The 72089-nt window shown below is 33.7% G+C and overlaps 2 protein-coding genes across 2 annotated transcripts in view; one reads left to right on the forward strand and one right to left on the reverse strand.

Annotated features, from left to right (window-relative positions):
* Smp_200450 (uncharacterized protein) overlaps positions 1 to 757 on the reverse strand; it is a gene marked incomplete at both ends in the record, with an annotated part of 1203 nt that extends 446 nt beyond the window's left edge. The window contains one exon of the mRNA XM_018793561.1: positions 1 to 757. This exon is cut by the window's left edge and continues 446 nt beyond it. Coding sequence (XP_018648061.1) covers positions 1 to 757 — 757 coding nt within the window.
* Positions 758 to 27508: 26751 nt separating this feature from the next.
* Positions 27509 to 50233, forward strand: Smp_055260 (putative sodium-dependent amino acid transporter; the record flags this gene model as incomplete). Its single annotated transcript, XM_018793562.1, has 9 exons — positions 27509 to 27511; positions 37399 to 37576; positions 42283 to 42420; positions 43611 to 43773; positions 44132 to 44266; positions 45447 to 45586; positions 47811 to 47902; positions 47993 to 48144; positions 50107 to 50233. 9 exons carry the CDS (start codon positions 27509 to 27511, stop codon positions 50231 to 50233), a joined length of 1128 nt encoding a protein of 375 aa, XP_018648062.1.
* Positions 50234 to 72089: the final 21856 nt, after the last annotated feature.

The raw sequence follows: 72089 nt of genomic DNA on the forward strand, positions 1-72089 counted from the left end.
CTTGATCAATAATTAAAATAAATTTTGTATGGATACAATGAAATTTAGCATATTCAATAGTACCAATTAATTTTCTTGTTAAATTATAATAATTTTCAATAAAATTAAATTGTAATAAATCATTATGTTCTTGATGTTCTTGAAAGAGTTTAATTTGTATTGTTGAATTAAACCATTGAGAGGAATTTTCTCTACCTAATGTAAAATAGATATATGGTTGAATACCATATTTAAGATAACATTTTGAATTAGCCCATGTATTTCTTAATGTTTGACGTAATTTAAATTTATTATATGTTGATTTAATAAATATAATAATATTTGTTATATTATTATTATTATTATTATCAGTAGTATTATGAGTAGTATTATTATTCATTATATGATCACAATGACTTGATGGTAATAAAATTGGTTCAATATAATTTGTATTGGTAGTTTTAAAATATTCATAATATTTTTCAGAATTTTTATGATGATTTTCTTTCATATATTTTAATTTATTTAATTTTTTTTTATTATCATTATAAGTAGTATGACTTGAAAATTCTAAAATATTTTCAGGTTCTTCATATTCTATTGATAAATCTATAATATTATGTATAAAAATGATTAAACAGAATATCACATTTAAAAGTAATATGATTATACAAATTTGAAAAAATTGTTTTATAAAGTAATATGGGATAATAAATTTCATAGTTTTTCTTTGATATATTCGATTGAATAATTGAATAATAATAATAAACATATTCATATTGTGAATATAGATATATATGGAACCACCTAATAGATTACATTAAACATTATTTGTCGATATAAAATAATTTTTTTTTAAAAAAACCCATTTTTTTATGGTGTGCTCCTCCACGAGGGGTAACAGGCGTAAGTAAGTAAGTAGTTTTTACAGTGTGTAACTATTATTGAAATCTGTTATTATTATTATTTTGTTTTTGAATGTAAATCAAAATATTGAAAGCAAGAGTTGATATTAAATTGAAATTTTATAGTTTGATTGAGTAAAAAAATAATGAGTTCGAGCATATCATATGATCTGTTAATTATGACATTGTATATTTCATTAAAGCATATAACGCTGAATAGTTGCAAGTAATGATTCTTAAATCTGACTAACGTAAATATCGGTTGACATGAAATTAATATTCATATATATATATATTAAAGACATTGTTGAATCTTTTGTAAAATAATATTGTGGTATAAAATCTGTTGAATAGTACATTAAAATGTCACGGGCATCATTATTCACTATCTTCAAATGTAGAATGATTCATAATATATCTAAAGAAAAAGCAAAATTATAAAAAAACATTTAATATATTGCAATTCATAAGTAATATAGTCAATTAGTATTTAACAAATGAATATTTAAAAATGTAATGATAAAAAAGTTTTTCATTATAAATTCAATGATAACAAAGTATTATAACCAAAGATGGATATTGGCTAGCAATGGAATCCAGAATGCACATTTCGTCCTATTTGGGACTCGTCAGCTGGATGCACGTGCATCTCAGAGTTGAAATTCACGCTGGAACTTGAACCCAGTACCGTTCGCTTCAAATGCCACCACATTATCCACTTAGTTATTGAGTCCTGATAGCCACTTGGTTGTTCAATGGGGTGAAGTTTAAATGCACTTGGTGTTGTTTAATTGTACCTTCCCGTTGTTATTTAGGACTGCAATTGATCAGTCTTTTGTTGGCATATGTGCTGCTAGCCACTATTCATCTTTGTTTATACGGCTTGTGACTTCAGGCAATATCGAAGCAGTCTGCACAGGATGCACATATCCCGACAAAGACTGATTAATTGTAGTTGCAAATAACAATGAGAAGATACAAGATAACAACACCAAGTGAATTTACAACGAAATATTGTTTTTACATTATCACTCAAAAGTAAACTCAAAAACAAAATCTTTATAAATCAGTATTTTACGAAGAGAATCTTTTGCTTAAATTTGTTATCTGACTATTCATCTATTATTATTTGCTTATCGGTGTCATTGTTTATAAACTTGTATAGATTTCATATGAACATCTTGGCAAGTAGTTTGACTGATTTTATCCTTTTTATTAAAAATACTGTGTTGTTTTAAATACATTCATGGTCTAAACGGTTTGGAATAAAGGCTATTTACTCCAGTGTTTCTTAATTTTTTTGAATCAACATAAACGATATTGACTCCAAATCTACTTACTGATTAGTTGATTGAATGCAGTATTATATATACAAAGTGATAATTGAACCTAAACTAATGCAATTTTAATAGAGTGTTTTAAAAAAGGCGGAAATACTTGGTAAAATAATGAATAAAAAAGTCAATAAAAATAATGGTTTATAGATTAAGCATTTTAAAAGGCCATTGAAGTTTGTTAGTGATACTTAAGCGATATTTTTTTGAGTCTTCAACATCAAATATTATTGACATTGAATTTTATATTTCCTGGTAACATCACAGGCTATCAGCTATGCACAATCTTCGTAAAAACAAACTAAGACTCTAGTCTATGCTATCACATATTTAAAAATGTTGGAACAACTCAGTATGGTGATTGCTCGTGGATAGGCTATAAAGCTATTCAATAAATATTAGGTAGCAATTGCAATTCATCATTCTAGTAACTAATAACTTGTCGCTATTAAATGTCTTATTAGGATTTTATTGTCTGTTGTACTGTTAACACCCTGTCATTTAAATGTGAACCTCTAGTGGATCGTGAATTTAACTAAATCTATCATTAGTTTTCAGTGTATGTTATTTAGAAATAATCCAATAGTTCTATTTGTTCGACTTATAATATGAATTTGAAGGCAATGTTAAACAACCACAAACTATTCGACAAATATAGGCACTACAAACTAGTCAACTGTTTTAGTCTTATCAATAAATTTACAATGTTTTATTTATAGTGGCATCGCACGATAGAAGATAAATAATTATCCATTTATACACGTCTTTCTAACTCTTCCTGGAGACCCTCTGAAGCTACTACCGGTCTCAAGCTCGGATAAAACAGGAGAGTTGGGTATGGAGTTAGCGATCCCATCCCGTAGAAAACGAGCTCGCTAGAAAAACGATAACCAGAAAAACATGTCTTTCTATTATGAGTTAACGTGATTATTTTAGATAACGTTATCATAAATTGATAAATTTTTGGACAATAGATAAATGAAACCTTAGGTCATTCAGTAGTCCATTATTCAGTTAATCACGAGAATTAAATGAAATTAATCGATAGCATCTTTGACTTAGCAGTTATCTTCCTTAATTAGGTTCATTGATAAAGAGAGATGAACAATAATGTCTTATTGATTATTCAGTTTTTTTCAGTACAAGAAATGTCGGTTAACTGTACTCGAAATTATTGCTTAATTATTCAAAGCTACAGATAGTAGATTTACAAAGTAACAGCTAAATACGACTTATATCACATCATGTTTAACCTATGGCGTCAGGTTTTATTAAATCATGGTACAAATTCACTACAACTATTTGAAGTCACATAGAAACCTAAATTTGTACATGGTTCATTAACATTGTGTGACTAAATCTCCCAAACATACCTATTTCTGATTGTCTGATCACGATTAAAACATATGCTAAGACATTTATTGAGATTGGTTGTAAAGGCTCATGGAGACTGACTTAATTTATAGGCTGTATTCGTTACATACCAATCTCAGTCAGAATGTCATTGAAAACCACAGTTCACTGGACAGCTGTTTTTTTCTTTGTATGAATTCTTGGTAAAACGTGACTGCTTTGTCAGTATTATTTAAAACACAAATTCATGGTTATAGTTAGTTAGCTCAAACCTTATCAAATATCTATCGTACTAAAATGAGGTATAACAACATACAAGAAATAATTACATGAATCACTAAAGAAGTCGATCATTAAACATGTAGGTTAAACTAACTTAATTTAAAAAATTGTAAATTGACTTTCCATAGTCACAGTATAAAGAACCTTTTTTCAGTTCAATTAGAATCCAAAAGTAACCCTAGTCCCTTATTTCAATGAGTGAAGCACCAGCCCAGTAATATGGATTTCTGATATTCCAGTCCAGAAGTAACACAGATTTTCTCTTGACTTTCTAATTACTCTTTTATTATCTACAAATTATATGTTTTTCGAATACGTTCAAGTCACACTGACTAGTCACTAAAGAATAGCTACTTAAGAATTTCTTTAGATTGTAGTAATTGTTGACTACTGTCAATCGAACTTCAATGTGACCACTGGCTTAAGCAACATGACTTCATGTGATTTAAAGTTATCGTTAGAAAGTCATTTACCTTGGGACCCAGTAATTTTCGTCTTCACAAATAAAAAACATTAAATCATTGGAGAGCTGATGTGTCTCATTAAGTTCTAACTCCACCTTATTCATCAAACAAATAATTTTTCTTCAATTGTCAATCGAATGTCAATTAACTTGCTCAAAGGTGACTTTTAAATAATTATTATTAGTTTTAAATAATCCATTAATAAAAGCTCCATGTACTAATAAAATTTCTTGTAGTTAACATAACAAGATTATATGAATATGGGTTTTTCTACTTAAATGATAAATGAATCGTATTCACACGTATTATTACAAATAAAAAAAACAGACAACCTTTCTTAATAGATAATTGATATTTACATGTATATAACTATATGATTTGTCAAAATATATGTCTCTGAACTTAAGACGTTTAATATCAGTATGTTAGTTCAAAAGTTATTCTAAACTTTCCAATTTGGATCATTTTTAGATATTGTATCATATAACTTGATTTTTAATAAGTATGCTATCAGGATTCAATAGCTGAGTGGATAACGCGATGATGTTTGAAGCGAAAGGTACTGGGTTTGAGTCCCAGAGTGAACATCAACTCTGAGATGCAGGTACATTCAGCTGACGAGTCCCAAATAGGACGAAACGCACATCCTGGATTCTACTGCTAGCCACTACCCATCTTTGCTTACAATGCTTGTGAATTAAAACTATATCGAGGCAATACGCACAGTATGCACATATGCCAATTAGAGACTGATCAGTTACAGTCTTAAACATCAATGGGAAGATTCAAACAAACAATACTAAGTGAATAAATATATTTGTTTGTTTTTTCCTGGGTCATTAAATACATTCAACTCGTAGTTATGATCAATAATTCCAAAAAAAAAGGATTTTCCGTAATAAAAGATTCAGTAATATGGAAAAAAATAATCAAGATTATGATTATTTATTGATTTTTAATCACATTACCAAAACAACTTACATAGTTACTATGTTTAAGTATAATTGTTTTTTAATCATGAATACTAATCAATTTATTCTCTTTATATACATGTATATATATAGTACTATTTGTTTAATATTCTATAAGCTCATAATGATTATAAAATATTTAAATTGATTCATTCTATTCTTTGTTTCATTCTGATTGGTTCAATTTATACTTACAAAAGATTAATTATTGTTGTCATTTTAAGACTAAAATTCTTATGTGATTATAAGATTATTTGTTTATTTCTTTTTTTTAGGGATTAGTTTATTGTTAATTTTGTTTATTTCATTGTAAAGATTATATATATTATTTAATAGTTGAGTTCATGAATCAAATGAAGCTAGATCGTCATGGAAAACCTGAAAGCATTGAATGAACGTTTTGTTCTAGTATGAGACTCCAGTAATTCCAGGTTTTCTATGGTTGTCTAGCTTCAATGGACTAATAAACTCAATCATTAAATTATTATAATTTCCACAAAACCCCTTCCTGATAGTATATATTATTGTTCAGTACACCAATAATTTAAAAAAAAACGTTTTGGATGTTCATCAGTTCATACTTTTCATCTATATGCTGTTCTCAATACAGATTTTCAATAATGTTGACAGTACTAGACAACTTTCTTTTGATAATTGATACTTTTAAAACACCTTAATAACAATGTAATTTCATTATGTTGTCTAATATACCACCACATCTTGTTAAATAATCATTTATGAATGGAAAGATTTACTGAACGCTATAGGACTGAAAAAAAACATTTCTCTCTAATTTATTGTTATTTATTCCTTAATAAAGTAAACTTTGATTTAATAGTAGAAAATAAGCTTTGATAATGTCTTTTATGAATTTTCGATGACAAAAGAATTGTCAAACATTATTAAAGTGCTAACATTTTCATGTAGTCAATTCGTATGTTTCGTCATCGACTACAGCAAAAATTTTTGAACTCAAAAAATTTATAAGCGAATAAACTATACTTAATATACCATGGTTTCGGCTAGGCAGTAAAATCCAGGAATTAAATCTGTAACTCATTAGTATGGTGTATCTGAATCTCAGCATTGATATTCACACTGAGACTAGAATCCGGTACTTATAGTTTGAATCTCAACTTACAGATTACTGATTTCAAATGGTCAACAACTTTTTCAATAAGTATGACACAGTTTATAAGGGTTTGTGTTCTTCTGTTGTCGTTAATAACAAATCTAAGTGATTATTATCTGTTGATTTCTGAAAAAAATTGTTATAATTTTTTAATTGAATGTCTTCATTCTCAATATGATATAGGAAACTAAGATGTGGATATGTCCAGCTGACTAATCTCGAATAGGATGTAACACGAATCATGGGCGTCAACGCTTACCATAACCAACAAACACTCTAACATGATGTAATTAATAGATAATATCAACGAAACTCTCTCAAAGTACAAACATAACAATAGAGATTGATGGTTTGGATTTCATAATATTAGCCACCAGGAAATACAAACCCTCATAAAAAGTTAACGATATACAATGAATGAGGACTTTGTGCGACAAATCTATGCAAGGTATTTAAATCTGTGCTACAGATGATGGATTTGAAATCAAATTTCTTAATATATCCCTTATACCTGCATGTGATATAGAGTATTGGTGGAGAAGATTTGTAGCTCAGGTGGGTGATTTTGATGTTTTGTTCTCTGAGCTAGATGGTTTGGTCGTCCAGCTTTCATCGTCCTTCTGAACGACATCATCAGTACAAACTTCAGGTAGAAGTGAAGTGTTTGAATTTCTCCACATGTGATTCACAGCTTGTCCTCTGCACCTCGATTTTGATTGGTTCTTATTGACCTTAAATCTGTCATTGTTTATTTCTTTGTTTTGGTTGTATCTCCTATTGGTTTGATTTTTGTTCCTATGTTCCTGCATAATTTTCTTGATTGGTTGATAGATTGGATTGATTTCAATATGTTTGTTTATTGCTGATTGACCTGAGTGCCAAGCTTCTAAAAATTCTCTGGTATTTTTGGAATTGCCTCTGTCCAAAATCTGCACATTTTCCCAGTCGAATGTATGTCCGTAGTTGTCCACGTGTATTGATATGAGTGAAGAAATGTCGTAGCGTTTGACTGCTAATTGGTGTTCATGTAGGCGAAGATGCAGGGGGCATCCGCTTTGTCCAATATAGTGTTTGTTGCAGTTGGTACAATTTATCTTGTAGATGATGTTTATTTTTTCCTCTTTTGCCATTTCATCTTTTGGTTTGCATAAGATTGAGTGGAGGGACTTTGTTGGTTTGTGGGCTACACCTATTCCGAAGGTTTTCAGCAGCCTTGTTGTCGTTTCCGACATGCCCTTTATGTATGGTAGGGTGATCCTTTTGTTGATTTTTATACTTGATTTCGTTCCTAATGGTGTGTGCGACTGGTATTTTTTGATGAAATTGATTGGATAGCCGTTCTTTTGAAGAATGGTTTTCAGGTGTTTTTCTTCATTTTTTCGTTCTGTGATTGTATTGCAGTGTGTTCTCGCCCTCTTGAACAAAGTTTGTACACAGTTGATTTTGTGAGTTCTTGGGTTGTTGCTATTGTAGTTGAGAATTTGATCGGTGTGTGTCGCCTTCCTGTGCACTTGAGTCTCTAGTTTTCCTGTGTCAGTTCTGGTGATTAATACATCTAAGAATGGTAACTTGTTGTCCGACTCTTGTTCCATTGTGAACTTGATGTCGTTGAAGACGTTGTTGATCTGCTTTTAGGTGTTTTCTAGTTCCTCCTTTTTGACGATGATGAATGTGTCGTCTACATAACGAATCCAAATTTTTGGTTTGATCACTGGTAGAATTGTGGTTTCTAGTCGTTGCATTACTGCTTCCGCGATGAGTCCTGATATTGGTGATCCCATTGGTGTCCCTTTTGTTTGTTTGTAGATTTTGTTATTGAATTGGAAATATGTTGTTAGATATAGATCTATGAGTTCAAGTAGGCTTTGACTTTGAAGTTTCGTGTATTTCGCGAGGTTTTCATCGTTGATTAGAAGCAAGGACAGAGTTTCTTTTGCTAAGTTTGGTTCAATTGAAGTGAATAGTGCTGTTACATCGAAGGATATCATTAGTTCGTCTTCGTTGATTTGAATGTTCCTAATCTGATCAAGGAATTGTGTGGCTGATTTGATGGAGTGGTTCGACGAATCTACTAAATGTTTCAGTATTCTTGAGATTTCTCTTGATAAATTGTACGTTGGTGTTCCTGGTAGTGCTACAATTGGACGTAGTGGGATGTTTGGTTTGTGTATCTTTGGTCTGCCGTAGAACCTAGGGAGTACTGGTCCATTAGATTTCATTCTCCATTGATCTTGCTTCCTTATTTCTCCTGCTTTGACGAGTTTGTTTAAAGTTTTTGAAATGCGATTGTCTAGTTATTTGACTGGATTTATGTCCATCGGTTTGTATGTACTTTTGTCCTTGAGTATTTCATCGGCTTTCTTGATGTATTCTTCTTTGTCCATAATCACCGTGGTGCGTCCTTTGTCTGCTGGAACGATGACAATATCTTTTCTGGTTCTGAGTTTCTTCAAAGCTGTTTGTTCTTGTGACGTCAGTTGGTTGTTGCCCTTCATCCGTTGAGTTAGTGGTACTATAGATTGTCTTATTTCCTGTTGCGTTTCCTCACTTATTCCGGACGTTTTGAGTGATAACTCTAGTGCTGCTTGGAATTCTAGTTTTGAGGTATCGCTTGTATTGTAATTTAATCCTTTTCGGAGTAGCTGTTCTTCTGTGTTCGTTAGTGGTTGTTTTGATAGGTTGACCACGCTGTTGTTTGTGTTTTCTTCTATAGTTGGTTTTGAGATTTTGATTGTTTTCTTTTAAGGATGTTTCTTCTTTTTTCTCTGTGTCGTTTGCATAATGTTTTGATGGCTGTTGTCAAGGTTTCGAAGTGTTCTAGTGTGAGTGTCTGTTGTAGCTTCCTCTTTTGGTCCTCTATGACATGTTGGTATTTGCGGATCCTGTAATGTGCGTCCTTTATCATGCACCGTTTATCTGTTTAGTCCTAAGCATATTTGTACTGTGTAATAAAAATATGATTATACAGCTCCAGTTAATTGTTATATCCCGTGAAGATTTATGAATGGTAACTTTGAGAACTATCTATGGACCAATATGATATTTATATTTCCTATTATATAATTGTTAAGTAACTAAAGTATCCATATCCGTATCCCTTTTATTATAAGCTTTATTTTGACCTATAGACTATTATTATACGATTTACAATTCTTGAGTTATTCCTAGTCCATTAAATACTGTTCCCCCTATTCACAGCCACATTTGACCAAATCTTGTACAAATGTTATTTTCTATTTTATAGTACGATGTGGTCAGTTTGTTTGGTATATAAGCACAGTATGTTTGAGAATAATGATTCATATTGCAGAGGCTGTTATTGGTTGTTCTTGACTTAACTGACTGGGCTAGGCTCAAGAATGCTCATACGGCTTTTGTGTATCATTGAATCAGATGGATAAAATCATCGGGCGATCAATAAATTCACTGTTCTCTACAATAGGCAAGCAATCGATATAACAATAATGATGTCTTTTAGATGAAAATTGTTTTAGCTGATTTATTTATTCTTAATCAAGAAAAGGAATAATAGAAATATCTGATCACATATAGAAAACCTGTTCACCCCATGTAAACTGAGTTTTTTATATTGGTATTACACACAAAGCACCTGTCTTCCTAGAGCCTTATTGTAATATCAGTTTAGCTTTGGTTAAAATGACATTTAATGATGATGACTTTGAAACTTGTATGGGATATACTACTGCATTAAATGAATAGTAGTTATGTTATATCAATGAAAAACCGCAAATGATTTGATCGATAATCTCCTCTCTGAAATAATTTTTTAAAATAAATATGTGATAGATACAATGTCTAATAATATAACTGATTTATCAGTGCTCATTCGCTGAAATAAAGATCAATGTATATCAATGTTGGTGTACAAACAGTACTGTTAACGCATATAACTATGGTGAGAGTCATTATTCGACTCAAGTGGACAAAATAGCTTAATTAATAATACATCATACGTTTAATTTTTAGTTGAGTACCATTAATAATAGAGTTGTTCGAGCTAGTTAAAATCTAGAGTTACTGGACTTTAGTTAAATAAAGAACCTACTAAGTTGTGTTTGCGAACGAAAAGAAACATCTATAATCAATTGATCTCATCAGAACGAGTGACTTTTCAGTGCATTTAACAACAAGTTAGGACATTTCACCCACATAAGATCCTAACTTCATAGATTGGTTATTTCTTAAATTAAACCTTTATTTTAAACTTGAAATTCCGTTCGTCCGTCAACTGCAACAAACTCCCGTGTCGACTAGTTCACTAGTTCGGAGTAAGGTTCAGTAAAACAAAGTTAGAATATGTTCATCTGTGACATTTCATATGAATGAAAAACATGCAAAATAGTAATAGCCATATGCCAGCGATATGATACCAAGATCCATTGCACTGGAGGTTTTTGAAATAATAAGACATGGACTGGACCCTAGGTGATTATTGAAATGGAGTTACCAAATGAAAGTATGAAAATGTCATTGGGACAGACTCGATTTCTACTTGATGGACTGACACAAACGATGTTCATGAGGTGAAAGAGTTCGAAATGTTTTCAATCAACTATTTCTTCGTATTTATGAAAATGAACTAATGAATTATGAATACGGAAACGTTCTCTTTTTTGAGGTTTTTTTTAAAGGAACAAAATTAACAGTTTAGTTTATCAAAGTATAAATCATAGCATATATATTGTGCTTACGAAATCCTTCAATAGGAATCTTTTTGCCTCGTACGTGTTTAAAAACAAGACTGTTTGATGAAATCTAAAAATCAATACAAATGAAGCGGTTACAGATTATGGTTGATCTCTAATATGTCCTGTAACATCACATTATAATGGATAACTGTATTGTTATATTGTTAACTACTGATATTACTTTTAAGTAACTAATAAAATAAGATCACGTTTTTGGAAGAGAAGTTGTGAGATAGTAACTCACTGAAAACAATGGTGGATGTGTTGCTCAGTTTCGTGAATCGGTTGAAGTTAGAAATTAGCACCGTTGGATGCCAACTCATTGGTCTAAAGATTAAGCGCTCGCACACGAGGTGCTGGGTTCGAAATTCGCGAGGTGGGATCGTGGATGTGCACTGCTGAGGAGTGCCACAATAGGAGGAAACAGCCGTCCAGTGTCTCCAGGTTTCCCATGGTTGTCGAGCTTCAATTGACTCACGATCTCAACTATAAAAATGTATTTGTTCACTTATTTTTGTTACAAGTAATGTTTTGCAGAAGTTAAGTTGTACAATTTATCTTTTTATTAATCAACTTATCGTATTCATCTAAATTATTACAATAAACTGAATAATAACCTCAATGAATTTAAAGCTGTGTTTTATGATTATGTTTGTCCACTGTTTTTATTTTAAGCTCTAATAAAGAAGCGAAGCTTTGCTACAAGTTACTAAAAATAATATCTCATTACTAATCTTTCACAGTAGACCTATTCTACTAAATGCATTTGTATTTTGCAATTATCTTTGTGAGTCACAAGTAACTGTACTACTGAAGTGAAAAAAATTTGAAATAACTACCTGAAACGTACGTTCTGTTATATTGCTTAAATTATGTTAACATACTGTTATAAGATATTATTCATATCGTATTTTATATCATGATAGATAGCAGCTAATATAATCATATCAAACAAATGCATACACATAGTATTTTTAGAAGTTCAACTTGAATCTTATATATCAAATCAAACACTGTTCCAAACTAGTGTCAGAATTTTTCCACAGTAACTTTAATTCTTGGGTTCTGTCCAACTTTATGGGATTATCTCACATATACCCAATCATATACATAAAACTAAGCTGTTTAAAACGTTTTATAAGATCAACCTAATGAAGAGAGTTGTTATTGATCTGAATCATTAAGATTTTTTCAAGTAAACGCTTGAAAATGAAGAAAGTTGATAAAGTTCATGATTAGGTATGGAGTTGACATGTGATATAATTTATTTCACACGACATTTTTATTATCACTCAGTCAGAATCACGTTTTGTATAAAAAAGATCAATTGAATAGATATGGCATAATAACTAGCTCAAAGTGTTTCCGTGGATTTCATGTGTTATCGTTATGTTTCTTAAAATAGTTCAAAATAAGCATTGGAGTTAGTGATTGCATGTACACTTTTATTTTTAAAGCGCAAACACATACTTGAACGTTCTCTATGGTAGAATGACAATACTGTGATTGAAATTTTTTTAAATGAATATGAACCAGAATACTGGTTTTTGTAAAATTTGTCTGCTACTGAAGATACCTAGAATCTCATGGTTGATATGCATCACGATCAGTAGCAATATTTTTTTGAGAATATACTATTTGGAGTTATTTTGTCCTTTTCTATGATACGCAGAGCAAAGATAAAATTGATGTATGATACGGAGTCGTTGAGGAAGATATTTGAGTTTTCCATTCATAACAATAGCTTTTATGCTAGGAACTGGTACTAAGCCAGTTAACTCTATATTTCATTGCTTCGACTTACAGTTGAAAGTGAGAAAGCCGATACCAGACTATATATCTACACTGACTTGTGTTACTCTTAGTAGCATGTATTCTTTTAAGTTCCATTATGCTAATCAAAGATGTAAACATATAAAGCGTGACTTATCAATCGAACCGACTATTTAATCTAATTTTTCATTTACCAGAACCGTATTTGATTGTAATCATGGTTACTGTACTAAGTCAATAACGCGGTACTCTCGTGTAATGTGACACAGCAAGTAAAATGTTTATTTATACTTAGAACGTGGAAACATTGAATGGAGAATATGAAATAGTCTCAAACTTGATCAATAATTAACATAGCTTCATTTCCCCTCTACTGCAGACCATGTTAGTAACAAAAGTACATACATATTTCACCGATTAACAACAATCTGCTTCCTTGTTGATACAAAGTGGTAAATGACCGATTCTTCATCATAAATTGGTAACAATATTTCCTCAAAAGAATATGCACTCTATGAATTGCCGTAATGGCCATTAGCAGAACCGAATTTCTTTGCCTACGTACTGAAGATGGCATACAGACCAAGTCAAGAACCAAAGAGCTGTGATGGCACTAACCATCAGTAAATATAAACGATTAAAATGGAAGTTTAGTAGATCGTCCTTTCTAAGATGTGTACTTCCCAATCCGTTTGTATCTTCCAATCTTCAAGTTCAGGGGAGCTCATAGCTATTTCAAAGAAGACTACCCTATTCTTCTTACGTTCGTTTTCTTTATACCAGATGACCGAGAAGTGATAAATTAAGTAAGAACTCGAATACCACTGTTCCTGAAAATATATGTAAGTACTGGAGTAAACTATGGTGTGAATGAGTTAACAAGACTGGACTGAGATAGCAGTGGTACTTTAATAACATCGTAATCAGATATCTTTGTAATTTGATTTGATTTATATTGACACTGGGACTTGGGATCACCATCGAATGTAAAAAGATGTAAATAAAAGTGTCAATAGAATGTTCAGCAATCGTATTGCAGTGAAAAAACTTTTATTAGCACCTATATCCGTTAGCAATACCGGTCTACTTCCTCATATTGTTAAGAATATGAGGGAAAGAAACATTCAGTGATAACTGGATGTCTTATTAAAACATTTTTGCCGCAAATAGTACATTCAATTATAAATTTACTGTCACATATTCTCACATAATTCAGCTTACATGACAAATGTCTGAGTATCTAGATAATCAAGATAACAGCAGTTTCTTGTACAAGTATGTTTCAAGAGTCGGCAGCCGAACGGAATCGTAACTGGGATAGATAACAGGCAAACGGAGGGTTTAGCTTTCTGTTACGAATTATTCTTAGATGGTGTTTCACCTTTCGTGTTAACTCAGTTGCAAATTTATACTCAATTCTCTGCAGTATTCTCTTTCTATCCATTCTGATAGACTGCATATTAAGCAACATGTGTCGACATGGGAAGCGGATGAAATTGATCCTTTCCCTTTATACATCCGAAGATTCCGTCGGTAAACCTTCATTGTTTATATGTGCACTGAATCTTGCTTCTTTTGGTATCATTTTAGCTGACGATGCTGGGAAACAATTCTTTCGTTTGTAGAATTGCCGAATGGTAACGCATGAGCGTTAAATGCAGCCAAATACATTTCTTTATAGTCTAATGAGTATCTTGTTAGATGCCAACAAATATCTGGTGCCATATGTTATATGACACCTAAATAGAAGTTCAAGTCGTACGACGAAAATAATTTATAGCTTAGCTCTTTTACCTTTCTTTATCAGTTTTGTGTGTTAAGTCAATGCGAATTACTTCTGAGGGCCTCCTTCAGATTTCAACTTGTTCTTGTGCTAATAAGCCTACTTTCTCTAAGCTATTGTCTTCCGAAAACAACATCCGCAACATTCCATTTCTGGGTAGTACATTGAACACATCGAACTAAGTAGGATGAACCTGCTAAAAAATCACTACTCACTTACTCCGAGAGAATTTGAATCTCATATTCTTCATATCAATTGCTTCCACTAACTGACGTAATTCAGAAGGTAGTAGTAGTATAGGTCTCAAGTTTTCTTTTTCTTCACTGGACAAACGCCCATACCATGGATCGCAAACCACAACGTTTTTCGTACACGAATGGTGATAAACTACCTTAAACGACATTATGGTTTACTATCCACTAAGTAAGGTCACTCGAACCATGAAATCACAGTCATGAAACTTAGAGCTAAACTGTTACATATGATTTGAAAGCCTTACGGTCTACCAGCCATTCCGATTCCTTGAGGTTTTTCCCTCACACCCAACGTGCACCTAATGATAACAAATAAATATTTATATCACCCAATATCAATTTCTTTACTTTGTATTTGGACATAGCGAGTAAATGTTATTTGCACTTATCATAATTATTCTTTTCTTACGCGCTGAAAAGTTTGTGTGCACTTTTGATTACATCCCATATCGGGAACCCCTGAGATTGGTTAGGTCGGTCGAAATCCTCTCAGAAGTACTTGATGCAGTATTACTAATGAATAAATGGAGAGTAAATCAGGGCAGTCATAAAAGGATGACATATACAAACTCACCTGCTAATAAGCAATTAAAAATTGCAAAACGGAGGTTTTCTTCAAATGAAAGGTGAACGAAAACATACAATGCAAATGTCTCAATGTCATCCGGGATTTTCTAAAATATACAGGTCTTCTAAAGGCGCATATATTACTAAGTTAAGCTAAGCTACAAACATGCCACCAACCTGAGGCACTCAAAATATTAAATTACCTCATTGATGCAAGTCAATTAAAATCACTCAGACCAAACAGGGGTACTTTCAATTCCAAGTTAGCTTTTATCCTGTATCTCTGAATAATTTAACCCTAATAATTAAACGGAATTTTAAAAGCAAAAAATTTGCAATTAAAACTTAGATAAATACATGTTATGAATTACAGAATTGGTGAAATGAAGCCGAAGTAACTCGTTTTGTTAGGATTTATTTCTGTTTACATAAATCTTTAGGATTAGACACACAAGTTTGTACAAAGGATCTAGATGTCGACATGAGATGAAATTGATCCTTTCAGCTCCAAGAAATATTTTATAATTCCCATATTATCTTGCTTTAACTTTCTGTCTTCTTTATTGTGTTTTTGTGATGAAACGAATCGCTTTCATCTTCATGTCTTCCATATCGAGAGCCAAATATTCTTTCATCAATCTGTAGATTATCGTTATAATGTGTTCTATAGATCATAGCCTACAGAAATAGCAAAATGTATATATTCACATTTATTTTAATGGCTGGGGAGCATATAAGAACAATTAGGCAATAAGAAGCATTATAAATATGATTTTGAAGTTTACTTTCATAATAAAGATGATAAAGAAAACTTTAGATATCACTGGTAGAAGATGGTTAATGTTTCTGAAAAGAATTTCTTCTTTGCATTATACATTCAATAATGTTTTTGTACATTTTGCAATCATACATCTCATCAATTTCTATACTTCTAATAAACTAATCGTCAATGAATTTCTCATTTTTACTAAAATGTTACTGAAGTATATTATTTTAGAAGTCCTGTCTAAACTATTGAGTAACTTACTTTTTCATTGAAACAGAATCAATAAGTGAAAAATATCTGTGTTTATGTTTTTTTTTGTAGGTATGCAGTATGTGTAGGTGTCTAGTTTCCAAAATCATTTCAGAAATCTATGACATTCACTAATATTTGTTTATACACCTTGATGAAATTCAAAAATAACTGTGTTGAACACAGACTGTTTAGAAATAAAATGTTTATTTTTTTAGAAAAAGAAAGTATTATTATTGAACTTTTATGCGCATAGACAGTGAAATATAGACTGTCTACTTTGCTATCATTATGTTGTACAAAATACAAATATTAGTATCGTGTTTCATATAAATATAATTAAGATCCATATTGTCTATGAATGATCAAACTCATAGTCATGAAGTTCCAGAAGAAAATCCTTAACTATGATAGAATAAGTAATAACTAATTCAACACTGTTTCATTATTGAACTATAAATAGTTATCGGAAAGGGTTTTGTGGAGATTTTTTATAATTTTATAGTTGAATTCATGAGTCAATTGAAGCTAGACCACCATGGAACACAATAAGACGAAACATCCGTCTAGTACTTCTAGGTTTTCAATTACTATAAATTATTACAAATTCAGTAGTTTTGTGTAGAAATAAAACTGTTAATCGTAAACATTTTATAAATCATTAAATATATCTGATGAATTTGTATACATAGATATATTCCTTTCCAATTGTTTTCAGAAGACTTCTTAACACATAATTTTTATTTTTTTATAGTGCACTCGAAGTATTAAGTTGAAGATTAGTCATTTTAAAAATATTAAATCTACTTTAAGCCTAACGTTTAGTGACTTACTTACTTACTTACGCCTGTTACCGCTCGTGGAGGAGCATAAGCAGCCCACCAGCACTCTACATTCAACTCTGTCCTGGGCAGTCCTTTCCAGTTGTTATTCATCCTTTTCATATCTGCTTCTATTTCCCAGAGTAATGTGTTGCTTGGCCTTCCTCTTTTCCTCTTTCCTTCACAATTCCAAGTTAGGGCTTGCCTCGTAATGCAGTTTGGTGATTTCCTTAATGTATGTCCGATCCACTTCCAACGTCTTTTCCCAATTTCCTCTTCAGCTAGAAGCTCGTTTGTCCTCTCCCATAAAACGCTGTTGTTGATAGTGTTCGGCCAGCGAATGTTGACTATTTTGCGTAAACAACTGTTTATAAATACTTGTACCTTCTCGACGATGGATGTAGTAGTTCTCCACGTTTCAGTTCCATACAGTAGGATTGTCTTGATGTTCGTATTGAAGAATGTGACTTTGAAATTAGTTGACAGATGTTATGAGTTCCATATGTTCTTCACTTGTATGAATACGGTCCTTGCTTTGTCAATCCTCACAACGTTTGTTGGAGTAAACAATTAATGAAGTAAAACATTTATCTATCCTTTATAATGTTTAAAAAAAATTAGTTAAGCCACTGTAGGAATAGTATTTAGGGTGTTAAAAAATTTAATCAACTCAGAATAAATCATGACACTAATGAAAAGTTTTGTTGTCTGAAATATAAAAACGGTCGTCCAGTGCTTCCAGGTTTTCCATTGTGGTCTAGTTTCGATTGACTCATGAGTTCAACTACATAAAATTACTAAAATCTCCACAAAACCCCCTTCTGATATCAAAATTTTTGTTAAATCTATAGAATAATCAAAAGGAATAATAAAGTAATGTTCCGTTGTAGTATTTAAACTGGCATTAATTTTTATTTGGTTATTTATTCTCTGAAGAAGTGGCTTACACTAAGTCACGAAACGTCAGAAAATCTAATTTTTCTACTCATTAAGATATTACAAATATATTATTTATTTATTTATAGTAATGAATTGGAGAATATTGTAATGAGATGAATTAATCAGCTATGATTTGTAAATTTCAATAATATTTTTATTACATGACGAGTTAGAAAAATGGACATTTGTAACATTTATTCTAAACTTTTGTAACATTACAAAACATTGAAAGCAGATGTATGAGTTTCCCATAACTAATTACAATATCCTTATTTACACTTCAATAGATAGTACAAAAAATTGGATTTCAGTAATGTTTCTATAATAAGTTACTATTAATTAGAATGTAGCATAAGACATGAAATGATCAAGGATTCCATGCATCTTACTACCAATGTGGGGTGGGTTACTTATATCCACATAAGTAGTATATGGCGATGGTCAGGCAGAAGATCGACAAAGAAAGAATAGGAAAGAAGCGCAATCCGTATGAAAATGTATGAACAATGAAATCAGAGAAGATGAACTGATATTTGCAGTAGGAAAAGTTCAGATTGAGACAATTGATTGTTATTTTGCAAATTAACTGTTTACTGTACGGTTATCAGAATGTAATGAGATAGCCTGAAATTTGTGCTTAAATGCATTCGATTTTACCCATCCGTGTTCTTATTCATTACACTACTATTACAGACTATTGATTATGGCTTACATATCTCTTCTTGTAAACAATTATAAGACAGTCAAATGAAACACTATTCTATATATTTCAATTGGTGACCAGTGTTGTTATCATTATTTATGCAAGAAATATCTTATGCAATAAAAGTTTAATTATATGAATAACAGTAAACAACAAACTTTATAACAAGTAGTGACCTACTGTTATTTGGTTTTTGTTTGTTTTTTATACTTTTTTAATGATAAATATTTGTATATCTAATAATCAATGTTAAACATCCATCCTTCTGTCAATTACGTAATAAAATTCAATAAAACCAATACAGATTTTAAATAGTTTAGTTCAAGAGATTTATACATTTATTGAATGATTCTAGTGAATTTGTCTTTTGTGGTGATTTAATTATTCATATTTCATGATCTTTAGGATGATAAGTTTGAGTTAATGATGTGTTGCTCAAAATGTGAACCGAAATTTCATAAATTAACCATTTAACTTGAAAAAAACAATCCACCATTTAGTAACAGTCAATTAACTTAAAGATACGACACCAACCAACAATAAAATTTTTTTAATTTGCTCGACAGAATAGTCTTAGTTCGGCAATCATTGAAAGCTAGAAACTCTTTTACAACTGTTTCATCGTAGTATATAACCTTTAAGCAACGCTTATCTATAACTCCATTGAGTTTCGAACCCAAAACTCTAAGATCTCGCGACCAATGCCTAATCTTTAGATCATTGATTCAGCCAAGAAATAACGATTAAACTTATTTGTTTTAGCCATTGGATCCTGAATCAGTGGTTTAAAGGTTGAGTGACCATTGAGAGACATCGATGTTCCAGCTCCGACCACTAGTAGAGCTGTGAATGTCCAGTGCTGAGGACGCTTACAATACGATGAAACAACTGTCTAAACGTTATCTGTTTCCTTAGTTAATTTGTTTATTCGTAAAAACTATGGAATTCAGCAGTCTCCAAAACCCTCCTACAGTAATCAAAACTTTTGTTTAACTTTAAACTAATAAACTGAATATTTAACAGAGTCATATGATGTTTATTAAGGTAATCCGTCTTGTCTTATTATTATAGACGTGCCTTTGAGTGTATTTGTTATGCATATATATCAGCTCTACAGAATGTGATTTATGTAACTAATTAATATTGATATCTTGAATGACTAGTTGGTTTTGACCAACATATTGCTGTACAGAACATAATAACAGTGAAAAGGAAAATAATGAAGTAAACATTATTAAGTAAAGAATAAAAACTGATACCATATAAAATTACGATTATGATATATATGAATATAAGCTGTTTCCTTAAGAACTAAATAAAGTGTAAAATGATGGCACTTTATGAAGATAAGTAATCGAACTATCGATATTTATTTAAAACGTTTATGCAGCCAATAAGAATCTAAGATTAGTAACATGTCAAATAATAACTGACAAATAAACATTTGTTTGGTAAGTGTTGGGGACGTTAGATCCCTAGAACTCACTTGAAAAAGGTCCTAATTTTTTAATTTTATTCTGAAAATTTGAATTTCATGTTTTCGCTCCATGAAACGCTTGGCTGACCTATAGCTTACATTTCCCACTCGGAAGTTCATGACTGTCATTGGATGATGGATTTTTTTAGTAAGCTATTTTACGGCTCTCACAAGGGCGTTTCTATTATTATATAAATAAGCTTGACTTGTGTACTTAGTGACCTCGTATTTTCTGGGTGCTTGTAGAATACATTCTTCTACGCCTCATCAAGACTTCTTGATCTAGTGAGCAGGGCCGGGGACAACAGACTAGAATAGCCTATCGTGTCACTGCGTCATCGATCTTCTCTCCGTTTACCGAATAAGGTGAACTCTTAATACCAAGCTTATCAGTAGGTTTATTTTGTTTTACAGTCAGTAAAATATAGGGGAAAATACTATATATATATATATATATATATATATATATATATATATTGCTCTTCCATGAAGAACTCAATGGTTGAAACGTGAATATAATCAGCATTTTCGATAGCTTCAAGAAGATCAAAAGATTAAGTAGTGATAATATATATGTATGTAATGTATTCAACTGTTTAAGAGTTTCTTTAATCAAAAACAGTACTCAGTAGTCAAGACTGTTGGCGGAAGTGCAAGATAAGTGGAAGATACAAGTAAACAATTCCAAATGAATTTACACTTCACCCCATTGCACAAGCAGGTGGCTATCAGAACTCAGTAGCCAGGCGGATAACGTGATGTCGTTTCAAACGAAAGTTATTGGGTTCTAGTCCCAGAGCTAACTCCAACTCTGAGATCCAGGTACATAGGCTGACGAGTCCCAAATATGACAAAACGCGCGTCCTGGATTCCACTGCTAGCCACTATCCATCTTTGCTTATAAAATTATTACTTTTTTTACATATGTGCAAAAATGATGTTCTTATCATGTCATAAATAGGAAAATGTATTTTCGTTACAAATCACTTCTTATAACCTAAAATAGTGGTTAAGTAACCAGTAGTACATTATTGATATTATAAGATTTTACAATTCATTTGAAATGTCGAGCTTTCCATTACTTTCAATGATACACAAGATAAATACTGAAAAATAAATCAGAATACCCATAATGTAATTACTTAAATATTACAACCAACTACTAACAATTAATGATACTAGATGACTTAACAACGGTAGATCATTAATTGATGCGAATACGGTTGTGTTCTATTGTTTAAGACCTCACAAATATGTGTGCAAAAGTTTACACGCAACTTACATTTCCAAAAACCGCATGTTATTTGAAAAATTTATTCTTGTCAGGTGTGTTCACATCAATAGTTGTGCATAAGTAATGGAAATGAGAGACACCTTGGCAGTGTACGCCAACAATCCAATCAGAAATCTAAATATCGAGCAGATTTTACTTTCATTTCCTAAATTAATGAACGACGACAGTTTATGTAATTGAATGTCTGTGGTCCTTAAAGGTTAAGTGAAACTTTTTCCCAATATATTGCCTCCTACATCATCTATTGAAAACGAGTGATTTTTGTAATAATTTCATTAACTATTTCATGATGAAGAAGTAATGACTTATGCTTTTCTATGAAAGTACATTAAAACTTCTAAGATTTATTATCAATCTTTATGAAACTACCATATTAAAGCATATAAATAACTTACTAATAAGTGACAATTTTCCATTCATAATAAATTAGATACCTATGTACTTGTAACGATAATGGATTCAATACAACTAGAAAAGGTGACTTAGTTATAATCTAAACAGAATAATGTAGTGACAAGGTTTTGATAATCAAACGTTTATAAATGTAAATAAAGAGACTACTGAATTTTTTAAAAAGTGAACTAAGAAATTCTTTGATTTAAACAATTACTGAAGGATTTATATTAACTCGAAATTCCGCTTTAATAATGCTATCTGATAATAAAAAATCCGTGTAAAAACTGAAAAACACCATTGTTATTTTATAGTATTGTTTATAACGTCTTATCTCATATGAATGTTGCTGATGAGATGTTTTCTATTCAAAATTAGTAGACTTTCTTATGATTGAATTCATTAGGCAATTATAGCTAGACCACAATGGAGAACCTGGAAGTACTAGACGGCCGTTTCGTCCTATTATGGGACTGCTCAGCAATGACGACCCACGATCCTGCTCGTGGAATTCGACCCTCAGACCTATAGGTCTCGCGAGCGAACGCTTAAACTCCAGACAACTGAGCCAACACCCAACTTTATCAAATGTATTCGTTAAAGTGTTTGAGTGAATGTAATGTACAGGAAATTAATGTTTTGTATTATCCTATGTTGAAGTTAATTTTGATTTTGAGACTGAATATATTGAAATTAAAATGATAAAAAAACTAACAAATGATTAAATGTCTTCTACTCAGAAGAAGTACATACCATATTAAATTGTTTATTTTAAAAGCTAACACATGCTTAAAGAAGGATACACATGAAACAAGAACATGATAAATAATAATAATTTTGAATAAATTGAGCATTGTGTAGATTTTTATAAACAAATAATGTAGTTGTAATATCCCAGTGAGTAGAAAAATTAGATTCAGAAGCCACTTCTCTGAAGACGTGGCTTACACTGAGTCACGAAACGTCAGAAAATCTAATTTTTCTACTCATTGGGATATTGCAAATACATTATTTATTTATGATGAATAATGATTTTGATCGATTTCAGCATTCAAAGATATTTAGTGTCATGAAAATAAAATCAGTAGAAAGCTTAGACTTACAGAATAACAAGAACAAACAATTTCGCAATATATTATTTTGTGACAACTAAATGACGAATAATTAATATGTTTTGACCATCTGAATCTTCCCACGGATATTTATAACCACAGTCTTTAAATCTCTTTTGGCATATATAGATCAAACCATTTAAACTCTTCCCTGTGAGTCAGAAGGTCCTCATTTAGAAGAGTTATGACGCCTCATGATGAAAGCCGAGTTTCCTCGGAAGTTACCAGGCCGATACTCTTTCTGTAAACCAGAGCAACCATTTATTTAGGTACACGGAATGCTCGTACAACCTGGGAGACCTGGAGAGTCTTTTAAATTATTCCAGAAATGAAAAGATACAACCTGGAGGTATTTGGAATCAGTGAAACATATTCGCCGCAGGTCGGATAACAACGATTAGCTTCAGGGGAACTTCTATAATAATTTGGCCACGAAGAAGAAAATGCCCTGCATACACAAGGAGTTGAATTGATGCTGTCCAAACAAGCACAAAATGCACTTATAGGATGGGAACCCCATGGATCAAGGATCATCAAAGCCCCCTTCAAAACAAAGAAAGAGGGCAATGCATTGAATGTTATCTAATGCTACGCGCCTACCAACAACTACAACGAAGACGTTAAAGATCAATTCTATGATAGGCTGCAGTCAATCGTCGAGAAATGCCCAACAAAGGATCTGACCATTCTGATGGAAGATTTAGATGCCAAGGTTAGAATGGATAACACCGGATATGAAGACATCATGGGACGACATGGACTGGGAGAAAGAAACAAAAATGGTGAGAGATTTGCGAGCCTATGTGCCTTGAATAAACTGGTTATAGGTGGCGCTATATTACCACATAACCTTATAGACTTACTGGATCACACTACAAAGAACCAAATCGATCATATCTACATCAACAAAAAGTCAATGAAGACGATTGAGAATGTGAGAACCAGGAGAGGAGCTGATATAGCACCAGATCATCATTCGATGGTAGTCAAGATGAAATTAAAACTTAAGAAGCATTGGACAACGGGGAGGACAACATCATAAAAGTTTAATATGGCTTTTTTCGGGATACTGACAAACTCGACAAATTCAAGATAGCTTTCAACAATAAGTTCCAGGTCTTTATAGAAACTGGAAAGGGATTAAAGAGACAAACACTTCAACATTCCAGGAGGTTCTGAGCCACAAGAAGCACCATCACAAGGAATGGATCACAGTTAATACATTGGATAAGATTGAAGAAAAGAGGAATAGGAAGGCGGCAATCAATACCAGCCGAACAAAAGCAGAAAAAGTCAAGGTACAAGTCGAATACACAGAAGTAAACAAGCAAGTGAAGAGAAGCACCAGAATCGATAAACGTAAATATGTGGAAGATTTAGCAATGACGGCGGAAAAGGCTGCAAGAGAAGGAAACATGAGACGATTGTATGACACAACAAAGAAGCGAGCTAGAAATTACCGTAATTAACCAGAACGACCAGTGAAAAGCAAGGAAGGCAAAGTAATCACTAATATTGAAGACCAGCGAAACAGTTGGGTAGAACACCTTAAAGAACTCTTGAATCGACCAGCTCCACTGAAATCACCCTTCATCGAAGTAGTAGCCACGGACCTCTAAATCGATGTTGGTGCATCAACAGTTGAAGAGATCAGCATGGCCATCATGCGAATCAAGAGTGGCAAAGCAGCGGGACCAGACAACATTCAAGCAGAGGCACTGAAAGCAGATGTAGCAGTAACTTCAAAGATACTCCACATTCTCTTCAGTAACATTTGGGATGAAGAACAAGTACTAACAGACTGAAAAGAAGGACTTCTGATCAAAACACCAAAAAAAGGCGATCTCAGCAAGTGTGATAACTACAGGGGCATCACTCTTCTCTCAGCATCAGGAAAAGTCTTCAACGGAGTATTGTTAAGCAGAATGAGGGACTCCGTAGACGCCCAACTTCGAGCTCAACAGGCTGGATTCCTTAAGGATCGATCGTGTACAGACCAAGTCGCAACTCTACGGATCATTGTGGAACAATCGGTTGAATGGAATTCATCACTCCACATTAAGCATTTTATAGTGTGGACAGGACAACAGTATGGAGGCTTCTTCGACACTACGGCGTGTCTGAGAAGACAGTCAATATCATACGGAATTCCTATGATGGATTAAACTGCAAAATCGTGCATGGAAGACAACTCACTGACTCGTTCGAGGTAAAGACCTGTGTCAGTCAAGGTTGCCTACTCTCACCCTTTCTCTTTCTCCTGGTGATCGACTAGACCATAAAGTCGTCAACATGTAGAAGGAAGCACAGGATACAATTGACAGCTAGGATGCAGCTGGACGATATAGATTTCGCAAATGAGCTCATGAAAATGATTCTTCTAAAACCACGTGACTAATGCCATAACTATTCCTCTTCTAATAAGTTCAAAGATCAAGGAATGAAGATTTTTTGATAAGGCACTATAAACTCACTTTTAATATAAAAGACATTTACTATTAGTTCAAATACATGTATGTATATATGGCTATCAACCTCAAGTTTATTTTAAATAAACTAATCACAAAAAAATCCGTGAAACATCAAGAACTACAATACCCCCACTGTACTTTAGAAAATAAAATAAAATTTTGAAATAAACACAGTACTTCAGATTTACACTATTCATCAAAACAAAAAAAACAGATCACAAAATTCATTTAATTTAATCAAATAGATTTCAATGTTCTATAGTTTTAACTACTTAATAGTTGTTGTTGTTTTTATGTATATAACTACAAATAATTCAGTAAATCATTTCAGTTAAACAATGTTTAGATCAGATTTTCTAATAAAAACAAAATTGGACATTTAACTGGTTTGAACAGTACAATGTTCAACATAAAACTTATGAACACTTCGAAGCAAAAAAAACGTATGCTAAATATCTTAAGTTTGTAAGTTATATAAAAAAAATAAACATTATTTTTTTCCCCGGAGAATAACTTGACATTGTTTATGCATATATATGCACAATACTTTAGGTTGCTAGTTTGAATTATTCACTTTCTTGATATAACATGTTTTAGTAATATGATTCTTTTTAGAAAATATATATAATTTATATATACAACAGTTTTATAATAAAGCTCATTTACGAACATGTTCAACTTATGAAAGTAGAATAAAGTTTATTAAAACAAAATATCATTACAAATAGTTGCTTGAATATAAAAATGGTCATCATTATGAAATGATTAGAAATTAAGTTTATTTATTTATTTATTTGAACACATAAATATTGGTACAAGGGGCTACCAGATATATATGCTCCACACAAATCTCATTTGATTTGTGTGAGGGCTGTGATACTGCCCAGGTGCCCAAACTGAAGCATGTGGTTTTCTTAGAGTGCCACACCAGGAGCCTTTGACCTAAAGGTCTGATTCACAAGGTAGTGGAGCAACATTAGGAGATGCAGTCCCATGATAGCCAGTGACCAGCGATTGATTAATACTCCATTTGTTCCCTCAGGATACTGGAGGCCATGTGCACCATTGGTTTGGGATCAGGGTTTTTCAGCTCCCCTAGAGGACTTTCCGTGTCCACCAAACCGGTTAAAGCGTCGGACATTCGCTTTTAAGTGAATATGTTGGTATATTTTTAAATGATTAGGTTTAGATAAAATATTTCTTTAGATTGTAAATATCTTTCCATAAATGTCTTTTATTGGAATGAACCTCATTGAACATTAAGATTATATGACAAATCGATTTCTGTTAGTTTTATGTCTACTCAATACTTTATATAATCAAACTGCTGTGATGAAAAAAGTAGAATAAATAGTCTTGAGATCATTAGACGCCTTTGTGGCTGTCGGTATTCGAAATAGTCCTTAAACTTCGTATACTGCTCGTCCTGATAACCGTTACTAGATAACATACATCGGTGCATAAATCAGAAGATGAATACAAAAATGTATGTGTTATCAAATCATTTAAGCGGCTAACATTAAAGCTAGCAGAATGAATATGTACGTAGGTGGTAAGCAATGGTCAAGGATACATGTTCATACAAACGTAACAACAATAAAAGTACAATGGTATGGATAATTTGTTGTTGTATGAATGAATCTGTCTGTTAAATAATTTAATAAAAGGGTTTAACCAAATTAAATGTGAACAAAGTTAAATGTACGTGAGCTGCTATACCTTGTTGCAATCGCGAAATCCTTATAACGAATTAAATAGCTCTAAAAAATTACTCAGGATGGTATTTTTTTATTCTTCACTAGTTTGCAATAACAATTATCCTCAAACTGAACTAATCTCATAAACACTCTGACGTAAAATTTTGTTCCGTATGATTTCCATTCAGTTTACTTGTTTCACAAACGTTTCTATAATCAGTGTAGATAAATTCCTTTTACTCTTAAAAAAGGTTACGTAATGAACACCGTAATAAAAATATACTTGCAATAACATGTATATCGGCCTAATACAATTAGAAAATCATAACTTAGAAAATCGTTACTTTCATGACCCATAAAACTTAAAAAATCAAGACCGTAACGGACAGCTCAGTAGTAATCGGAGCACCAAGCTTTGAGCCATAACTTTCGTATGGATGCTTTAGAGAGTTAGTGACACTAATTGGCTGACTAAACTAGCGCAAATAGTAAATAAACAGCTCACTCCTTAACAGCTGATTTGTGTTTTCATTTGAAACTACTCTGCAGCTGATACTAAAAAACCAACCTGATGTTAATGCAGAGAAATCTATAATGATAAGGCTTATTTTTACAACAGGCTGAATCCAAGATTTAGACAAAAAAGTCTTCTTCTAACGGCTTAGAAACCATTTTATTCAGACGGTTTGGCTTCATTAACGGTATGCTTTATTCAACTTATATATGATTTATTACGCTGTCTATTATATAGTCAATCCACATAATTCCTTTAAAGCTATAATTACACTGCAAGAGTTTGTGGTTACAATATATTCCAAGCTAGATAGGAGAATACGTTTATTAACTCTGCAGATTCTGTTTCATTAAAAATAAATAAATATAACCACATGAAGTTGTAAACTGTGTCTGTCTTCCCTCAAAGCTTCAGATTAAAAGTGCTTCATATCTGTCTTCCTTATATACAACCTATCTTTTATATATTACCACCACCACTAAATTAACTACTTCTATGGATTCGGTGTTCATCTTGTTGTGCTAACGAGGTATGACAACTTGGACCGATACATATATGTGCCTGGTCCTACGTTCTAGCTGACTGACTGACTGAAACTGTATCATACATTTTGCTTTTATTTAATTAATCATGATAAATCAATTGTAATTATGAAAAATAGTAAACGTGATTTAACACTAAAGATCCATATTAAACAAAACGTATTTTAGTAATCAAAAGTGTTAACTTAGACATATGTAAATTCTGATAAGTCGTTAATATTCAACAGAAAGCATGAAATAATATTATATTTTTGGCCGAGTACACAAGTCATCATGAATTGAGAACGAAAGTTCAATAAATCAGTTTATTGATTCTTTAAAGATAAAAATAATATTTTCATAGTTGAAAGCATGAGTCAACTGAGGCTAAACCATCAAGGAAAACCTGGAAGCACTGGACGGCCGTTTACTCCTATTGTGGGACTCCTCAGCAGTGCGCATCCACGATCCCGCACTCTTGAGATTCGAACCCAGGACCTACCAATCTCGCGCCAGAGCAGTGGTCTATCGGTTAATAGGATGCGCACTTCTGAGGAGTCCCACAATAGAACGAAACGGCCGTCCGGTGCTTCCAGGTCTTTCTTGGTGATCTAGCTTCAATTGACTCATGCTTTCAACTATGAAAATACTGAAATCTCCACAAAAAACCTTCTGATCATAAAAACAATAGTTTAACTTAATAATATTCTTTTGAATAAATATCTTCTCATGAGAAACTTCTTAATGCAAGAGCAGAATGCATTATGATGCTCTTTTATCAAGGGAATTAATAACATGAAATCCTTTTGAAAATTGTTAGCATCAGAAGGTGAAATCACTTATTCGGAAAAGCTATTCCAGCTTCTAATCGTAGGATGAAAGCAGGTAAATTAAATTAAAATTTAATATAAATGTAGGTTTTCGCAGATATTTGCATTAGCCTCGAAGGTGTCGATTATTGGCGGGTCAAAAAATGATACGGCATACATACATTTGAATCATTTCTTTTGATAAGGGATACGGTCAGTTATTATTTAGATATCTGATAACAGACTGGAACCGTACAGATCTAACATCTACAGATTGAAAAAACTGTTGATTTGGATCATTAACAAAGTATTTACTTTAGAACACTAAAATGCGATGTATTCTTACTCTGAAGTATGGATTAGCTGCTTGGATGTAATACTATTATGAAGTCGAAGGAAAATTAGAAATAATGCTTCGAATATGATGTTATCAATCTATCTGAATGTATTGTAAAGGACACTGATATTAGTTCCGCTGTTATTTTTAGTAGTGTCCAAGTTATGATGTAGAAACGTTTCTTGTCTCAACACCTGGATCATTTCTTTACATTGACTTATCAATGGTGAGAGTCACTATGATCAAGGTACAAGGATGAATACTTTCGGAAATAAACTTTAATCATCAACCTTTCGATTATTTGACTTGATTATTCTGAAACCTAGACAAGTCTCAATACATATAGAATATATAAGCCTATGTGATATCTGTGAAGATGACTATGAAAAATTTACATTGTCTTTGGTGAAAAAAGTTAATATATCCTCATGGGTCTTGGATTTGCAACCAGAAATCCCCCATGTATCGACTTAGTGTTGTCTTGGTATGACAAATATAGCCCATAGCATAAGACGAAATGCCCCGATTCCCTTGAATTATAACTTTACCAAGGTGGATAAAAATGTACTCTAAACAATGGAGAATATTTCCTACTTTTATGATAAAGCTTGTCTCTTGAATTCAAATTCTACAATTAAAAGTCCCAATTCAGACCTTTTGACTTATGTAACATTACATTTTCCTGAATTCACTGATTCCATCAAGTTTCGGGAGATAAACGTTAATGAATTTTGAACACACTTGAAGATAATACTTGACGTTTACTTACTATCATTTAAAGTTTTATCAAAATATTTCTGGTTACTGATATACACTCTTTGAAAATATGTATTTATCTTGTGCATTTGTGTTGTTATTAATTTTTTCAGCCACACTGTGATGTGTATTGCTGACATCCATATAAGTAGTATATGACGATGGTCGGGCATTCCAGTAGAGGTTCGATAACGAAAGAACGGGTACGAAACTCAATTGATATGGAAATGCATGAACAACAATCATCAATGACGATGGACTGATATTTGCAGAAGAAACGGTCAAAGTTAAGACAGTTGATTGATAGTTTGCAAATTAACTGTTTACTATATGGTTGTCGGCTTTTAGTGAGATATTCTGTAATTTTGTGCTTAAATATATTCGATTGTCCCCACTCGTGTTCTCACTCACTACAACAATTTTAACGAGAACTAATTCCATAACTTCTCATAATCTAATTATGAAGCATATTTAATAAAAAAAAATCGGAAAATAAACAATTTCGGATGTTATTATCTACTGTTTATACATCTAATTTTGGTCAATATTTAATTTCGACGTTAAGGATGCCGGTCAACAATTTTATCGTCTCAAGTTACTTCTCACTATTTAAGTTCACTGAAAAATATCTGTACTTTCATCCCTTTTAAATATGGATATTGTTCACATTTGTTCCAGATTATTTGATGGATTCTTTATTTCCTATGGTTTTACTAAACAAGACTTTATATGTTCACAATGAAAGAAAACTACTAATATTTTCTTAGATGTTCATATATGGTTCTTTTTACCAATGATTGATTCGTGATTTTACTAGTGAAGAAGGATTTTTGAAGTTATTATGTATAGTTCATTTGTAATGTCATTTCGCTTAAGATCATGTGCCAGTTTTTTTGTCAGGACAGTGAGAATGATAGAGACACCGTATATATATATGCTAAAGTAACTGTTGGTTTTTGGCAAATGTAATACTGTAATTAAGAACTTTTAAAAGTAGTTGTCTCTTATTTTAGCTGATTCCTACCTGATGTAAGTTCTTGAAGAAAACTTACCATTCTTAGATAATTAGTATATTTGAACGATACTGAAAAGTATTCTAACACACGTTGTGTTAATATTAATTAACGAAATATTAACTATAGAACCCATGATAATATCTTAAAATATAATTATTAGGTAGTATATTGTATTCATAGTTGTATATATTAAACAAAAGGAAATAAAGTTTGATTAAGTTTTTATAGAGACAAATTTGGATTATTAGTAGTTCTTGTCATCGATCAATATCACTTACAATACCATTGAATACCGAATAGCATTTTACAGGCTTGCGACTAGACAGTGACACATCTAACTGACTATTCTATTCTTTTGGTGATGAATGTTTCAAATGCAATATGGTTAAACCTCAATTTTCACAAAAATTTCAGAAACACACCTAGAAGGTAGTTTTTTGTTGATTCTAGGTGATTTTTGTCTTAGACTAAAGCTTATTAGGGTAGAAATAATACTTGAGTGTTCAGTAATGAATGTTATCCTGGGACAGATTCTGAAGAACGAGATGGAATAAAATAGATTTCCATTGCTTATTAGTTTTTTTAATTATTATCTACCTAAATTTAATCCATAATGCAAAGTCCTTGTAGTGAAATATCGTCTTAAGTTTTAAAGTTGCTTCAAAAAATTATTCCCAGTTCAAAAAGTTTGTTGAATAGTAGAAATTATATTAATTTTTAACTAATATATGATAAATGCTGACCAAAATAGACACCTGTAACCACATTGATATGATACACGACTACAAAAACAGTACATAATTGTTACACTACAATTCAGGAATAATTTTAATCAATATTACTTTTCCTTATAAAGGTATATATTCTTGAGAATGTGATTAAAGTTTGCATACTAGTTATTTGAATGCCAATTTACGAAAAAAAATATATATATATAACACAATACTTACTAATTATTCTTCATGTGATCTCGAACCGAGTCAATTGAATAACTATCCTGAGAACTTACAAATATTTGAAATCTTAGTGACTAGACGTAAACTTTCATTTCACAGCAAGTTTTCTTTACGGCTAGATAAAAATGTACACAGATTCTTGAGTATTTAATTAACAGACTATTGGTATGAAAAAAATTTTGAATTGTTGACTATAAACACTAAACTTTATTCTGTGACTTCACGATAGTTTTACCTAACTTATTATAAAACTTTTATTTGCAAGGTTACTAAATAAGTGAGAGCTATAAGGTTTAGTAGTAATCTGTCCTGTCAGAAATCACTCTGACAACAACACACAATGTAGCTTGGCGTCAATTTAATCCAACTCCTAAATGATTGATTTCCTAAAGGATAGGATTTAGCCATTGATTTTTATAATCAGTTTATTTATTTTTATCAGTTAGTTTGCAGCAGGAATATTTTAGTCATAAATCTTCTAGGTTTGTTAATTAGTATGCACCACTAAGTGTAAGAAAGAGTTATAGGCTTTAAAATTTCTCATTAAAATTCTGATTAAGTGTAACTACAATTTCAAAATATACTACCGCGTCATTCTACTAGTTATCTCAAAATATCAGTTCTTAAAGTACTTTGAAGTAATTTTTATTTATTTGTTTTTGTCGCCATACTGTTAATCATAATTGACAAGACTAAATAAATACTGGAATTTCTTGAATAAAGAAATCTTCATTCTGATTATAATCATGTACTCACTAGTGACCAGCATCCAAGATGGATTTCCTTTAGTTCTAGTTAGTAGCCGTGACCAGTAGAATCTAATCTGAGTTGGATGGAGATAGTTATCCACCTCAGATAATGGGTGAAGTGTTACGCAAAATCATGGATCGATAGAAGTTAAACATTAACATCGTTGGATGCCAGTTGGGTGGTTTGAGGATTAGGTGTTCACGTGCCATACCGAGGTTTCTGGTTTCCAGTCCCATATGAGGGATCGTGGATGCACACTAATAAGGCGTTCCATATTAAAATGAAACGACCGTCCACTGCTTCCACGTTTACAATGCTGGTCTAGCTTACATCAACTCATGAATTTAACTATTAAACAGAGAACAGAGAACAAAATGGCCGTCCAATTCTTTCCGGTTTTCATTGGTGGTATTGCTTAGTATCGACTCATAAATTCAGCTATATATATACATCATTTCTTTAGGCCTAACCGATAGTCTGCTACTGTAAAATTTTCATAAAACTTTTCTTATTGATGAAATAATAATTATAAGCAAATTCGTTTTCTATGAAAAACAACATCATTTACTAATACGACCTTAAGTGAAATTGTAACATTGACCATCATATGCTATAAGGATTCTTATTCATCAATTTAAGTCAAATTTTAATAGGCTTTGGATACCTTCTCGAAACAATACGAGTAACCTTTTCTAGGACAAATTTCAACTGCAGACACGTAAAATTAGAAAGGAAAAAGTCATTTCTTATAATATATTTGAAAACAAGGTAGAAATCCTAACTGTATTTAAAAAACTTAAATTATCTAAACAATTTAATAACACTTCATTAAATGGAATTTCATAAATATGTGACAGTATTGAAAGAATAGTGTATACAAAAATCTATAAACGCTTCCATCCGTAAAGTTTCTGGTCATCTATCAACCAATTAATAGCGATTACGTTTTTAAAGTAACCCTACTCCGATGCACCATTTAAACATTTGATACTGTAGAATGGATCTCATTTATGTATATTTAATGATTAGATTTGGCAAATGATGTGAATCGAAGGTATTGGGCTATCATTATCAACTCTCACAATTTCTACCATTTTAATGATAGCTGGTTGACTTAACAGTTCACTTGACTTTTCATAAATTAATACATTAAAAACTTGTTTCAGCTGAGCTATTTTTCATGATTTACTGTCTGCTTACCGTCCAGGCTAACATCAAAAGAAGAATCTTTAGAAATCACGGAATACTAAACAGCTATCTCATCCTAGTTCGCAACTCTCAAGTTATACTTACATGATATTATCGGGCATAGAACTCTGAGCCTTTAAGTCACACAGTCCACACTCCTAAACAACTATAAATAAATTTCTTGGATCCCAAATGTTTCAGTTCCGATATGATCTGCACGTCACTTGTCATGGCTATCCATTAGATTTCCTTACATCCACCTTAAAAGTAGTCAATAAGGAGTACACAATTATTAGGGCAGACATGTTTTGATATTCTTCAGATAAAATTTAGTTGTTTTCACAAAATAGTACCCAATGCTAATTATTTCATTGGTGATTTCCACGTTTTTCCAACTATGACCGACATCTAAAGTAAATTTATTTTTAGCTCAGAGTTACGTGGAATTTTAAGATTAATATATAATATAGTTATGAGACATGATGAAAGTAACCCTCTTGATTTCAAATTTTGAAAATAAAGTTAACTGTTAAAACTTTTCTGGCTTTATTACCATTAAAATAAACAAAAACTGAAAAAGATTCTGCTTCTATGCCAGATATCAATTAGATAGAGTAGGGAACAACAGATCAAGATGCAAACGTACGAATACTTTAGAAATGAATAATTCAGCATAGTATCAGTTTAAATTCATATAGTATTGTTTGTTTGAATCTTCTCATTGATGTTTAGGACTGCAACTGGTCAGTCTCTTATTGAAATATGTGCGTATTGCGTCGACACAGCCTTAATTCACCAGCACTGTAATCAAAGATGGGTAGTGGGTAGCAGTGGAATCCAGGAAGCGCGTTTCGTCCTATTTGAGACTGGTCACCTGGATGTACCTGCATCTCACAGTTGATATTCACTCTGGGACTCGAACCCAGTACCTTTCGCTTCAAACGCCATCGTGTTATCCACTCAGCTACTAAGTCCTAATAGCCGCTTGCTTGTGCAATAGGGTGAAGTTTAAACCCATTTGTATTGTTTGCCTGAATCATCCGATTGATGTTTAGGACTGCAGTTGATCAGTCTCTGGTACTGGATTCGAGTCTCAGAGTGAACATCAACTCTCAAATGCAAGTACATCCAGCTGACGAGTCCCAAATAAGACGAAACGCGTATCCTGGATTACACTGCTAGCCACTATCCATATTTGCTTACAATAGTATCAGTTTATTATATTAAAGTTTCCTGCTTTCAATTTTTTTTATTCCCATGATGAATTAAAAAGACATTCTCTATTTAACGGAAGCTTAACTCGATAAAATTCTAATGAAATTATTTTTAATTGAATACTTCTAATTCAGTTTAATCTTAAACCTTCATTTCGAATTACAGATTGCTTCATTCTGCAATCAACTATACCGCTTTATGTTATATCTTTCATTACCAGTTGTTCTACTACCTCCACTCTTCTACTTTTCATCTTATGAATATCCTATGATTATATAGAAAAACATGCAAATTTAGATTAATATACATCTATGAAAACTTTCATTATTTACTATAGCTGAATAATTGACTAATATTAAAGCATAAAGATGATGTAACAAAATTATTGACATGATAATTAAGTTCAATAAATTTCATTCTCATATATAACTTAAGTAATCAGTAGTTTTAAAAGTAATTTTTTTTTAAATTAACAAAAAAATAATTAACCAATAAGATATTTAATAAACAAATCATTGGTTAAAACATTTTATAAAAGTCATCAATATTTTAATTGTAAATTCCATTCATTTCTCAATGACAAAATCATTAACAATTATAGATAAATTAAATTTACATAATCAAAATGTAGACAATTATGATAATAATAATAATAATAATAATAATGAAAATAATTATGAGGTAAGATTATAAATATAAAACTACTGTAAAGTGTTTTCTGTAAATATATTTTTTATAATATTTTCAAATGTGTGAAATAATTTAATTTAATCAACAACAACAATCAAAAATGTTTTTCAACGATCTGAACAAACAAAAGTTTGTATGAACAAAGTACCAAAAGAATTTTAAAAATGCAAATTTTCTTCTAAATGGATAAAATACATTTAACAATAAAGCTGAAAATCTCTTGGTATAGTTTCGTTGAATATTTCCATTGATAATTTGAACTGTAATTGATCAGTTTCTTATTGGTATATGTGCATACTGAGTGTCTTGGGTCAATATTGACTTGATTCACAAGCATTATAAGCAAAGATGGATAGTGGCTAGCAATGAAATCTAGGACGGGCATTTTGTCCTACTTGGAACTCACCAGCTGAATGTATCTACATTCGAGAGTTGATGTCTACTCTGGGACTCCAATCCAGTACCAGAGACTGATCGATTGCGGTTCTAAACATCAACGGGAAGATTCAAGTAAACAATTAAATTTCACCCCATTAAACAACCATGTGGCTATCAGGACTCAATAGCTAAATGGATAACGTGATGACGTTTGAAGCGTACATTACTGGGTTCGATTCCCTGGGCGAGAATCGACTCTGAGGCGCAGCCACATCCAGGTGACGAGTTTTAAATAGGACGAAACGCGCTTCCTGGATTCCACTGCTAGCCACTATCCATCTTTGCTTATAAAAAAGCCGAAACGTTTAAATATAAAGTGATATTTTAACTCTTTAATTTTCCACTTTACATATTTTTTTTCTTCGGAATGCTTTTATATACATTGTAAGGTATACTATAGTACTATTTACAAAAATTAATCAAACGAATTAAAAATAATCGCTTTATCATAACTAGACGCCATCGTTTTTCTAATCTGTGTATTTGCAGTAATTATGAATCAGTTTTTGAAGAAATTATCTGAAATTTCTTTTATAGTCAAACAGAATTTTAGACGCTTAACGAACGTGGAATTTTCATTTAATATGTACCATATACTCATGAAATTGTTATATGACTGTCTATTCTATGTATTCAACAGTTTTGATTCAGGAAAAGGCGAAATTCTAGTTAATATGTATGTTACATTTGAGTGTTATCACAAAGATATTGATTTAAATATTTGATCACATATAAAACAATAGAGTTTAATAATTTTACATAATTTATTAATGGTTATAGTCTGAACGAAAAGTTTCCTCTGAAACAAATGTGACCCATGTCAAACTACGAGTTACTGCGGAGAAGTCTATGTTTCAGTCTGCATTAGGTGGGATTATTTCCTGTCTTGGCAGCGCAGTAGGAACAGGAAATATTTGGAGATTTCCTCGTATTTTGGCATCACATAGTTATTCTACCGGTATGTACACTTTGTGAAATTTTTATACTCTACGTTGTATTGATTTAAATAAATGTCAACATATCCAGATTACTCAAGTTACATAAATATTTAGTATTATTAAGAAAGTAAAATCTTTTGCAGCATGTGTACCATATATTTGATTCAACTGTTTCAAGAGTATGTAATGTAATAAAGTAAATATTACACGGTTTGAATTCATAGACAAAGATTTCTTATCCACCTTATCGGAGTAAAATATCGAAAAAATAAGGTATATAACCTTCTTTTGGTACTTTAAATACAAAGATATGATGTAAATTAATTTACTCTATAAATCTTTAGTTGAACTACGTTGACTCGGACTGTAAAGATGTTGTTGTGCACTGTTTATTATTTAATAAAAGTTTAGAAGTTCCTAAAGTCTATCCTAATCCTACAGTTAGCAAGATTTTTCTAACTGGAACATTTCTATTTGTTTTACTCTGCCATGAATCCAATCATGTAATGGATCACTATATATATATATCTTTCAAGATCGTGAAAGGCAGCAAATTTCTGCAGCTTTTCATGTGAATTTATTATACATTCATCTATATCTTAACTTCTACATTCATAAGCGTTACAATAATAGAAAGTGGATAATAAGTAGGTTTTTCTTAATGTTTGCTTTCATACTTGATTCTTAATTGCCTAGAAAACAAAATATTTACACGGTTTTGACTTAATACTTTGTATAAAAACTTATTTCTGAACAATATTCATTCTCTTAATAACTTGACCAATATTTCTACTTTCAAAAGTATATTCATTTGAGATTTAAGAATATAATAGGTGGAGAAAATTGAGTTGTCAGAATCATGGATATTCATCAATCGAAAACTTTTAAATGTCTAATCGATACAGGTTTTTGATGTACGATTCACTAACTTCTTGGATGCATTCATGCCATGAAGTATATTTTTACAACTTAGAATGAATGAAATGTCTACAAAATAAGGATCATGTTCCTAGTTGATAACTATATGAACATTTGTTTAATAAAATGATTAAAAATAATGATAACTCCTACTGACTGTTAACAGATTTTATAAAACAGCAAGAGTGAATATTCAGAACATTAAAATAACCCATAGTGTCATTGAATCACAAAAAGAGAATTCAGCGAAGAAAATTTCCTTTTCGACGAATCATTTACTCAAGCTGTATATTCGCATATATAGTTATATGGAAAATCTATGTCTATAGAAGGATAGAAAAGATTACATCATGAATTGATTCGAGAATAAATAACAAATTAGGTTACATATTAATCAAGGGGTAAGGAAGAACATAATTTATGGGTCAGGTAATTGTCCAAATGGCAGATTAAACAAAAGCGACAAACACAAGGGATTCCTCAGATTAGAAGAGACACTTCATCAAAATGTACCACCTTTTCATTGATTATTTAAGAGTAGGATAAACGTTTACTACTCATACTAAATCTTTATAAATGGAGTTGAAACAACTATTCATAATTATCAAAAGGGGGTTTTGAGGAGTACTTCCAGGTTTTCCATGGTAGTCTAGCTTCAATCGACTCATGATTTCAACTATTCATAATCGTTGTAGATAATTAAAACACTTTCAATCCATTTTTATGCAATGTATTATGAATTACACTGAAAGGAACTTACTTACTTACTTACGCCTGTTACCCCTCGTGGAGGAGCATAGGCCGCCCACCAGCATTCTCCATCCAACCCTACCCTGAGCAATTCTTTCCAGTTCTTTCCAGCTTTTATTCATCCACACTGAAAGGAAGCTTGATTCCTAATTACCGTAATTACTAAAGCAATGAATATTACTTATCAGGTGAATTTCAACTAAGTCGTTATATTGTTAATGAATCATTAATTTTTATGAACAATAGAATGATTGTATGTGAATTACTTTTCTTTTTCATTACAATATTTTTCAGGTGCATTAACATTTTATATAGTATGGTTGATTATCCTATTTTTATGGTCCATACCGATCATTATAGTTGAATATTCAATTGGTAGATTTACTAGAAACTCTGTTACATTAGCATTCTGTAAATTTTTTGGAAAAAAATTTTTCTGGTTAGGAGGATGGATGGTCGCAGTAGTTTTCTTTGTAAGGTTAGATTATTGTTTTTAACATTTTTTTCTACGAAGGTTTTGAAAGATTTTTGGTAACTTATTATGATAATTATTTTGATTTTCTTTCCATTATCAAGGAAATAGAAATTGTTTATTATACTTAATAACTAAAGTTGTATAATCGAGTGTTTATGGTTGCTCTAATTATTTGCATAGAGTCTGTTACGAATTTTTAATGGAATTCAGTTGACACATATGTATATTTGTGATACTAGATTGTTGATTATCATTATTAAGACTTCTGGTCTCAGCTGGGGCTTCTAGTGTATTGGTACTCCATAATAAGGCTTATCTATGACGTCATATGAGCTAACTGGTTATCATAGCCCTAAAAAGTTAAGTGATAACCCACCATTATGACTCTGAACCACATTGATTCACATTTTTAAAACTCATTTGTTTCCTCCAAATGGGAAGCAGATTTTGCAAGCTAACATTAACAAACAGCTGATTTAAATGATGTAAGACATCTTGCCATTTAAAGACTACAGTTAAACAGTACTACATAAACACATTGTGAATACAAATTTGAGTAATTACAGGAACTCATTGATCTCTCTGGAACTATTCGTTTACATAGGTCTGCATTCGTTATGTAAATTTTACCAAGCTGTTTAATGAATCAATTTCTGTCTCTATCTAACCTAGTTTTTAATATTACTGTGAATACTCAATATGTAGTAAAATATACTATAATTTGAGTTGAATTACAGTCTACCTGGATTGTAATTATCCAAAGTAATAGTTTGTTAGAAATGGGCTACTTAGAAACTAGACTTTAAGTTCTTTAGTTAAATTTTGTGATGAATCAAGGTTACTTATCATTGAGAAGTTCTAGTATGAAACATGACAATTGTTTCAAGATCATCTGTTGTCATGATTTTAAAAACCTAAATCGATTAAGTACCTTGATACATAGTTCATTTGTTTGACTGTTCGAATGAACATTATTATAGTATGGTCGTATGTTATGTTTGGGAAAATCTTTCGATTACAGCTATTATGATTCCTCATAATCTATAAACTAAATATCAAGATAAATCTTTTTACTGTTTGAAATACTGACTTCAACATCTTCACATATATGCGATATACGATTTGGAACATTATTATTCATAGTATTCCAATATATACTGTTCTCATTGTTTACTGTTCAGTTTAATTCGAGTTAATTGAACGCTACAGGACCATGTTTCATTTATCAATATGATATTTTCTATTTTATTTTTTTCCTATTTAGTGGTTATTATCCAGTTATACTTGGATGGTGTTTATATTACCTTTATTTATCATGTACTCTATCTTCACTACCAACTACTGAACAGGCTGGTTTGGAAATCTTCACAAACTTCACACAGGTACATATATTAATGACGGTAATAACATAATTATGTAATTACTCAAAAGACAAAAAAACCTGAATGAAACTTTGATGATTTTAATAAATTATAAACTACATTATCTATGTAATAAGAAGTTTTATAATGAATCAGTGTCATTCTTTTTACAAAGTACAATTTTATGTAGTCGGATTCAAATAACACTAAGTTATTTAGACAGGTTAGACCATATGGTTATCCTAAATGAGATAAGTAATACGGAATTTTGAAGTTCTTACTAAATAGCTGAAAATTAAATTTTTAACTGCTAAACCACTACTACAGTGTGCCATGAAATTCAGTCAATAAAATCCCACCTTATTCATTGGTAGTATACCTGATGTAAATCTATTCAAAAAGAAGTTAATTTAAGAGTTTAAAATAGTTTATAAAGATGTTCATTTTACAGATAAATTATACCCTAAAAATATCTGATAAAATTACTATCCAAATAGATTTTGGTAAGATGTTTCACATCATTTATAAAAAACACTTGGCCCGATCATACACAGATGTTAAGAATTTTATTCAGTTTGTATACCAATCACAAAAGCAACATATTATATAGAACAAGTATGTACAGTATTTAAAACCGGAGAAGCAAAGAAGAGGAATATGTACTCCAATGTTGCTCTGTAATCGAATTTTGTAGAAGACTTTTACAGTTAATTATATCCCAGTTTTGGAAGCTAACTCTTACGAACTGTGTCAGTATTTCGACTATTACATATTCAATAAACTATTAACTACTAAATTTAAGAAAACCCATTGAATTAATAATGTTCGCATACAAAGTCTACAATAGCTCTACAGGTATATCTTAACAGAAAGCAGAAAATTAGAAAATCCTCAATTTCGCTCATCAAGTCACGTAGGTAACTTTCCATAATAATTCGAAAATAATTTACTAACTTTAGTTACCTCTGTACTGACTGCTTGACTGTTTCGCTACAATGGTGTATGATCTTATTGCCCAGGAAACCCCAACTATCTAGCTAAAGGACTACAACATTATCAAAACCAACCACTCTAATTACATAAATCTACTAATATTTCAATATATTCAAATATTTATTTATTTGTTTAATATGAATTGTTTTATTTCATACCATTTAGCATTCATACTGGCCAGTATTCACTCAAGTTCTAGCAGTTACACTCAGTGGTGTTTGTTTATTAGGTGGAATCAAGTGGATTGAAAGGGTCAACATGGTTCTAGTTCCATTGCTTTTGGCGATTGTGATTTTTACATTTGGTTGGTCATTAACACGACAATATGCTGAAGTTGGCATTGTATTTCTTTTCACACCATCATGGGGTGAGTAATTGCAATCGATAAGGGATCTAAACGTTTTTTTTACAATATCCTAAAATATAAGAAAGTAACCATAAGGTATATTAATATTAATCGTGTAGGTCAGTCATTCATCCATACTAACGTAATAAAATTTATTTTTATCATCATTTATCAATCACATTAACCATATTTTTGATGGTCGTGGAGTCTAAGAGTGAATCAGTAAAACTCCTGAGTGTGTTAATCTCACCACACAGCCAAATAATTATAAATATATATGCTATCAGAAAGGGGTTTTGTGGAGATTTTAGTAATTTTATAGTCGGATTCATGAGTCCATTAAAGCTAGACCACCAGAGAAAAACTGGAATCACTGAACGACCGTTTTATCCGATTGTGGGACTCCTCAGCATTGTGCATTCACGACCCTTATCGTGAAATGCGAGCCCAGGACCTATTGGTCTTGCACGCGCACACTTAACATCTAGACTACCGGGCCAGCATTCAACGGTGTTATTGTCTAACTTCAACCGATCGACGAAATCGCGCTACCGCCCTATTGGTCCCGGGTTCGATTCTCGCGAGCGGGATCGTTAATACACGTTGCTGAGGAGTCCTATACTAGGACGAAACGACCGTCCGGAGCTTCTAGGTTTTCCATGGTGGTCTAGCTTTAATTGGCTCATGAATTCAACAATCATATAAACATATATCTTAATTATGAGCTTACTTTCAGATTATAAAATCGAATGACGTCTGTCCAACACATTTAGTCGCATAACGCAGTAGATGTTAATAATATTTCGAAATATACATACTGATGAAATATTACGTACTTCTAGCTGCTTGTGACTATCGATCTCTTTGAAACATATTTCAAACATTAACTTCATTTATTTGATAACTGCAAATAAAATGCACATGTTCATGAACAAACAAATCTTTATTGTGTTTGTTGACCAGATGAAATCAAACAGAAAATCATCTTTCAGTAGAATAAAAATAAATGATCTTTAGTTTACAAGTGATTTGTCAAAGTTGTGGGTTGAATCGAGTGACTTAATTCATTTACTATAATCTACACTGTTCACTGATAACACTGGGGACTAGAATGGTATGTTCCACTAAAATTCCGAGAACATATAAATGTGAGACGTGAGAAGGTAATATCATATTATGAAACTAAGTATTATATATTTTTCTCATTTCAGGAAGCTTTTTAAACCCCAGTATGTGGATCGCAGCGGCCGGTCAAAATGCATTCGATACTAACGCTGGTATGGCTGTTCTGGCAACTTACTCTACTTTTATGTCACGGGACTCTAGGATAGTTTCGTATAGTTTCCTTATTCCTATTGTCAACAATGTCGTTAGGTAAACGGATTACTTAAAGTTGGTTTGTTTTAATTTTTTATTTGTCAAGATTTGTAATGATAGATCTTTTAGCAAGAAACGAGATAAATAAAGACTGATGTATTGTAGTAGTGAATATCGAAAACTGTTTACAGTTGACCAGCCCTGAAGGTGATCAAACTGTAGCTTTTTTTTGCTATAATACTACTTATTCTTAGATAAATAAATAATGCAAACTCTATTTTGATGCATCAAATAAAAGTTATTTTTTAAGCTAAATCTTATGTAACCCTAGATGTTTACGACATTTAATTATTCCATTAACCGTCCAAAATTCCTCAAAATGGCTTTTTTAAAATTTACTTTATCCTACCATTAGCTTCTTCGCATCGATCACAATCTTTTCGACTGTATTTTCAACAATCATACAAACAAATCCCACAGCTACTCGTTCAGCTATTGTTAGGATTATAAAGACCGCTGGACCCGGTAGTACGGGACTTACTTTCACCTGGTGAGATTTATTTAATTACAATATTCAATACGTTAAACTAGATTGAAGTGTCATTTGAAATATGTTTAAGACAACTACAGTTTTCATGTTAATGGGTTTTAAGTATATAAGTTTTCATAACATATAAAAGTGTCAGTACATCAAAGTACCAGAAAAACATACAAGTTGAAGTGACAGTATTGTAAGGACAAAAGAAAATGAATATATAATCAATAAGTAAAAGATTTGCTAAGAGATATAATTTTTTTAAATAGTTAAGATCATGAGTCAGTTTAAGTTAGACCACCATGGAAAACCTGAAAGCATTGGATGGCCGTTTTGTCCTATTATGGGACTCCTCAGCAGTGCGCATCCATGATCCCACCTCGCGAGATTCGAACCCAGTTCGTATCGGTCTTGCGCTCGAACGCTTAACCTCTGGACCATTGAGCCGGCATTCAACGGTGTTAATGTCTAACTTCAACCAATCCACGAAATTGAGCGATACATCCACCATTGTCTTCAGTGAGTTACTATCTCACAACAGACCCGACTGAACTCCACTGGTCGCTGCTTCTCACTAGAACTCCAGGAAATGCTTCTTAAAGCCAGTCACAATAGGTTTTCCATGGTGGCCTTACTTCAACTGACTCATGACTTGAACTATTTAAATTGCTATAATATCCACAAAACCCCTTTCTGATATTAGATACAGTTTTGTTTTTTTAAAATATCCATATCTTACTGACTAATTCTGACGTGTTCTAAACTCAACAGTTAGTCGAAGGAAATTATTTATACATACTTCTATTAGGTTATCTATACATCTATGATTTATATTATTTCTTTATTGTCACTTAAATGGAAATAAAAAATGTAACTCCTACATCATGTTCAAGCATAGAAAATAAAATAACTGAAGTGAATTGAACCAAATGGATATTACTTACAAAAAGTGACATTTTCTGACTAAATAAATTTTAGATTAATTTACTTTTACAGTACATTAGTGATGTAAAATACTTTAGCACTTAGCAAAAAAAGAAAACTTAGATCAATTTTTTCAAAATGAATAACACTGATATCATTATGTATATTAACCCAAAATCATCTTTCTTTAAACAATATCATAGCACATACCTTTATAAAATGTAAATCATTAAAGGAATTTCTAATATAGATATAATTTTTTTCATTTCAGGATACCTGTGCTATTTTCAAAAGTTGGTATATTCGGTCGAGTATTATGCGCCTTATTCTTTTTATGCCTTGTTTTTGCTGGAATTAGTTCTTTGTTATCATTAACTCAAGTGCATGTTCTTGCTATGAAAGATTTTAATGGTGAGTTATTCAATTCAGACAAAACATGGATTAACTTTTTTGAAATAAAGTGAAAAATTAAACGTAAAAAAACGTTTTCATTAGTTTTCATCTTATTGAGCAACATATTAGTTTCAAGCAATTAGTAAAATGAAGGTATTTCTATAACAAGAATATTGAATCTTTTGTTTTTGCATAAAAATTTTAAAAATAAAATATTTCAGTATTACAGAGATGTTCATTTTAGGTATTTAGGTATATAATAATTTTGTAAAAAAGAATGTTTCTACAAAATCACCTGACAAATTGACATTACTTCTGGTTATAACTTTTTTAAAAATATGAAATGTTCATAGGGTGCTGATGGGTGGCTTATGCTTCTGAATGAGGGGTTACAGGTGTAAATAAGTAATTCATGTTAATAGGAAAACAAATGAACTTTAGTGAACAAGAATACCATTGGGGACAATCGAATGTATTTGAATACAAAATTATGGAATCCCTAAGTAAAGTCTGAGAACCATACATTAAATACTTTATTTTCAAAATGTCAATCAATCGTCTCAGACTTCACTGGCCGTTCATTTCCAAAGCAATCATTCTCTTTCCTCGTTCTCTTTTGATTGATCTCCTTAACCTTCCTCTGCCAGGTGTTTCACTTTAGATTGGTGATACATACTACTTACATCTATCAACGCTAGTAGCACACACCACAGAACAACTTATGCAACTCTTAAGATAGTTTCTGTAATTTAAAATTATCTTCCAACTCCCTAACTCTTTTTTCCATTGTAAATATTTTTTTTCAGAAGTGTCACAAACCATCTTCATTTTCTAATTGAAATGAATATTTTGACAAAAGTATTTAAGTTAATTCAGCTTTTCTTTATCTGTACACAATATTTATAGAGTTTTGATTTGATTCTCTGAGCCTTTAGTAAAAGCTCAACGAATTTACAATACTTAACTGATCATAATTGCAACCTAGTCCAAAATTATTTGGCTTCCTATGTTACTTACAACTGATATACATTAGAGATATGAATTGATCATTTCAGTTACTGTATAGTACACCTTTATATTAAATTTCAATCACATTTTGACAATTACTATCAATCTTCTATATATTGAATAACAAATATAAATTTGGGTGTTAGATCAAACTATGTAAATAAGTGATTTTTAGGTGAATGGTTTTCAAAAGATTTCCTCTTTGACAATCTGACTATAATCTCCATTACTAAATAATATTTATCACTAGACCGATATCTTACTTAGATTCCATTCCCAAAAAAAATGTATTATGAACTCTCAAGCTTAGATTTTAAGCCGATACAAATAAACTGTTGAATAGAAAATAATTTTGTGTTCAAGACGATTTGAATAAAAGAAGATCAACATCTTAATGTATTCGTAAGCTTCGAACAAAACTAAAATGTTGTCTTCTGAGTCATAAATGCTAGGTAATTTTCCATTTAATTCTAGATAACAGTTCTTCAATTGTATTTTGTATATTGGTAATTTATCCTAGATGACGTAATTATGTTAACTAGTATACTCATTAAGCAATTAGAGTGGATATAAGCAATTCATAAACCATTCCCGACCAATACAAAACCGGTGAGACTATAATTTATGGACGACCTTCAGGTGATGCTAAACTGACCCTGAGAGTATCCATCTAATAACTAGGATCAAACGAGGGTTATGAAGCAGTGTGATGAATAAGAATTATAATTTAGAGTTGATGGTCAAGGTTAGGAATTAGATTAAGGGTTCTCATCACGGAGAGACATCAACTATAATGCCAAAACTCTACTTAACCAAATGGATGAGTGGATTTCGCGCCGAAATTCGAGACCTGTTATCTTACACCTGATTGGTTCGTCCATGAATTATGGTCTCGCCACATAATCACCAGAAAATTTTAATGATTAGACAGCGATAAGCAAAAGTTTTACTTTTTATTAAGTCGACCTGTTTTTCACTTCGTAATCAAGGGAATTTTTATTTATTTAGAAAACTTTCAATATCCTTATGATGTGATGTTTCAAACTCTAATTAGAAAATTTGACATGTATAAATTGGATCGAAAAGTTGATATCATGACTAAATTAAATAATAACAAATTAATACTAAACTATTCGGTTATCAAAAGTTTTAGTAGTCATCAAATATACAAATTATACTTTTCCTGAAATTTTGAATTTATTTTCATGTTTGGTAATATTACTTTCATTAACAGTTCCACATCGACTAGCAGTCGGGATTGCTTTATTAGCTTCAATGATAATTGGTCTTCCATCTGCAATCAAATTGGAGTTTCTTACAAATCAAGTAAGTGAGTTTTGTTATTCAAGAAAAAAAATTTCAACCTAATTGTGATATATGATCGTTTGTTTCATTATTTTGTTAATTGTTTTTTAGGATAATACATGGGGCTATGGTCTTATAGTATCTGGATTTTTGTTCTGTCTAATTGTAATTATTTACGGCCCGAATCGATACAGGCGTGTCCTAGTAAATGACTATGGAATAAATGACTGTAACTTGAGCATTATTTGGATTCCAATAATTGCGTGAGTTCCATCTTAGTTTGTTCAATCAATCTAAGCATTCTAATCGATTAGTGCTAAAAGAAATACCAGTCGGGAAATACAGTCACTTTATGCTGAAATTGTTAAAAATTATATATATATATATATAAGGTAGATTTAGGTAAATTGCTCGAAAATCTGTATTTCAGATGACATCCACAAATTAAAACAAAAGGGTTGGCAAAAGGATATGACAAAAAATGATTATCTCTTAATAAAAACAAACTGATACAAATTGTTTAGTGGTATTTTTCAATAACACCTTTCAAGGTAATGATGAAGTCTTTGAAAATTATTCTTTCAGCAATATAAACTATAACTTCTACATATCTTCTAAGGAAACGGTGGTAATTCAATAACAACATGGCTAGTATCAAATTAAATTGTATAGGTAGCTATATAAGAGTAGAATTGAGTAGTACTTATCAAAGAAAATGTAATTGGTATATAAATATTTTCTTTTCTTAATAAAGTCGAAAGTCATCGTTGTTTAGTAAATTGTAAAAATCATACATTTTATTGTTATCATTATTATTAATGGCTTTATTCAATATGATATTTCGGTACAAGATAGAATTTTCAGCAAAGAGTACTTCAACAAGTTTCTTTCACAAAACCAACAAAAAAGAAAGGAAAAAGGTGAAAGAAATCGAAATGTTTAAGAATACAAGTTATTGAGTAGGTCAACGCTAAAAACCTGTTCGTCACATAGTATATTTGCTAGACAAGATATTGTAGAGCTTGCATACTTTTGCCTGCGTGCATGAATTCTAATGTATTGACGCCTCGTTCTATCAAAAGATTTGCAAAGAAAAAGATATGAATGAAGTGGATGGTTAGTATCTTATAAGATAACACCTGTCAAGAGTTTGTAGGACTTTAAATGTCTATCCACAACCATAATAATAATGACTCCAAAAGATTCACCACAGACCCTGCTAACTGCCTTCAGCACTCTCCTCAGTACAACAAAGTCTTTTCTGAAAATCCCAGGAAAGTGTAATGGAGAACAGTAAAGAGTAATAGGTAATATTCAAGAATCGACGAATTGTAAGAGTAAATGTCGAGTAAACCAGAAAGCATTAAGCCTCTTTATGTAGTATGTCAGACGGAAAACATTCTTCAATAACAATAAAACATGAGAAGACCAAGAGAGATCAGAGGTAAAGGTAATACCAAGAAATTTGACATTTGATATGTGTTTACCAAAATGTCTCCGATGGCACAAGCATTATGAGATCCCAAAACGATGTTTATATGCTTTTCATGCCTCAGGCTAAAGTAAACAGTTTAACATCTTGACGGATTAAGTATGAGAACATTACCAATAGACCACCCTTCAATACGAGACAAAAACTCATTTATTTCAAAGGAATGTAAAGAGTAGAAATCGGCATTCATACAGTGAGATCGTCCGCATATTCAACAAAAGTATTTTCTGTAGATGATAGCAGATCAATCAGAAAAAAGAGGAAAGAAGGGGTGGAATAATAGCTCCTTGTGTTACACTTAATGAGACACTAGAGACATTGAACACTTTCCTGCAAACAAAGTGTACTGTCCCCTTACAGGGAGGTAGGAGCATAGCATTTGCATATCTACTTCGAATTGTCTTATACAAGTTTCATTGTTTCTTCATTCCTGATCTTATCTCGATTGCTTTCAGTTTCCTTCTCTCTTCTCTTCATATGAATCTTTTCAACCGTCTGGTCACAGACCTTCCGATTGGTATTACGTACTACTTATATCTGCAAACATAAGTAGCATACACCACACTTGGATATTCTTTCAAACTACTCATGAAATCGTTGCCTTTATAGCAATTTGATCACATCATCATCCGATTTTAAGAAAATAGTTTCACATTACAATTATTCTGTTTTTATTGTTTTATTTTTTAAAAAATTTAGTTTACATTTGTTTCTCAAATTGATCATTTTTCAGAGTTTTGGTGCCTTTACAATCAATCGTATTAATCGTATGGTGGATATATGAATCTATCAAATCAGAACCAAATTGGTATATTTTAACTTGGGATACTTTATCAACAACATTGCTAGAAGTAGGCTAGAATTTCTTTCTTATAATTATTTTATAATGGATTTAAATAATATAACTGAATAGAATAATTGTCTAAGATGTAACCAAAAATGAATTTATAACAAAACAAACCATTCAAGACCAATTAAACTCTCTAAAATAAATGATCTAGAATTTGTATCCAGTAAAACTGTTTGCTGATCAAAGACTCAATTACAATCAGTGATTTATTAACAGTAGTACGATGGATTTATGAATACTTGATTAAGTAATACTTTATATTGAAAGTTCACATATTATCACATTTTGTGTTGAATTGTGTAAGGTTTACATTATTTCGGTAGACAATGTATATCAGTTGGTCGGTTTTAGTTTCATATTACTAAATTATTTTCATCGGATGGTTAAAATGATGAAAATATTTTATGTATAAGTTCGATTCTTGGATACTGTTACAAATTCAACCTTGTTTAGCTCATTCAAAATAGTCCGGTAACATATATTTTTAGCTTTTTATGAAGTAAATAATTCTAAATGAAACAATATAACAACTTTTCAGAATTTTTGTGATTATATTATTTCATTCTTTATGGAAACAAATCGTCTTTTCATATTAACATTAGAATTCTGATGTAACGAGACTCTAAACGCCATGTTTTAAATCACAAACTGATCTGGCAATTTGAATATACTGTAGTTTTAATGTATTTGTTATGAATGATAACTTTTGGGATCCATTTTTGGACCAACACTATGCGTATATTTTTATGGTATAATTGCCAAATAATTAAACTATTCACACTCATGTTCCTCTTATTATGAGCTCTATTTTGACCTATGAACTACCATTCTTGAGTTATGCCCTGTCTATCAATTGCTATCTCCCTTATTCACAGCCACATTTGGTTAAATCTCGTACAAATGTTGTTTCCTATTTTATCGTATGATGCGGTCTATCTGGTTGATATATAAGCCCAGTATGTTTGAAATAAATGATTCACACCGCAAAGGCTGAGATTGGCGTTTTGGACTTAACAGACTGGGCTAGGTGAGAAGCAGGATCGATAAGTACTCTAGACTGCTCGTACGAGTTTCATGTGTCATTGGTCCGATCGATAATTCACTGCTCTCTAATTGGCGGCATCGTAACGTCACATATTAACAGGGCACACAGACCACAAGATATAACAGTACTTTTATATTTAATAACTACCGATTCACTACTCAGTGCTTTCTACTTTGAACTAGGAATATATTTACAAATAATTTATAATATCTATTTAAAAACATGCTTTTCTTTAAAATGAAAGAAAAACAAATTGTTAATAAACTTTTAACTTATCAAATATTTTTTTAAATTTTACTTTATCAAGTGGTTAATTTTACTGATTGGTCTATTGATACTAAATTGGATTCTATATCGAACAAACTTACTGAGTGGAGCTCTGAAAAGATCCCATGGATGTGACCCATACGATCCATCTACTTATGTTAACAAAGATGATTTTCAAGGTGATGAGATTGATGTCGAAGAAATGAATGTATTTAGTTCAAGTAATACTGTGCAAACACGACTCTAAAACAAATACTACACACAACAACAACAATTATTTCTCTTACTTTAAACTGTAATTAAAAGTGTTTCCTGAATTGTTTTTCATTAATAAACAGTTGGAAACTTTATTTTTTCATCATTTGTACCATTCACATTCAGATTTATAAAAACAAATAGTAAATGAGAAACTTCTTGATGTTTTTATTTCATAGAACAATCTCTGACGAAATCTAGTATTGCTTGATTTTGTTGGTAAACAGATAGATTTTTGTATTTGAATCATTGTTAATTTTATTTCTGCATCATTTCCAGTTATTTCAGTTGCTATTCATCCATTTCATATCTGCTTATATTTCCCGGCGTAATATGTTCTTTGGCCCTCCTCTTTTCCGCTTCCCTTCCAGATTCCAAGTTAGGGATTGCCTCGTGATGCAGTTTGGTGATTTCCGCAATGTATCTCCTATCAACCCCCAACGTCATTTCCTAATTTCCTCTTCAGCTAGAAGCTCGTTTGTCCTCTCCCATAAAACGCTGTTGCTGATGGTATCCGGACAGTGAATATTGAGTATTTTGCGTAAACAACTGTTTATAAATACTTGTACCTTCTTGACGATGGATGTAGTAGTTCTCCACGTTTCAGCTCCGTACAGTAGGACTGTCTTGATGTTCGTGTTGAAGATTGTGACTTTGAAGTTAGTTGACAGTTGTTTTGAGTTCCATATGTTCTTCAATTGTAGAAATGATGCCCTTGCTTTGTTAATCCTTACCTTTACGTCTGCATCGGATTCTCCACGTTCATCGATTATACTGACCAGGTACGTAATACTTTTTAACCTCCTCCAGAGTTTCTCCACCAAGTGTGATTGTGTTCGTATTCTCCGTGTTCTATTTGAAGATCCTGCTTTTTCTTTTGTGTATATTGAGGCCTACTTATACGTAGGCTGCTGCTACACTGGCTGTCTTCATCTGCATTTGTTGTTGTGTATGGGATAGAAGGTATAGGTCATCTGCGAAGTCCAAATCGTCAAATTGGTTCTGAGATGTCCATTGTATTCCATGCTTCCCCTCAGATGTCGAAGTCTTCATAATCCAGTCAATCACCAAATGAAAGTGGAATTGGAAAGCAGACAGCCTTGTCTGACTCCACTCCTTACTGGGAGTGCATCTGTCAGCTGTCCTCTATGCATGACTTTGCACTGTAGTCCGTCGTATGAGTTCCGGATAATGTTGACAATCTTCTCCGGAACTCCATAGTGTCGAGGAAGTTTCCTCAATGTTCTCCAGTCCACACTGTCAAATGCCTTCTCATAGTCAATAAAGTTGATGTATAGTGATTAATTTCACTCAACTGATTATTCAACGATGATCAATAGTGTCTCAATTCGGTCTGTGCACGACCGATCCTTATGGAATCCAGCCTGCTGATCTTGAAGCTGGATGTCTACTGCATCTTTCATCCGGGTGAGCAACACTCTGTTGAAAACTTTTCCTGGTACTGATAACAAACTGATGCCTCTGCAATTCTCACATTTGCTCAGATTTCCTTTCTTTGGTATCTTGATGAGGTATCCTTCTTTCCCGTCCATCGGCACTTGTTCCTCCTCTTAAATCTTCTTGAATAGAAGGTGAAGCATGTTTCCTGTTACTTCTATGTCTGACTTCAGTGCTTCAGCTAGTATATTATCTAGTCCTGCTGCTTTCCCATTCTTGATGGAGTGACATCTATAGGAAGGTCAGTGTGTGGTGCTTCGATGTCCTAAGGATTCAATTAAGCTGGTCTATTCAGCAGTTCCTCAAAGTATTCTGCCCATCTTTTCCTCTGTTCTTGAATCTCCGTGATTGTCTTACTTTCTTTATCCTTGACTGGTCATTCCGGTTTAAAATATTTACCTGCTAGTCTCTTCGTTGTATCATATAGTTGTTTCATATTCCCTTCTCTTGCAGCTTTTTCCGCCGTCGTTGCTAGTTCTCCCATTTATTTCTGCTTGTCGGCCTTAATGCTTTTCTTCACTTCCTTGTTTGCTTCTGCGTACTCTACTTGCGCCTTGACTTTCTCCGCTCGTGTTTCGACTGTTGTTAATTGCTGTCTTCTTGTTCTTCCTTTCTTCAATCTTGTGCAGAGGCTGAATGCTTTCGAGATTACTCGACATTTACTCTTACAATTCGTCGATTCTTGAATATTACCTATTACTCTTTACTGTTCTCCATTACACTTTCCTGGGATTTTCAGAAAAGACTTTGTTGTACTGAGGAGAGTGCTGAAGGCAGTTAGCAGGGTCTGTGGTGAATCTTTTGGAGTCATTATTATTATGGTTGTGGATAGACATTTAAAGTCCTACAAACTCTTGACAGGTGTTATCTTATAAGATACTAACCATCCACTTCATTCATATCTTTTTCTTTGCAAATCTTTTGATAGAACGAGGCGTCAATACATTAGAACTCATGCACCTAAGCAAAGGTATAAAACTTCTATAATACCTTACGTAGCAAATATACTATGTGACGAACAGGTTTTTAGAGTTGCCCTAGTCAATAACTTGTATTCTTAAACATGTTCCTAATTGAAGACTTGGCACAGGTTCAAATCTGCTTGAAAAACGTTTCATTAAACTACAGGTAGTTTCTCTGCTTAATTTATGTATATATACGTATGTATGCAGTTATCAGTTTCTTTCATTTTTTTTTCGTTTTTTTATAAAAAGTCGTTAAAATACCCTGTGTTGAGAAATCTATATTGTACCAAGAATATACTATTGAATAAAGCCATGAATAATGGTAATAATGATAATGGCTATGCTATGAATATGTTTAATGATGTTCTTATAGCTCAATTTGTGTAAAAAAAGGCCCGGTGAATAACCAATATATTTATTGTGCAGCTCAATGTTTTTAATGTCGTGTTTGAAAGTATCGTAATAATACCATACAATTTCATACGCGTACTTCGAGTTCGACTTCTGGATTGTGTCATTCTGAAGTTCTAGATTTATTGGAATTAATACTATTTCGCCGTATTATTTTTAAATACACAGAAGGTCTCACTATCATTTTTTTTGATCATTTATGTAACAATTGATCGAAAGTATAATCATGTTAAATCATGAAATGACATAATGAATAAAAATCATTAAACACCTAACCGTAAACTTTTGTAGATGTTTGATTTTTTGTGAACATTTTTCTACTCACTGAGGATTCTTATACAAGTACTATAAGAGCAAAGTTGATAAACTCTTTATGAGAGGGTGAGAGCAATTTATTTTTTGTAGATGATAGATTAAAATGTACTATAACTTAGTAAAATATCATATTGTTGCTCCTTTTTGAGTGTTTAGGAATCTTAAATAAATTTTATTAATTGACTTCAGTGCACAGTATACAGATTCTTGATAACTTGAACAAAATCACTAGCGTCCCCTTGTAGACTAGAAATAAGTTTCTTGGTTATTTTAGTTTGCTAATTTTAAAAAAATTAGTCTCAGATTTATCCATGATCAGGCACAGTTTGTATGAAAATGCAGTTATGAAGAACCGAAGATAGGATAATCAATAATCTAACGTTTATTTTCGACCTTTTCATATCATGAAATCATAAGACGTAAACAGATCAACTTTTGTAAATCCTGTCTGTTGTTGTGTTTCTATAGTTATTCGTTGATAATTTTGTACGAATGTTGATACATGTGAGTGAATATAAGTGTGATACTCGTATACGATTGCGATGATGATTTTATTCATTGTTATACATGCTTAATTCCAATTTCAACATAGAAATTTATTTTTATGTAGTTGAGATCATGAGTCAATTAAGCTAGACCACCATGGAAAACCTGGAAGCACTGTACGGCCGTTTTGTCCTACTGTGGGACTCCTCAGCAGTGCGCATCCACGATCCCGCCTCAAGAGATTCGAACTCAGAACCTACCAGTCTCGCGCCAGAGCACTTGACCGATAGACCACTGAGCCGGCATCCAACGGTATTAATGTCTAACTTCAACCAATCCACGAAATTGAGCAACCATTCACCAATTGTCTTCAGTGAGTTGATATCTTCCAACAGACCTGGTTGAACTCCACTGGTTACTGCTTCTAACTAGATCTCCAGGAAATATCTCATGGAGCCAGTCACTAGTGAGCATATGATCATTATCAGAAGGGGGTTTTGTGGATATTATAGTTATTTTATGTAGTTGAGATAATTACTATAATATCCACTAAACCCCCTCTTGATAAAAATTTATACAAAGGAATTCTCTGTATAAGCTTTGAAATTTACTAATTTGCATATTACATAACATACTATCAATACTTTGAAAGATCATAATAAGTTGAATATACCTCTGCTTACATTTTAGTTAAAGTTGATGAAATCGATCTATCTACTTAAATATAATGAATTACTACTTAATTAAATTGTACCAACAGATTGTTTAATTAAGTTTTATTCTTTTTAATATCATGAAAATTATTGATTATTTACTACTGATTAATTATATAATACATAGAGTCAATATAGTTTTAACTTTTCTTTCGTGAAGAGCAACTTCATATAAATAAACTGTTATATAAACTTGTGATATTTTTTTTGTAAAATACTATGGAATGTTTATATTTAAGAAAAAAAAAGAAAAAAAACTTTTGTTATTATATCATTAATATACTTTTAATTAGAATAGAAAAAAAATATTTTTTTTATTTTTCCTCAACAATATGAACTTTTAATAAACTAAAAATAAAATAAAATAACTTTTGTTGTTTAAATAAGTTGCCAATATTATTCTTTAGTTTCTATGATATATGTATAGTGTAAATAACTAAAAAAATAATTGATTTAAATTAATTTATGAACTATTGGTAAATTTTTCAATAAATTAATGATAATCTAATGAAAATAAACTAATAATGACTAGTTATTGAATATTAATGGAAAACAATATAACTTAAATGAAATAACTAATTGTCCTGAGTTCGAATCTTGCGAGGTGGGTTCGTGGATGTGCACTGCTGAGGAGTCCAACAATAAGATGAAACGGTCGTAAAGTGCTTCCAGGTTTTCCATGGTGATCTGGCTTCAATTGACTTACCAAGCCAACAATAAAATTGTATACATATCAATTATACATATATATCATATATACGATTATAATCCATAAATCTTCATTTGCTTATGAAGTTTACCTGATCTTGAAATTGCTCGGTTTCGGGTCTCAAAACTAACAAGTATTCATGTTTATATACTGGAATTTCGTGCACAGCAGTTAAATATGACTTTTCTTAATCTAGATCTATTTTGCAGTTAGACTTACGACCATTCCTTACAGAGTTATTTTCATCATAAGTCGTTTGACAATGTGAGAAATTTTAGCGGTATCACAACATCTCATAGAAAACATCTCATTAGTAGGCCAACTGACTATTCGTTGAAAAAGTGCTGTTCGGAACATAACAAAATAGAGTCCTACAAAATGGTTTTTCAAAAAAGTTCCATAACTATTGAGCTAGTGGTTATGTCATGGCATTAGTCAAAACAATTACTTAATCTGATTGGTGAAACCTAATGTTTCCAAAATTTAATACGCTATAAACACTACTTGAATACGAAACAATGCGGTTTGCTAGAAAAAGCGAAGTGATAAAAATTATACATAAAAGCACTAGTCACTGGGCTTAATAAATGAGTTAGTGGAAACTTAGTCATGTATTATAAAAGTTGCATTTTCAACATTAATAATGTAGCGGTAAATAAATCCTCGAAATAAATAGTTCTGTAGACCTTCGATATTTGATGCTGACCATATTAGTTTTGATGGACTCACTTGGCTGAAGGCGCTCGGTCACACATGCACACCAGATCACGAAAAGATACACTGTGCTCAACTTCTCCTACAACCGCTAGACAGTTTAGATCAGTCACTTCTCGATATATCTTCAAACCTCTTCGCTTGTGACTTCTGATTTCACTGGATCGGCACGTTCCGATTATAGGAGGTGTTACTGGTTAAGGTTTCAAACTCTAAATACTTGTTGCAGCTTCAGTAGTTTAACAAAGAATACTCATTGTTGGGATGCAATCAAATATTATCGGTTGATTCGTCTTTGAATCACAGTTGACAATAGTTGTCCACGTAAATAAGTTGGAAAATCTATTTCGCCACTCCATTTCACGTCATATAAATATATTAATGATCCCAACTTACAGGTACGCTGTTGGTAAAGTAACAACAGGTTACTATTTGACAAGATAGCTGCTGCTATTAGTTTATAAAATATTTAACGTGAAGTAGACATCGTCCACACATGTCTATGCTCCAATCGCAAACATAGTATTGTTCAATCCACTTATTTTTGTAATGTGGCAGCACAACTGACACCCGTAACAAATAGTAGTTGCCGAGATGAGGTCTTACGAGTGCCTGGAGTTTGTGAAAACTGTCAAATGTCGCTGAGATCATAAACTGACCAAGGAGGATAGGATACAAAATACCAACCAGCAAGAACTTAAGGTGCTCTGAACCTGTAATTGTCGTTATTTACCTTCAAAGACAACTTATATGAGCTAACTTAATCACCTGAATAATTACCTAGGCCTGTTTCCTCTTACAAGAAGTGGGCCGCCGGTCAGGTCTTCGGCTCTCCTTCACAGTTACTACCGAGTGCTATTCGTTCTTTCGATGTCTACCTCCAATCACCGGTGCATTGTGTCCTTGTCTGCCTCTTTTCTTCTTTACGTTCAGGGTTCAAGGTTGAGGCTTGTATCGTGATTCAATTTGATAGTTCCCTCAATGTATGTTTTATCCACACTAAGCATCTCTTCGTTAATTCCTCTTCATCTGGGAACTGGTTTGCCTTCCACCACAGTAGGTTATTGATGATAGTCTCCTGCAACTGGATTTAAAGTATCTCATATAGACAATTGTTTATAAATTAATGTAGTATTTGGATAACGGTTGTAGTATGTTTTCACATCTCAGCTCCGCATAGTGGAAGTGTTTTGATGTTCTTATTAAACATTCTGATTTTCATTTTGGCTGGAAGTTGTTTTGAGTTTCACATGTCCTTCAATTGTAGGAATGCCTACATTACTTCGCCAAAACTTCCTTCAACATCCACATCAGATCCCTCTCATTTATCGATAATGTTGCTTAGATACGTAAACATATCCACCTCCTTCTAAGCTTCTCCATCAAGTGTGACTTAGCTGATGCTGTCTGTGTTGTACTTCAGGATACCAGTTTCCCCTTATGAATATTTAAACCTTCTGCATAGATTGATGCTCCACCTGAATTGTTTGCTGTGTATAGGACAGAAAGACTGATACCTTAAAACTTCAGATCATCCAACATATCCACTGTATTCCGTGCATTCCTTGAAATATAAAGGTTACCACAAATATGATGAACATTAAGACAACGATTGAGAGGATAACAGAGATCTGTCACGTCGTTTCGTCGCATTTGAAGCTAAACACGTGGTGTATAATGTTGCTAGTTACGCACGGCAATTTCGCTCGCCTTTGGTAAGGATCAGGGTACTTTTCTAGCACCTGCCGAAAGTGTGGGTCGACTGGGCATAACCTGCAGCCAAAACATGAAGTTATACAAATAGATAATTTAGTATTGCCCTTTGCAAACCTCCGTTTCCTTGAGTCGATGAGTTGGATATGTTGTTGTCGCAAGTATATACCAGTGGTTGGCTTTGAAACATTTACAACAATTAAAATCCAGTGAATGGGCCTGCGTGAAGCCACATTTAGAAAAACTTACCTCTTACCGTATATGGTGATTGGTTTTCCATTTGCCGCCCGAGGGTTGAAGACCATTCATGTAGATGGCCATTAGAATTGGCAGGAAAAACTTCTACTTCCGCGTCAGTGTCAACGAGACAGTGAGCTCTCGTCACCATATCAGAAATCAAAAACGGACGGCTACGTCCACCAGCTAAAGCTGTCGTTTAGCGTCCCCGCGGTGGAGCTTTCCGAGAGCTTCTTCTTGTCAGTTTTTAGAAGACTTACCGTACTTATTGTGGTACCAACACCTATCCAGATAGTTTAACTCACGTGGTCTGGAGATACATTTTTACAGTGACGAACTTCATAGGGGAGTTTGAGAGCGTCTACAATTATGATGAACGTTAAGACAACGATTGAGAGGATAACAGAGATCTGTCACGTCGTTTCGTCGCATTTGAAGCTTTTCTTTGACAGAATAAACCCCAGCATTCCGGTCGGCAGGTGCCGTCAGTTATTTTGAAGTGAAATGAGAACCACTTGTACCCGTGGGGTAGGTTAGACAAGAGAAGCTGTCTAAACAGGTCCTCGTCAAAGGTTCGGACTCATTGTTTATTGTTTGATGTACAAGATCGCGTCGTGCTTACCACTAAAGATGTCACAAGTATTCTGAGTTTGAAAACGCCTTCACACGTGACACCCTTGTAATCGAAGGATACGAACCCAGTCAAATCAGAGGTCAGAAATGGAGGGTTCAAATGTATACTTGGAAATCTATAGATAAATCAAGAAGTGACTGATCTAAACTGTCTAGCGGTTGTAGGAGAAGTTGAGCACAGTGTATCTTTTCGTGATCTGGTGTGCATGTGTGACCGAGCGCCTTCAGCCAAGTGAGTCCATCAAAACTAATATGGTCAGCATCAAATGTCGAAGGTCTGCAGAACTATTTATTTCGAGGATTTATTTACTGCTAAAATATTGTCGTGTAGGGTAACGAATAGGCATATACTTTGACAGGTTTTTAATCCGAAACCAAGAGTTTGTACAACGACAGTCTTTTGAATGCTTTGGATGGATATATAGCTGCCACACTCTTATCCAATCAAGTACGTTTTGTTGGTGTACTAAGTGAAGGGAGCAACTTTTATCTTACTTTTGAATCAACCCTGGTACAACACCATTCTAATGTTTTTATCTGAAACGAAATTAAAAGAATCTATTCTCTTATAATCAAATTTTACCATGACTACCAGACCTTGTAACTATAGTTTGGTGAAAGACAACACAATAATTTTGTAACTTGTGCCATCTGTATCTGATCCTCATGAAGATACCGTTTGTGGCATCGATAAACATCAGACATTTCTCAGTTCAATTAATGAATGTCTGAAGACAGATCAGTGGTTCCCTTGAGTCTTCTTCAGCGAATTCCGGCCCTGGTTCAACTTTGTCTAATAAAGTAATATCAGATATTTTACAGTACTTAAAAGTTTGTTTACGTATAGGATAAATATAAGTGATCATGAAGAAAATATCCGATACACTAAACCAGCCACTCGTCATTTTCTTGATTTGGCAGTTTCCATAGAAGTCTAATGTGTGAAGGCTAGTAGGACACTGCTGAAGTTAATATAGATTAAATTTAACAACATTCCCATCTCACTGAATTTTGCCCAGTTTTGTTTTGTCATTAGGTTTCCAATGCTCGGTAAACGAATTCTGAAACCATGATGTTCACTTCTTCCACATTGGCTACGGTGGTTTCTTAAACGACTTGTTTCAACAATTTTATAGCAACTTTCATGTGATCGATCGATCCGAAGTTTGGCGTATGCTCCCACGCTGATTTTATTGTGGATAAGAATGACAATACAACTTTCTCATTCCACTGGTCATATTTACTGGCTGAGTGACGGTTAGAAAATCGTTGTACAGGGTTGACTATATGTGATGAAAGCAATACCTGCAAAAAAGGTCATACCTATCCTGTCTTGCTGATTTCCCAGTACCTATTGTTTAATTTCTTTGACATTGTAGACCATCAACGTTGATGGTCTATGTCGAATGATTGGAGGCCTACTCGAGTTAGACGGAAACGGTGTAACGAACAAGGTAACTTCGAAGTCATACACCATAGATGCTCTGGAGACTGTACAACACAAAGGACGTCATTACAGGAATATATTAGTTAAAGTAGATAAAAGAGAAAGTAGAACCACTGCCGCATGGGCCAGTCCATGGCGTATGATTCACTGATGCGCGTTGATTGTCCTTCACCTTGACGGGGATCGATGATCTGTTCGATATTCAGTGACCCAACTGCTGGGTGATTTGGCTAGGGTTCAGTAACATTTCACTGGCCCTACAACATATCTAATGTAATTGTTTGTCTTATAAAATGGTTTCAGGCGGGTTTTCTAAGTGGAGACTTTTGCTGTTTACACTTATAAGGTATTCAAAAATAGTCTCTATTTTGTCCTGACTTTTCAATGTGAAGTGTATTAAAGTAGCTAAACAAAACCGGTTTCATTTCATCTATCTCGTAATTCACACAGAAAGATGGATACTTTAGGTACTTAACTGCAGCCGGAGCAAGTTTGATCGTAGATTACCTTTAAAACCCCCGGAATTTTGTCAGTGCACATATCGGATCTTCTGATATACACTTGCTGTAGTTGAAAGAAAATTAACAAATTTCTTATGAATACGATAGTCGACTGAGTGTGTGACTGTCAAATGGATTTAGGCAACTCCGTTGGTAGACTTGTGCATAGTTTTGAGATCAGTTCGATCGTCTTACATATGAATCTTTCTGATATTTTCTTTTTCGGTCCCCTGTCTATCTGTTGATCGTATCTCATTACTGTAATGATGTATAAATACTTGAAACACACAGACTAAAGTTACCCGGGATAGTTTGAATTTATTTGAATACAATGAAGATTAGACCAGTCTGATGCAGTCTTTAATTTATATCACTGAAATGCATTTGGTGGACATTCTATTCCCAGTGCTATTCCTACTGTAGTAGTAGCTAGCGATTCCAAGTGAGAGTGTCGATATACAGCCAATTCAACTGTGAAGAGGTCTAATTCTGAATTTTTTACAATACGACTATAATTTCATCCAATTTGTATCTACTAGTTGACATTTAGTGGCAAATAAATCCTCAAAATAACTAGTCCTGTAAAAATTCGTCAGTGGTGCTGATCTCTTTAGTTTTCCTGGACACGCCATACTACTCATCTCTTGCAACTGCTAGCCGGCTTAGACCGAGCGCTTCTTGACATATCAGTAGCTTTCCGAATATATCTTCGTACCATCCATTTCTGACTTATGATTTGACTGGGTTCATATCCTTCGATTGTAAAGGTGCTATATGTGAAGGCATTCTGTTTCCGCTTCGTGCTTTTTTCAATATACTAATTGACTGTAATTCATTTATTAAACCCTGGGAATCGGTCTTCATTCCTTCTAGCAGCTCCATATTTTTTAACAAACCTATTCACTAGTGCGCAGAATCTCAACTCTATATACCCGTCAATTTTGCCTAGACTTTCTCAAAGGACCTGATATATGAATTGATAAACAGTAATTCGTGTCAAAACCATGCTCACATGATCAGGACACAAGTGCATAATATGCAAATCTCGATAAGTTTAAGTGGTGTTAGACATTTGAAGCCCTTTACATTGGATTCAAGGTTTCGTAAGAAAGCACGTTTAGGGTTTGCATCTCATCCAGTCACTTCTGATTTAGATTCAAATTTGTGTAGTAAGGATAGAAGGCCTACAACCCATGTAATTCCTTTTCTAGTAAGCTCCTGTGAGTGTCTAATCTTCTCTTGAATGAGTCAATTGAATGCGCGGACACCACTGCTTCGAGTAGCAAGTTCAGACAATTGATAACTAGGTATGAAAACTTGTATGTCATGGGTATCTTATTCGTCCTTGGCTTTTCTCCTCGCCTGCTATGTCCTCTGAGATGTCCCGATCCAGTGTGAAGAAAAAGAGAAAATATATTAGGTCCAAAACCATTTCTTAGTATTCTATATATCAAAACCAGATCACCTCTTGATCTGAGATGGGACAGAATAAAGAGGTCTAGCTTTTCAAGTCGCTCTTTGTATGGTGAACCCCGGAGTTCTGGAATTTCACGAGTAGATGTCCTCTGTACTTCTTCCAAGATATCTGAGTCACTTTTTAAACAGGAGCTTGCAGCGTGAACGCAGTTCTGCAGCTTAGTTTTCACTAAGGTTGTGTATACTATAGTGGTCATAGTAGTATCTAACTTGGTGAATGTCCCTCTTAAAGCCCATAGGGTTCTAAACCCCTAAGCTACGACCTCCAGGCAATGGGCCGTGGTTTTAAGATCAGACCCGCTGTCACTTCAAGATCCTTGTGAGACCGGACGACGTGAACAGACACATCTATGTTGCATCTATTTACTTATGTATCCCCAAAGTGCATGTAGATACACTTTACCGCGTTGATAGGCATCAGCCACTCTTTAGATCAGTTAATCATAATATTTAATTCTGACTGAAGTGCTCATGCGTCTGCGTCCCCCGTTATTTCTCTCCAGACATTTACATCGTCAGACTGTGGCAACTGTATTTTATATTCCCCCTGAGACTCCCGGATTTTTTTACTATACGCATATTTCTTGCCAATATGCAACGTTCCATAGTACTTGCCGTGCCAAGACTGATGGCAACATTGCAACATTTCTTCTTTTGTCTTAGTAAACGTCAAATACCCCGGTCTATCTAGAGATAGCCATGCTTCATCTTCTTTTGGACTGTCCAGGGTATATATGATTGGGTTGTCCGATTGTATAACTGCTTGAAGTGAGTCCATGTCATACTTTCTCATTTGAAAAGACCATTTATATCAAAAATTTAGGCGTTGCTCTGTGAACCTTCACTCTATTCAACCCTAGTGATTAAACGGGATTTGCAATAAAACATGAATTTTATGTTTCCTTGAGGAATACAACGTTGAAGTTTAAACTAAGTTAAATCTAAACATAATAGGTCTCGATAGATGATTTCCATTGCACATGATGATATTCAACATGTGGTCGGTATTCCTTATACTGACAGGTTTATTTTGCAAAGGTTTATTTACTTCGTACAAATTACTCATAGTGTTATGATACAGACATCATTCAGGATTTTCCCAAGATGTCGAACAACAACATAGTACCACCACAGTATAATATCTTTTGCGTTTAAACAAAATAATTTAGTTAGATTTACATTCGCATACAAGAAGCCCCTAAGTGTTATCATTTCATTCACATGAAAGTACATAGGAAGTAAAAAAATCGAGTGACAGTAAATCCTACTTTAAATTTACTTGGTGATGTTTACTTGTGTCTTCCCATTGTTAATTAGGACTGCAATTGATCAGTCTCTTGTCGGTATGTGTGCATCCTGTGCGGAAAGCCTTGATATTGCCTGCAGTCACAGGCTTTATAAGCAAAGATGGATAGTAGCTAGCAGTGGAATCCAGGACGCGCGTTTCGTTCTATTTGAGACTCTACAGCTGTATGTATCTGCATCTCAGGGTTGATGTTCACTCTGAGACTCGAACCCAGTACCAGAGACTGATCATTTGTAGCCCTAAACATCAATGGAAAGATTCAAGGAAACAATTAAATTTCACCCCATTGAACAGCCAATTTCTAACTGAAGCAGGATTCACAAGCTTTATAAGCAAAGATGGATAGTGGCTAGGACGCGCGTTTCGTTCTATTTGGGACTCTACAGCTGTATGTATCTGCATCTCAGGGTTGATGTTCACTCTGAGACTCGAACCCAGTGCCATTTGCTTCAAATGCCATCACGTTATCTACTTAGCTACTGAGTCCTGATGGCCACCAGTTTGTGTAGTGGAGTGAAGTTTAAATTCACTCGGTGATGTTGAAATGTAACTCTTCATTCGTGTCAACAAGAGACTGATCAATTGCAGTCCAAAATAACAATGGGAAGATACAAGTAAACAACACCAAGTGAATTTAAACTTCACTCCACTACACAAACTGGTGGCTATCAGGACTCAGTAGCTAAGTGGACAACGTGATGGCATTTGAAGCAAACGGTACTCATCGACGAGAAAAAACCAACGCTTTAAGATTTTTCGTATTTGTACTCCAGAAGTACAGATGATAAACTTCTCCCGAAAAAGAGCGGTACGTTTGTGAAATACTCTAGCTGAAATAAATTCAATTAAAGCAATAACAGTAGCCTTGATGCATAATTAAGCAATCAAGACTATAAAATATACTCGGAGGAAAAATGCCACTGCTGTTTTGAAATATCACGCGTTGCTCCATAGGTTGGGGCAATTTTTTGACCGATGTCATTACCGTGTGTATACGCCAAGTCATATTTGGCGGGTTCTCTGACGAATTCGTTGTGTTTTCGTCGGCATAGTCGAAAAGTTATGTCACGGGTTCTCGGTCACATGCTACATGTCGAGAATTTTATATATCTTTATTTATTAGCTATTAACAGCATTTTGCCCGTCACACGTCAATTTTTATAATCTTCGTGCTAATTACATAGTGTCTGTTTCAGTGTATTAGCAGCTTGATATATTTGTTGCTCACAGCCTGTGTGAATGTTTAGTAAGCCTAATTTGGTTATTTGTAACAACGCAAACTCAGGCAAGTGAAATCCACCATTTGTCAAGTCAAAAATAGACGGAAATCAGAGTTTCAGGCAAAAAGGAGCTCTAAAATCATCTACATATGACTCATCTCCCTAATTATGGTAGTGATGAACATGGGTGTTGGTAGTTGTTCATAAAATGTAGGTTGAATCAATTGAGCGTTAAACTATTTATGAGCATTATATAACTTACTAATATACATCCGCAAACAGTTCTATCCATCATAAGTATCATCGTTTTCGACTGAACTAACATAATATTGTGTAAGGTATCTGAGAAAGAAAAATTATATTAGTAACAATTGACGTTGATTGCCTATTCTACCCGCTTTCTGAGCATTTACAGGAATTGTGTATAACATTACTGTGAGTACCACATAAATAGCTTCATTTTCTTCATAAGTAAAGCAATGCGTGTTTGTTTTGAGCATAGTAACTAAAACATGTCGTAGTTAATACTAGTTTACGATGTGTCTGTTATTGGGTTTATGAATGAGTTTCTGTAAACAGAATCCGTAATCACGGACCAAATTATAAACAGAGTTCTAGTGCATATTGACGAGTGGTATCTAAATAGTTCTTACCTATGATGTCATTGTCGTGTGTGAACAGTGAAATGTTAACAGTTTTATGAACGTTGTAATCGGATTTTCTCCAAGATTTCATACTACTAATCGTAGTTTTCGAATCTATTAATTTGGTGTCTGTAGTTTGTTTTGTTAATACCGAATGACTTGGTGAAATTCTAGGGGGGTTGGAAAATGAAGAGCACTGTTTACAACAAGCAAGACACATATAGGTGCATCCTGTCAGTTGCTATTTCATTTGCTTATTGAATCCGATACTGATAATGAATTTTAATAGTTTTTTTCACGATTGACTTGTTTTTTAGATCTGCATAAAGCTGAGAAGGTCCTCATACGTTTTCTGATATACAACATACATTGACTACTGCCATTTTTATTCATCTAATGAATTATCTAAATACAAATATAACAACTGTACAGTTTTTCGCATTATAAATCTTGTTAGTATGTATAATTATGGTCTAGTTAGGTACTAATACTACTTTGATAATAAACCTAATTCGAAGACGGTAAATTTGTCATGTGATTACCTAATCTGTAGGTTCTTACGTGAAAGTCACATCACTCTGTACACTGACTCATCGTACCGCGACAATTAACAGTGATACTTGGTACTTCTGAAGAACACATTTATGCTGGGGATAGAATGATGATATTTAATGTGAATAGTTGTAATGAGCACGTCTGCAAGGTTGAGCTATGCCATTCGATTGAATGAATGTCTCCACGTCCACCATTGCCGGTTTTCCTATAGCGCTACATGTCGATCGTGCATCTTTTTCAGTCATTACATGCTCGGCTTCGAAGACCATGTGATCAGGAAACAATCCCACTACAAGTATTCATCTGAATATGGTGTCATATTGAAGAAACTTATGCATACAATGCTAAATTACAGCAAAACGTCTAAACTGATGCACTACTACAATTTTTTGTAACAAAACGAGTACTTATAAAGCCAACACTTAGTAGCTTTTAGTTTTCAGAATCAGTTACCCATAGTGATTATCAGTATATCTCCCCATGAAACTACGAAAAAAATAAAAATTAGGTGGAAGTCCATTGGTGTGCCATTACTACTGGTACAGAAACAGCAACATCTGATTCAGAAAAATCAGTTTATATGTTGGATATGTAGTGACCGGCCAGTCTCGATAAGAACACGATTGGAATAATAGAAACAATTATTATTATTGTAACCAATTGTACCAGAGATTGTTTTACTGTATTTGTTTAACTGTATCCGTTTCACTTCTTGTTCCATATACCGCCTGGTTTGGTTCGAGCTTGCTCACGCACTGCTTGTTCGCTTGTACTCTTTGGCACGTCTCGGTATTATTTCGATACCACGAGATCGCCAATAAATATACTTGATCTGGACTAGTAAAGCCTTCTGGTTTACGGGCTATCAAGGGAACCAAGTCATATTTGTACGCGTAATCGAATAGTAGTGGTGATCATAGTCCGTCCACGACTCGACATCCACTACAACTGGTGAGCCGTATTTTGGAACACGCAAAATATCTGGTGGACTACAACTGGTGAGCCGTATTTGGAACACGCACAACAAACTGGTGAACCCTATTTGGCATACTCACTACAACTGGTGAGCCGTTGTTGGAACACGCAATACAGCTGGTAACCCAATCCATCGAGCACAAGTCAAACTTGGCCAATTCTCCAAACCAGATCAATCCGGTGAGTCTATTTATCTATCCACATCTGTTGCATATATTCGTATTGATATTTTTCAATATATAATATTTTGGCAACTTAATATGGTAGATAACGATAAGAATAACATAAATATGATAGACTCCGAGATACAGGTTATCAGTTTTCGACCGGTTCCTTTCATCCCTCATGATCCAGAAGTCTGGTTCGCGGCACTGGAATCTCAATTTGAGATCCGCCGCATAACCAATCAAAGGCAGAAGTACGCCTACGCTTTGGAATCATTGCCCGGGGATCACCTAACCGCTGTCCGTGAGGTTGTCCTCAATCCGAACGTTCCAAACGTTTATGACCGTCTTAAGGATGCCATCCTTCGACATTTCCTCCCATCAAGAGAGGAACGATTGAGGACACTTTTAGCACGTCACCCTATGGGTGATGCTAAGCCGAGCCACCACCTCACGCGCCTGCAATCCCTTGCAGGAAACATGACAGTTGACTCTGAGATAGTCAAAGAGTTGTGGTTCGAAGCCTTACCAGTCAGTATCCAGCCAACCCTTACGGCTCTGCTCGAGGACACCCCGCTCAACAAGGTGGCCCTCATAGCAGATAAGATTCTGGCACGAGTTAACACCAAAGGCGACCATTTTGTTGCTAGTTTTTCCCGTTCTAACGTTGATCTCGATGCTAGACGACCTCCGGCTCATGGGGATAGGGACAGATGTATCCATACTCGTCTCAGTTTCCGAGACCGCGCAAATGTGCCAGCCCCCTACGTCCCCCGACCCAGGTCACAATCTCGAAAAGCCGTAACGACTCGCCCCAAGCGGGCATCTTCCAAGCCACGCCAGAAGGCGGTTTCGGAAGCGAGTCCAGGTTGGTGCTGGTTCCACCGTGCATTGTCGAGCTCCCTGCTCATACAAGGCGGGAAACTTCTCAGCCGGCGAGTAAATGCGGCCGTACTCGCCGGCACTTCACCTCAGGTTGGCCGTTTATTTTACGTGCACGATTATCTCACCAACGCTAGGTACCTTGTGGATACGGGTGCCCAAGTTTCTGTCGTACCTATCGGTAACAGTAAGTCTCAAGCCACTATGCTTCGACTACGCGCTGCGAATGGCTCAGTCATTCCCACCTATGGTACACGACAACTTACGGTCAACCTGAGCAACCGACGACAGTATCTGTGGACGTTCATCATTGCCGATGTTCCCACAGCTATACTCGGTATCGATTTCCTACAGCACTATGAATTGCTAGTCGATTCACGTAGGCTGCAGCTAATTGATACTTCGTCGAACAGCAACTTTATGGGCTCTAAAGCCCACACAAACGCGTACCGAATCACAGGTGTATTTCATTCGCGTGACGATTTATTCCACGTTTTATTTCAGAAATTCCCCAAATTAACTAAACCTCTCGAGGAGACTCCATCGGTGACCAATCGTGTGGTACACCACATAGTCACCCACGGACCACCAGTCACGGCAAGACCTCGCCGACTGGCACCGGACAAATTAGCTTTCGCTAAACGTGAGTTTGACAATTTACTAGCTACTGGTATTATTCGTCCTTCTCACAGTCCTTGGGCCTCACCTCTCCACATGGTTCGAAAGAAGGATGGGGTTAGTTGGAGACCATGCGGAGACTACCGAGCGTTAAACACAGCTACACGTTTCGATAGCTATCCCATCCCCCACATACATGACATCACGGCATCACTCAAGGGCACGACAATTTTTTCCAAGATCGATCTGATACGAGCATATCATCAGATCCCAGTCGCTCTTGAAGATATAGAGAAAACTGCCATCACGACTCCTTTCGGTTTATTTGAGTTCCTACGAATGCCATTTGGATTACGGAATGCTGCTCAAACTTTCCAAAGGTTTATCGATAGCATTGTACGAGACCTAGATTTTGTTCACGTCTATATTGATGACCTGCTAATCGCATCATCAAACGTAGATGAACATTATCAACACCTGACGCTACTATTCCAGCGCCTTTCGGATAATGGAATAATAGTCAACCCCGATAAGTGTGAACTCGGGAAGAAGGAAATGAAATTCTTAGGTCATGTTATTAAGCATGAGGGTATTCTACCTTGTGAGGATAAAGTACGTACTATAATGGAGTACACTGTACCGTCCACACTCAAGGAACTGAAGGCATTTCTCGGTTTGGTCAACTTCTACCGACTCTTCATTCCGCATGCGGCAGAACAGTTACGACCGTTAACCGATTTACTTCGCGGTAATCCACGCAAACTGGAATGGAACGACGCCGCACGTACTGCATTTTCAGATATCAAAACGGCCCTAGCTCAAGCCACACTTCTCGTGCATCCTGACCCATCAGCCACGCTTAGTATAGCGGTTGATGCATCGGATTTCGCCATAGGAGCCGTTATGCAACAGAATATCTCCGGTAGTTGGCAGCCCCTCGAATTTTTCTCACGACGCCTCACTCCCACGGAGACGAGATATAGCGCTTTTGGTCGCGAACTGCTAGCAGCCTACTGCGCCATCAAACATTTCCGGCACGCTGTAGAAGGTCGTAAGTTCATCTTATTCACCGACCATAAGCCCTTAACGTATGCTCTGCATACCAAGTCTGACCGCTACTCACCACGAGAGTGCAGACATTTGGACTATATCTCCCAGTTCACGACAGACCTTCGTCACGTCAAAGGCGAGTCGAACTGTGTTGCTGATGCTTTATCACGTATCCAACTGAATGCAGTTACTTTGCCAGTGCTCGATCTACCTGCTATGGCCGCCGCCCAAGCAAACGATACTTCATGCACGGAAGCACAACAGTCTACGTCCCTTCAATGCCGGGAAGTACCCCTAGCTACTAGCTCTGGTACTATCCTATGCGATACTTCCACGGGCCTCCCTCGACCCATCGTACCCTCCGCTTATCGCCGTCTCGTCTTTGATGCCCTTCATGGTCTATCTCATCCTGGTATCGCAGCCACCCTACGCCTCATAGCTGCACGATACGTCTGGCCGTCAATGAATAAAGATGTCCGTATGTGGGTAAAACAATGTTTACAATGTCAACGATCAAAAGTGCACAGGCACGTAGCTGCCCCTATTGGCACTTTCGCTACGCCTGATGCTCGCTTCGATCACGTTCACATAGACATTGTAGGACCATTACCACCATCGCACGGGTATGATCACATACTCACATGCATTGATCGTTTCACAAGATGGCCCGAAGCTATTCCCATCACGTCTATTACGGCGGAGACAGTTGCTCACCGCTTCGTAGAACGATGGATAGCTATGTACGGTTGTCCCTCGACTGTCACGACTGACCGAGGACAACAATTTGAGTCCGCATTATTCTCCTCACTAACACGGCTGCTTGGTACGGAACGCATACGCACTACCGCCTACCATCCAGCATCAAACGGTTTAGTTGAGCGGTTTCATCGCCAACTTAAAAGTGCTCTTCGAGCACACGAAAACAACAATTGGTACGAAACCCTTCCGCTCGTCCTCCTGGGAATCAGAACGAGTCTAAAGGCAGATATTCAATGTTCCGCCGCTGAACTTGTTTACGGCACGACATTGCGTCTGCCTGGGGAATTTTTCACACCACGGAGCAGCACTAAGTTCGGCGAATCAGACTACGTCCAACGACTGTCTGCAT

The sequence above is a fragment of the Schistosoma mansoni genome, chromosome 1, assembly GCF_000237925.1.
Source record: "Schistosoma mansoni strain Puerto Rico chromosome 1, complete genome".
In the NCBI taxonomy this organism is placed as follows: domain Eukaryota; kingdom Metazoa; phylum Platyhelminthes; class Trematoda; order Strigeidida; family Schistosomatidae; genus Schistosoma; species Schistosoma mansoni.